The sequence below is a fragment of the Zingiber officinale genome, chromosome 9A, assembly GCF_018446385.1.
Source record: "Zingiber officinale cultivar Zhangliang chromosome 9A, Zo_v1.1, whole genome shotgun sequence".
In the NCBI taxonomy this organism is placed as follows: domain Eukaryota; kingdom Viridiplantae; phylum Streptophyta; class Magnoliopsida; order Zingiberales; family Zingiberaceae; genus Zingiber; species Zingiber officinale.
In genome coordinates, this window is record NC_056002.1 from 117,709,813 (window position 1) to 117,781,901 (window position 72,089).

At 39.7% G+C, this 72,089-nt stretch overlaps 2 protein-coding genes and 2 long non-coding RNA genes across 15 annotated transcripts; 2 read left to right on the top strand and 2 right to left on the bottom strand.

Moving 5' to 3' along the window:
• Nucleotides 1-506: 506 nt before the first annotated feature.
• On the bottom strand, nucleotides 507-3,205 carry LOC122020553. Its single transcript, XR_006122258.1, has 4 exons — nucleotides 2,585-3,205; nucleotides 2,434-2,498; nucleotides 2,169-2,231; nucleotides 507-716 (listed from the first exon to the last, which is right to left on the bottom strand). It is a non-coding gene; the product is annotated as an uncharacterized LOC122020553 (long non-coding RNA).
• A 13,788-nt stretch (nucleotides 3,206-16,993) lies between these two features.
• LOC122020179 lies at nucleotides 16,994-17,612 on the top strand. Its single transcript, XR_006122145.1, has 2 exons — nucleotides 16,994-17,226; nucleotides 17,551-17,612. It is a non-coding gene; the product is annotated as an uncharacterized LOC122020179 (long non-coding RNA).
• An 882-nt stretch (nucleotides 17,613-18,494) lies between these two features.
• Nucleotides 18,495-38,322, top strand: LOC122020177 (ISWI chromatin-remodeling complex ATPase CHR11-like). 12 transcript variants are annotated; one of them, XR_006122141.1, is made up of 8 exons: nucleotides 18,753-19,760; nucleotides 20,049-20,102; nucleotides 20,205-20,278; nucleotides 20,610-20,998; nucleotides 21,071-21,386; nucleotides 21,464-21,473; nucleotides 22,915-22,919; nucleotides 38,312-38,322. XR_006122141.1 is itself a non-coding variant. In XM_042577975.1 (6 exons), the coding sequence occupies exons 2-5, from the start codon at nucleotides 19,670-19,672 to the stop codon at nucleotides 20,679-20,681; spliced, it is 291 nt and encodes a 96-aa protein (XP_042433909.1). In that variant the 5' UTR covers nucleotides 18,495-18,746; nucleotides 19,313-19,669; the 3' UTR covers nucleotides 20,682-20,998; nucleotides 21,071-21,504. The 12 variants fall into 12 exon arrangements, 6 of the variants coding, with proteins under 6 accessions (XP_042433909.1, XP_042433906.1, XP_042433907.1 ...); XR_006122143.1 differs by lacking the exons at nucleotides 22,915-22,919; nucleotides 38,312-38,322 and adding an exon at nucleotides 25,198-25,207; XR_006122139.1 differs by lacking the exons at nucleotides 22,915-22,919; nucleotides 38,312-38,322 and adding an exon at nucleotides 18,495-18,746 and having other exon boundaries at nucleotides 18,820-19,760; nucleotides 21,071-21,504.
• A 15,100-nt stretch (nucleotides 38,323-53,422) lies between these two features.
• On the bottom strand, nucleotides 53,423-54,117 carry LOC122019511 (WAT1-related protein At5g07050-like). The gene is made up of 3 exons (XM_042576970.1): nucleotides 53,936-54,117; nucleotides 53,669-53,848; nucleotides 53,423-53,582 (listed from the first exon to the last, which is right to left on the bottom strand). The coding sequence occupies exons 1-3, from the start codon at nucleotides 54,115-54,117 to the stop codon at nucleotides 53,423-53,425; spliced, it is 522 nt and encodes a 173-aa protein (XP_042432904.1).
• Nucleotides 54,118-72,089: the final 17,972 nt, after the last annotated feature.

Here is a 72,089-nt window from a genome sequence, read left to right on the forward strand (position 1 = left end):
ATCTTGTTGTAAATTTTTCTAGTAAACTTTTGAGATTTATAATTTCATTTTTTAGTTTCAAATTTTCTTCTTCAAGTTTAATATTCTGAGTTGAATTTTCAAGATAACTTGGTTTAGGGTTTGATTTAAGTTGTTATTTTAGTTCCTCATTTTCTTTACTAAGTATGTTTACTTGATTTTCATCAGCAGTTAATTTTCTATCTAGACATGTCATAATTTAAAAAAAAAATAGAACTCAGAGTAGTGTTTGTCACGCTCCCAAAGGAGTTCCTGCCAGACAAAAATTCGGCAGCATCTCCCCTGTACCAGTGACAATCTGAAGTATAAGTACAAACAAAATATACATCAGCCACATGCGGCTGGAATATATACACAACCACGCAGTTAATAATCTCAGCCGACACGACTGGACAAATATAACAACAATCACGTAGTTATATATATTCCTATCAGCCAACTCGGCTGAAATCAAAACCAACACAGCAGAAAAACATAAAACAAACCCATACAAAACACATCAAGACACTACTAGCCGGCTATGCTTTATACAATAACCACAACAACACAAATACAACAACAACACCAAATACACCAAATACACCGAATGCACCAAATAACGAATACAAGTAAAACATAAGCGGAAACCCGAAACGCTTTTCGGATGTGACATAGGACCTGGTAGACAGGATACTCCGAGCGACACTCTAACCATCTACCTGAAAATATAAAGATATACATGCGGTGGTGAGTATAGGTAACTCAGCGGGTAATAGAAAAGATAGTGCATGGTCTATAAATAAACATAGAGATCAAAGGTATACAATCTCAGTAGGGAATCAAAGAACATGATCCTACTATCATAATCAATGCATCTGAACATATCAGACCTACTAACCTGACATACATACTGTACAAACCACAACCGACATAATGATAGATACATACCCAATCTGGAATCAACACCTGGTACAATGGTCAATAAACTCACCATATCTGCAACAAACCTACTCGTGACACCTGTGCAATATAAATACGACTGCAAATACATGTAAAATAAATGACATGTATGCAGCATGACAGCCATATGCAATAATCATATCGCAAACAAATGCAACATACCACAAACACATGCAACTAGTATCTACTAGGCATGTATGCAAATATATCTCCAACGATGCACCGCGCATCAAATGCAAATGTGCATGCATGCTCCATGGTCACCCCCGCCACCTCTCTAGACACCACGACCCCTGTATGGCCGAGAGGCTTGGGTCCGTGACAAACCGTACTAGCCTCCAGTACATGCACCGCTATAGGCGGCCGAAGCGGACGGCCAGCTAAGTAGTTATATAACTACATAGCTAAGGGTCCCTGACCACTCATAACTCAAACCCTCTGACTACTGTACCCTCAAGACCTACTACTCCAGAGTGGTCGAGGCTGACAGAACACTGAGCGGCTAAATGAACGCGACAGGACTAGCTCCACTCCTAACTACCACTCTCCAACAGTGGTCGACTATAAACAACTGCCGCCTCTCTTAACCACAAGGAAGACGATAATCGTCAGATGCAATGAATGATGAACATGATATATATACATATATAATCATGATACCGACACTGTCATCATCAATGCAACTTCCAAACCACATGAGTACCCCACAATATGAGTATAATCGTCATGATACCTCCATATATACCACCAACCACATGCGCACAACTACGCATGTATAATCAACCAAAGATCTCCAATAACCCCACAAGACACATGTACACAGAACATAAGTACAATCAACCTATATCCTCAAGTAAAAACACATCAGACACATGTATATACAACAAATATACAATCAACACAACTCCTCCAATCATCACACCGGACAAATGTGTACACGACATACAAATAGACAATCATCATATGAACACTGCCAATGAACCATACACTACCATACACACTCTACATGTGCACAAATACCACAGAGTATAGATAATCCAAAGTGTAGACTGTATAAGAATTAAATAGATCATCACAAGGGTCAAGCATAAGTATCAAGCAGGAAAGTAACCAACAAACATGATATAAGGTAAAGCAGCCTAAACCATCACATAATAACCATGCACTAAGCTCAATAAAAATCTACATAGAGCCAAGGAAGAAATACCCACCTTGATATGTAGATCGTGTCCAGAATAAATCCCCCATTGTGATGATCAGCCCATATAAAAGGCCTGCATCAATCAATCATCATATCCACAAATTCCAACCCAATACAAACCCTAATCAATCTACGATTTACAACTAAGCACAGTTAACTCCACTAAAACCCCAATTCCAAACCCATCCCCTTTTCATAATCCTTCCACAAAATCTCATAACCATTAGCAATCCCAACAAAACAAATCAATAAGAGATCAGAAGAAGCACACTTACCCTGATGTGCAAACAGCGATCAGATGTATATCCCTCAGCCAAACATTGCTCTACCGATATCAACCCTAGCAAAAGAATCCATTCCTTCAAGAATCAATCCAATACAGCAACAGAACAATCCCCTATTAACTCGGTACTGAACAGATCATACCTTAGTTCCATGTCAATGACCCCTTCTCCAATGGTTCACTGGCCTAGTAAGCATTTCTTAAAACAAATGGCCGATGACAGTGTAGATGGCAACACAATCTCGGCTGGAACAGAGGCTCCATTGGTCGACACCACAGCACGCGTATGAGGCAATGAGGGACCAAATCTAGGGTTCAGATCCTCTCCCTTTTGATCAGTGGTGGGTTGATCGAAGTCGATGGCATTGTGGCTCGGCATCGGGCTCCCACGGCATCTGCAGAGGTGCGAGAGGGAGAGGTCTGGCACTAGATTGGGGCGCCGGAATCATCCCGCGAGTGGCTTGTGTCGGTAGAGGAGAGGTAGAGGGGAAATCGGAACACAAGATCGGCAATAGCGTCGACGTGCGGTGGCGTGAGGAGGCGCAGTCGGCGACCTAGGGCAGAGTCGTGAGAGGAGGAGGGAATCCGGCTGGTTGGGGCGATCTTACTGGCAATCGGCGATGGGGCTGTGCCAACGAAGAGGAGAAGATGATCGGTGGCTCCCGGAGTCGGCGATGGCAACCAGCGACGAGAAAGAATCGGGAGAAGAGGCAAGAGTCGGGCGCGATGTGAAGAGAAGGAGAAGGTCGGGAGAGAAACTCGGGAAAAAGGAGAGAATAAGAAGGGAATCGGAATTTAAGGATTTAAATACTTAGGTTAATTTTTATTAACCACTAAGTTAATTCCTCAATTAGTTCCCACTCAATTTGGGTATCCCAAACAGACCTCCACTATATCCCAAATATATCCCTTCAAAATGGGTCATACGGACTCCATTTAAATCCCAATTTTTTTAAAAAAATTCTCGAAAAATCTAATAAGATTTTTCGTCCAATAACATTTATTATTTAATTTTGCGGTATCTTACAGTGTTTATCTTAGTGGAACCTTCAGAAATAAGTGCAGACTCGTGCCTTGACTTATATTCTAACTCTTCGTCTTGTTCCAATTCACTTTCTGATTTTGGTCTAATCGCCATTAATGCAAGATAGTTGTGTTGCTTTGATTCATCGTTGTCTGATTCTTTCGAAGATGATTCTTCTCAAGTCGCTTTGAGTGCCTTCTTTTTCTTAAAGTTATTGGGTTTATCTTCTTTGATGTTCGGACTCTCATTCTTGCAATGACCCTTTTTATAACATCCGAAGCAGGTGATGATTAACTTGCTGATATTGGGCTTGATCATCTTTTGAAGGTCCTTTGTGCTGAAGTCCTTTTTCTTAGTGAACTTTCTCCTTACCATGTTCACCAGTTACTCTTCTGTATCTGAATCTGAGTCAGATTTAGATTCTGCTTTTTGCTTGGTCTTGTTCTTTATCTACTTTGTAGAACTTGCAAGGAAAGCTACACCTTTTTTGGTCCTTTAGGTGTTAGTTTGTTTTTCGGTCCTTTGGGTGTTGGCTTGCTCATACAGTTCTAGTTCGTAAAATAATTCATCTAATTTAAGTTTATTTAAATTCTTTAAAACTTTATAGACATCTACTATAGATGCCCACAGTGCATTTCAAGGAAATAAATTTAGAGCATACCTTCTGACATCCTAGTTTTGAAGCTCGTAGTTGATGAGGTGCAACCCGTTAAGGATGTCTTTAATCCTTGCGTGAAATTGTGTTGTTGTTTCTCTATCCTGTATTTTAATATGGAATAATAAATTTATTAAAAGGTCTCTATTTGTTACCTTTGCATCGCTGGTGCCCTCTTACAGTTCGATTGGCTTATCCCAGAGCTCCTTTGCATTTTCAAATGGGCAGACCCAGTTGAGTTCCTCATTGGTTAGTTAACACTAGAGGCTGTCAAGTGCTTTGGAGCCGATTTGAGCTTTTTCTTCATGTCCAGGTTCAAATTCTCTGGGTTGAGAGGTACTTTGGTTGCTTCATCAACTGATTCCTGGTACCCGCGTTAGATCGAGAACCACTAGTCAATGCCCATCTTGAGAAACACCTCCATTCTCCTCTTCCAATACAAGAAGTTATCCCCGGCGAAGAGTGGAGGGCATGCGGTACTGAAACCTTGGCTTTGGGCCATTAGAACCTTACACACACAAAAATAAGCAATAAAGGAATCCTAAGACTACATCTTGGATTAGTAGTGTGGGAAATGATAAAGATAAGAAAACTCAATTGGTGTTAGACTAATTCGAGCAATTCAAAGAAATTGCTATGGGAAAATTATCTGAAGAGGTAATTATACCAATTCAGATATATTTGAAAAACTTAAAGTCAAAATAAAAGAAAACAAAAAATCTCCCTGCTTAATTGGTGGTTGCACCAATTCAAAGTGAACCTTACTCTGATACCGATTGTAGGATCGGTGCGCACATGAGAGAGAGGGGTGAATCACGTGATTTTTAAAACCTTTCTTTTTCAATTTTGAAAATGAGTGTGCAACGGAATAAAACAAAACAGAACAAAAAAAACACAAATACATAAGGAGTTACTTGGTTCGGAACCTTCGGTGACTCCTACTCTAACACCCATGATTCCTCAGACCGTATCGATGGGTGATTGAAGGAAGAGGGAATCGAATATAGAAAATTGAAGGAAGGGAAGTATAACAGTCTACACTCCCTTTTTGTATGCAATAATAAAAATAGTATTTAACTTCGTTACCAACTCATAGAAAGAAGATCCGGAAGCACTCAGGAGTTGGTGTCGGTCTGCTGATAGTAGTTGGAAGTCGTGGAGTAGTAGGATAGTAGTAGTCAGATGTGTTCATAGTAGCAAAATGGTCTTTGCAACTCATAAAGGAGATGATTCTTGAAGGCTGCTCGAAAAGAACTTATATAGGTTGTTGAGGGCACCTCCAGCTTCTTCCGAGGCACCTCCAGTAGCAAATATGTTCGCCGAAACTTTGGTCACGATAAGTCGCGTGAATTGCGACTTCTATCCACTTAAGGGCACCTTTCATGCTCTCTAAGGTGCCTTTGAAGCACTCTACGTGAATTGCGACATCTTCCGGCGATAACTCCGGCACGAGGACACTCTCCTTCGCGATGGGAACGCTTAGACGCGAGAAGATCGTCGAGAAGTCGTCTCCACCGGAATTCTAGCGAATAGAATTGTAAGGAAATTAGCGTACGAGGTAAGAAACCCCTCACCTGCAGTATAAGTAGCTCCGTTTGGGTTTTCTACGCATTAGTTTAGCTATATGCAAATTTTTATCGACGCATAGCATGAAATTGACCCTCCTCGCAGGTTTAGGGATTTAGTGAGCACTTCTAGATGGGCCGGACACATAATTCCTCTTCAGTGGGAGTTTCTAGACGTTGTCGGGTGCCTAGAAGTGGTCTCCCTAATAGAGAGGAGAGTTGGGGCACACTATGTGTTCGATAAAATAGCTAGTTAAGTAAAAATGCAAATTAGGCATTTTAACAGCTCAGTTGAATGCATTAGAAGCATCTAAATCAGTAAATCAGTTTATTCTAGCTTATATGGGACTACGGTCCAATGGGTGGGCTCCCACAGTCGCCTCTGGGTTCAGACAACCTAGCTCTAGGTCCAGATAACCTAGAAACAGCAATTTAGAACAGTTTAGCTATATTCAATATTTTATCTTTCAGTTGGCACTGTACCGGATTAGATATCCATTGGGTTGGACTCCCACAGTCGTCCCTAGGTTCAGATAACCTAGTAAACCCTACCAAATTCAGGACTTGCAAACCCGGGTTTAGTTAGGGATGCGCGCATAGTGGGTCCAACAGCACATGATTATTATTTTGATCTACTATGCTATTAGTTTTCAAAACTCATAAAATCGTTATGTTAGTTGAGTTTGATTTCAGCGTTAGCTTCGATTAGCTTAGTTCTCTATTATTGTTCTATGTGATTAGCCTGTTATGCCATGCTTTACATGTTCGATTATTTCAGTTTATGCTTGCAACCGTAGTATGTCATGCCAGTACATGATTTCAAATAGCATTCTTTAAAAGCATGTTTGCATCGTTGCATGTTTTAGTGAGGCGCTTGGTTTCTTACTAAGCTTTAAGCTTACGATTCTACTTTCCTTATATCGCAGATAAAGGTAAAGGAAAATGGACTAGCAGAGGAAGTTGGAGTTCAATGCAAAGATGGTGTGTGTGGCGGGAACTGGAATAAAAGATCCTCGTGGGTTTTAGCAAGCTTAAATAGTTGAATTCTTAGTATTTCTTCTTTCATGCATTTTAGACCTTAGAATGTTTAAACCATGGGAGATTTATTTAGTTTGTTAGTAATTATGTTAGAATGCTGGTTAATAGTTGCTAGAATATATTCTAATTGATTTTAGAATTGTTGTGTGAGGTTTTGGCACGCCAGAGTCAAATCAAAGTTTCGTGGTGGGATTGAACCCATCGGCCTCAGACCGATCGAGTCGAAGTTGCATTAGATCGGTCACCGACCGATCCATGCGAACAGAGTTTATGGATCGGCCACCGATCGATCCATGTGCTAACAGAGAGCACAGACGCCATCGACGGCCACCGACCGATCGTGAGATCGATCGGTTCACCGACCGATCGTGTGCTCGGATCGGTTTATCGATCGATCGATGGCTCTGGATCGGCCTGCAGACCGATCCAACACCTAGGTATACATGCCATATCTATCTGGTTCGGGACCGAGCTACCGAGCTCCCGAACAGAAAGCCGGATCGATCACCGGATCGATCCGACACCCCAATCGATTCATGGATCGATCAAATGCTCTGATAAGCAGGACATCCGAGAAGCATAGATTATCCTCCCTAGCATGTGTACAACCCCTAGGTATACCTAGAATGTTAAATTCAGATTTTACAGAGATCAATTTAGTAAAATTTTAATCAATCCAGATTTCCGCAATAGTAATTTAGCACAGCATTACGTAACGATCGGCCTTACAGCCTAGTCAGTAGAAGGCGGGTCGTTACAGAGTGGTATCAGAGCAGTGTTCCATACTTCCTACACACACATCAGCATTGAACCTGCAGCTTCCAAGTAAGAATACCTCTACTTTATTTATGTTCCTTGCTTTCTTGTTATAGTTCATGTTTATAGATAACTGATGCATGTTAGTATGTGATAATAGATAACATGATAGCAATAGTTATACAATTATGATTGTATTAGTTATGCATGTCATGTCCTCTATGTCTTTAGAAATGGCACGAGGACGCCCAGCTAGAAGGACACCACCATCGAGCCCCGCAGAGGCAGCGCCTGCCTCCCTGCACTCCTTACAAAGACTAGTGGCTCAACAGTTAGCCAGTCGAACAAAGAAGTGAAATAGCCACCTTAAAGGCTAGTCAGAACACTCCCACCGTCACCCCGGAGCCTAACTTAGCGACACCTGGTCTTAGAGGTTCCACCATCCATCCTACGGCACCAGAGTCTCAGCAGCAGAACGCAGAGAGAAGCCTATCCGATCCAAAGGGCGAGAGTTAAGCCGAGAACTTCTCAAAAGAAGTGAACCATGGGATGCCAGCATGGTTCAAAACACTGAAAGTACGATGGAGCTTCCGGACTGGCCGAATATGAGAAGGGTGCGCCTCCTTCTGCCTCGAGAGATGCACGCATGTGGTGGAGAGAATCGAGCGCCCAAAGGAACCGATGACATGACTTGAGAAGGAATTTTGAGGAGTTCTTTCACGCATGGTCACCAATCACCACTACGACGAGTTCACCGAGTTTCGGCAACCTATCAGCTGAGGAAGCCGTGAAGAAATTCAATAGATTGGCTCATCTATGCCCTGAACTAATCAGCATTGAAAGGGAACGAATCCGGTTGATGCTCAAGATGATGAGGCCGGAATAGAATGAATGTGGTTGGTGGCTCATAGCCACAAACCACGTAAGAGTTAGTGAGCAGGTTCTAATCATCGAGCATTACCGAATAGCATCAAGTAGCGTACAAGTCCTCTAAGCTAAAGGTCAAGGATGCTCAGCACTGTAAAAAGAGGGCCACAGCCCCATGGCTCTAATCGAAAGGGAACTCCGAACAAGCGCAAGCTAGGAGTTACCCAAAAGGAGGACCAACTAGCAAGCAGCCCAGTTATCCAAAGTGTGCCACTTGTGGGAAATTCCACCACGAGTTTGTCGTAAGGGCACACGAGGATGCTTGAATGCGGACAGAAGGGGATACAAGCAAAGGTCCAAGCAAGACCAGTCTTCCTCGCCCACACCAATTCAAGATGGAGGCCACCATTACATCGATGCAGCCGCTTTAGATGGTCCACATATAAGCCAGGGCAGAGCCCCTCCAGCTATGACCAATACGAGGATCTACTCACTCACCAGAGCACGATGTACATGCCTCAGGTTGTTACAGATTAGTATTTTACAAATACAACTGTCTTATTCGACACTCGGGCAACCCATTCATATATATCCGTGGCATTTGTTGAGAAGTTAGCAATACCTCCAGAGGTACTCGATAGTCGTTTTTGACGACGTTACCTTCGGAGAAATTATGGCATCTACGACCGCCCCGAGCAAAGGTCATTATAGCAGACAGAGAACTCTTTAGTGATCTGATAGTGCTAAATATGACTGACTACGATGTCATCTTCGGAATGGACTTCTTGATCAGATACGGTGCCTCCATAGAGTGCCGTAAACAGAAAGTCATATTCCAACCTGAAGTAGAAGTGCAGTTTGAGTACATAGGAGAACCCAAGAGAAAGGCCAAGAAGTTTCTCTCAGCTATGAAGGCACAGAAGTTAATGGATTCAGGATGTACGGAATTTTTAGCACACGTAGTCAGTACCAGACAGGACAAGGACCCACAACTAGCAGAAGTCCGAGTCGTATGTGACTACCCAGCAGTCTTCCCTGAAGAGTTACCAGGATTAGCACCAGACAGGGAGATTGAATTTGAGATAGAGCTCATTCCCGGCACAAATCCTATTTCCAAAGCGCCTTATCGCATGGCCCCAGCAAAATTGAAAGAACTTCATGAGCAATTACAGGAGCTGCTTGACAAGGGCTTCATACACCCCAGTCACTCACCATGGGGAGCGCCTGTATTGTTCATGAAGAAGAAGGACGGGAGCATGCGTCTGTGCATAGATTACAGGGCGCTAAACCAGGTCACAATCAAGAACAGGTATCCTCTTCCCAGAATAGATGACCTGTTTGATCAGCTAAAGGGAGCAGCAGTGTTCTCTAAAATAGACCTCAGATCAGGTTATCATCAGGTGAAGGTTAAAGAAGGGGACATACCCAAAACAGCATTCAGGACTAGATACGAACATTACGAGTTCGTAGTCATGCCCTTTGGCGTGACAAATGCTCTAGCTACTTTCATGGATCTCATGAACAGAGTATTCAGAGAATACTTAGATAAGTTTGTCATCGTATTCATTGATGACATCCTTATCTATTCGAGAACTCAGGAAGAACACGCAGAGCACCTGAGAATAGTGTTACAGACCCTTCAGCAGAATCAGCTATATGCCAAGTTCACAAAATGTGAATTTTGGTTAGATCAGGTGTCCTTCCTAGGTCACATCATCTCAAAGGATGGTATTATGGTAGACCCCAGTAAGATAGAAGCTGTGAGCAATTGGAAGAGACCCAAGAACGCTAGCGAGATCAGAAGCTTTCTAGGATTAGCAGGCTATTACAGAAAATTCGTAGAGGACTTCTCCAGGATAGCCTCGCCACTGACAGCTCTTACCAGAAAGAACAGAAAATATCAGTGGACAGAGGACTGTGAGAACAGTTTCAGCGAGCTGAAAAGGAGATTGACCAGTGCACCTATTCTGACTCTACCAGAGAACACAGACAGCTTCGACATTTATAGTGATGCCTCTAAGTTGGGACTAGGAGAAGTGCTGATGCAAAATGGCAAGGTGATCGCCTACGCCTCTAGACAACTCAAGGATTATGAGAAGAACTATCCTACTCATGACCTTGAGCTTGCAGCAGTAGTGTTCGCTCTCAAGATTTGGAGACATTACTTGTATGGAGCTCAGTGCAGAGTGTATACAGATCATCAGAGTCTGAAGTACTTCTTCACTCAGAAGGATCTGAATATGCGACAGCGCAGATGGCTAGAGCTGGTCAAGGACTACGACATAGACATCCTCTACCACCCAGGAAAAGTAAATAGGGTAGCAGATGCACTTAGCAGAAAGTCCAGTGCTACCCTATTATCTCTAGCAGCCATGTCACCGCCCCTACAGAAGGAGATCTCAGATTTCGGTCTCGAGCTCATAGTCGGACAGCTCTCTACTATGACATTAGAGTCTACCTTGCTCGGTGACATCCAGACAGCTCAGGATCCCGAAATTCAGAGGATCAAGCAAGGCTTAGCAGAATCGGAAGGTGGAGAGTTCAGAATATCCGATAGCGGGTGTTGTATTTTGGTGACAAACTATGTGTTCCGGATCGGGAGGAACTCAAAAGAAGGTTTTAGATGAGGCTCACAAGACTTTATGCGATGTATCCGGCTCCACCAAATGTACCAGACTGAAGAAACATTTTGGTGGCCTGGATGAAGAGATACGCCGATAGTCAAGACCGCCTAACTCGCCGAGGGTTAAGGCGTAACATCGAGACGGGGAGTTTTGCAACCCATACGGATACCGAATGGAAGTGGGAAGACATTTCACGGATTTATAGTGGGATTACCCATAACCACGAATGGTTTTGATACCATCCGGTAATAGTCGACAGATCGACTAAATCAACCCACTTCTTAGCTATCGGGATATCCTACTCCATGGAATAGCTAGCGTTGTATCTCAAGGAGATCGTTAGATTACATGGAGTCCCACAAACCATTATATCGACATAGATAGCAGATTCACATCACACTTCGGGAGTGTGTACAACTTTGGGCACGGTTGAAGTTTAGCATGCCCTTCCATCCTCGAATCGATGGATGACGGAGCGGTAAATCGTGCATCAAGATATGCTCCGAGCACGTGCCCTAGATTTCAAGTTGGTGCAAATATCCGAGTTTAGCAGAATTTGCATACAATAACAGCTATCACTATCGGTATGGCACCTTATGAGGTTCTCTATGGGCTGAGGTGTAGATCTCCAATCTGCTGTATGAGAGTGGTTAATATAAAGAACTAGAACTTCAGACAGATCTAGTGGCAGATACCACAGCAGCCTATACAACAGATCCGCCAGAGGATAGAGACCGCTCAGAAGAAAAGCTATGTTGATATACGGTGCAGACCTTTAGAGTTTTCAGTTGAGGTTCCTCGAGTAGCTCCCATGAAGGAGTAATGCTTTGGGAAGAAGGGCAAGCTAAGTCCCGTTATGTGGGACATCTTATCAGAGAAGAGTGGGCAAGGTAGCATATGAGCTAGAGCTACCTCAGGAAATGTCACTGTCCATAATGTATTTCATGTCTCTATGTTGAAGAAGCATACCCCGGATGCCACCCAGGTGATTGAGCCCCAGCAGGCAGATCCGCTATGACAATCGGTTTATTCAGATAATAGACCGAGCAGTTAAGAAATTGCGGAACAAGGAAGTACCATTAGTCAAAGTTATTTGGCACAGTCACACAACAGAAGAGGCAACTTGGGAGACAGAGGCCAGCATGAGACAGAAGTACCCAGAGTTATTCTAAGTTCGAGGATGAACTTTTTATAAGGTATGGGGGATTGTAACGCTCGAAAATTCTCAAAACTATTTTAGAAATATTCTATGATTTTTCTGGGATTTTTAGATATTTTCCGGAATTTTTCGAGTAGCGGAAGCAGCAAAAATAATTAGAACCGCAAAATAGCTTAGGCGGGAATCGAACCCGGAACCCCTCGGATTCGATAACTTTTAGTTAGCCTTAGTAACAGGTGAACCCAGCAGGGCCATGCTGAAAGAAAGAGGAATTAATTATATTTATATTAGAGTTGGGTTCAATTATCCACTTAATATAAATAGAAGAGTTAGGTTGGGTTTGGTTTATTTAAGAATTTGGTTCGGCAAACTCCTCCCCTCCAAACCCTCACGCCGAACACCCTTCTTCTCTCCTTCTCTCGGTGCCAACCACAAGGAAGACCTAGGGTTCTCTCCCTAGGGCCCCAAGGACATCTTCCGGCGATAAGACGCTCTCCTTCGCGAGGGGAACGCTTAGACGCGAGAAGATCGTCGAGAAGTCGTCTCCACCGGAATTCTAGCGAATAGAATTGTAAGGAAATTAGCGTACGAGGTAAGAAATCCCTCACCTGCAGTATAAGTAGCTCCGTTTGGGTTTCTACGCATTAGTTTAGCTATATGCAGATTTTTATCAACGCATAGCGTGAAATTGACCCTCCTCGCAGGTTTAGGGATTTAGTGAGCACTTCTAGATGGGCCGGACACATAATCCCTCTTCAGTGGGGGTTTCTAGACGTTGTCGGGTGCCTAGAAGTGGTCTCCCTAATAGAGAGGAGAGTTGGGGCACACTAAGTGTTCGATAAAATAGCTAGTTAAGTAAAAATGCAAACTAGGCATTTTAACAGCTCAGTTGAATGCATTAGAAGCATCTAAATCAGTAAATCAGTTTATTCTAGCTTATATGGGACTACGGTCCAATGGGTGGGCTCCCACAGTCGCCTCTGGGTTCAGACAACCTAGCTCTAGGTCCAGATAACCTAGAAACAGCAATTTAGAACAGTTTAGCTATATTCAGTATTTTACCTTTCAGTTGGCACTGTACCGGATTAGATATCCATTGGGTTGGACTCCCACAGTCGTCCCTAGGTTCAGATAACCTAGTAAACCCTACCAAATTCGGGACTTGCAAACCCGGGTTTAGTTAGGGATGCGCCACAGTAAGTACAGTTGTCGGGCCCAACATCACATGATTATTATTTTGATCTACTATGCTATTAGTTTTCAAAACTCATAAAATCAGTTATGTTAGTTGAGTTTGATTTCAGCTTCAGGTTAGCTTCAGTTAGCTTAGTTCTCTATTATTGTTCTATGTGATTAGCCTGCTATGCCATGCTTCAGCTTACATGTTCAGTTATTTCAGTTTATGCTTGCAACCAGAGTATGCCATGCCAGTACATGATTTCAAATAGCATTCTTTAAAAGCATGTTTGCATCGTTGCATGTTTTAGTGAGGTAGTTGGTTTCTTACTAAGCTTTAAGCTTACAGATTCTACTTTCCTTATACTGCAGATAAAGGTAAAGGGAAAATGGACTAGCAGAGGAAGCTGGAGTTCAATGCAAAGATGGTGTGTGTGGCAGGAACTGGAATAAAAGATCCTCAGGGGTTTTAGCAAGCTTAAATAGTTGAATTCTTAGTATTTCTTCTTTCATGCATTTTTAGACCTTAGAATGTTTAAACCATGGGAGATTTATTTAGTTTGTTAGTAATTATGTTAGAATGCTGGTTAATAGTTGCTAGAATATATTCCAATTGATTTTAGAATTGTTGTGTGAGGTTTTGGCACGCCAGAGTGCTGAAATCGAGTTTCGTGGTGGGATCGTAACCGATCGGTCAGACCGATCGTAGTCGAAGTTAGCATTGGATCGGTCACCGACCGATCCATGCGCCGAACAGAGTTTATGGATCGGTCACCGACCGATCCATGTGCGTAACAGAGCACAGACGCCATCGACGGCCACCGATCGATCGGTGAGTTAATCGATCGGTTCATCGACCGATCAGAGGCTCTGGATCGGTCGATAGACCGATCCAACCACACACGGAAACACACAGAAGCGGCATATCTTGTGGATCGGTCACCGATCGATCCTCGGTCCGCTCCAATCAAGCTGGATCGATCACTGGATCGATCCGACAGCCCAATCGATTCATGGATCGATTGAAATGCCTGATTACAGCTAGCAGGACATCCGAGAAGCATAGATTATCCTCCCTAGCATGTGTACAACCCCTAGGTACACCTAGAATATTAAGTTCAGATTTTACAGAGATCAGTTTAGTAAAATTTTAATCAATCCAGATTTCCGCAATAGTAATTTAGCACAACATTATGTAACGAGCAGCCTTATAGCCTAGTCAGTAGAAGGCAGGTCGTTACAGTCTAAGTTTCCAAAATGGACTTAAACTAGACCTATGCCTAAAGTCCCTAATCGGGACTCGTCCTCAATGGGCATTCTCTTCTAGTGACTTACCTTAATTAACATGCAGAATCGTTTGACTTCCTTTCGGTCTACCAGGTCTTCCCACTAGTTATCAGGTACGCAGACCCAACAGGATTTTGGCCAACTGTTAAGTCCTGTAGACCCACCTGGACTTCCTACCAGATATCAGGTCACTTGTTAACCTATCTGGATTACTACACCAGCTATCAGGTTCTCCAGACCTAGCTATATTTTAGCCTGATGTCAGACCTATCAAGTCTTGCACAGTTGGTAGAAAGATTATATTACACAACATCTAACTTTAATGCATTTGTTATTCATCAAAACTTAAGTTTGATCATTGGTGCTAACTGCACCAATAGTTTCATCCTTCTTGATGAGACATCGGTATCTTGTAAGAAATATTTTATAGGAAATTTTCAAGACTAGGTATTGGAATTAGTAGTGTGGGAGAAAAGTAAAATGAAATTAACTTGAGTGATGTTGCATCAACTGCGAGCAACAAAAACAAATGAGCAAAAAATGATCAGATGGAGTCATTGCACCGATTCTGACCTAAGTAAAAAAAAAACTCAAAACAAAACAAACAAATGAAGTGAAAAAAATAATAAGAAGAACCCCCCTATTTGAATGGCGGTTACTCTGATGCCACTTGTAAGATGGATGACACATGAGAGGGGGTGAATCACATGATTTTAAAAACATCTTTTTCTTTTAAAATATAGTGCACAATGAAATAAAACAAACTAAGCAAGAAAATAACACACGTTCAGTTTTATTTGGTTCGGAGCTTTCGACGATACCTGCTCCAAGACCCAGGTCCTTTGGACCTTTTCGATGGGTAATTCACTATCAAATCGCTTTATAAAAGATAGGTTGGTAACAAGACTACCAAAAAACTCAAAACAAAAAAAATGAAGTGAAAAAGCAATAAGAAGAAACTGCCTATTTAATGGTGGTTGCATCAATTTAGAGCGAACAAGGCTTTGATACCACTTGTAGGATCAATAACACATGAGAGAGGAAAGGGGTGAATCACATGATTTTAAAAATATATATTTTTTAAAATAGTATAATAAAACAAACTAAGTAAGAAAATAACACAGGTTCAATTTTACTTTGTTCATAGCGTTCGGTGACTCCTACTCTAAAACCTAGGTCCTTTGGACCTTTTTGATGGGTAATTCACTATCAAATCACTTCTTTACAAAATATAGGTTGGTAACAAGACTACCAACCTTAGAATATAATATGCAGAAAGAAAATGACAGTAATATCAAGCAATAACTACACATTACCCAAGTCTAGGCTCGTTTGAGCATGTAACGATATTGTGTCATTCTTACATCGTTGAGGCTTGAATGCGGTAGAGTATCATCATTTTAGAGCTTGAAGCATAGTAGAAATTGTTGTATTCATAAAGGCTAGTCGAATGCTTCTTTTAAGCACTATTGGAGGCGCCTCCAAGGTCCAGGGCACCTCTAGTAGCACTAATATGATCTGCAACCTTCTATCTTTATCTTCGTGAGGGTGCCTTAAATAGCTCCAAGGCATCTCCAATGCACTGCAAGGCACCTTCCCACTGTGAAACTCTATCCTCAAACTTTATTAGTGTAAAATACCAAAAAAGGATGAATAACCTTAAGGGATTTTTTAAAAATTTTCTGAAATTTTTTCGAAGCTCTTATGACAGGTTTAAGGGAATGAATTTGTAGGTTTGGGAAAATCTTATTTGGAATACCCAAAAGTGAGAGTTGATTGAGGAATTTAACTTATGCTTTAATTAAAAGGACCTAAGTTATAATTTCCCTAATCCTTTTAATTTCCTTCCGCTCGATCTCCTCTCCCTCATCTGCACCAAACTCTTCTTCTTCTTCCCCGAGCCTTTCGTCTCCCCCAAACCGACGGCGCCGCCGCGCCGCCTCGTCTCCATCATGAACAAAACCATCAGCCAAGGAAGAAACCAAGGCACATTTGTTTTTCCCATTTCTCATCCCCTTCCTCTTCCTTATCTTCTCCTTTGCCCTACCGCCGACAGCTTATTCCCGTCCACCTCCGGCCACTACAAGGCTAGCCAAACCATGTCGAGCCTTCCTCTCGTGCCACTGTCCTAGATTGCTGGATCGCCGATCCACCATTCGCCGACACTTGCGCACTACTTGATCGCCAACTCCTCTCCCTTCTTCGGCATCGCGCGTGTGGATTTACCAGCGGAACTTAGAGAGGGAGCTAGCTTCCTCCGATCTTCCTCATCCCTAATTTCTGCATGCCTCAGCGCTGAGCCTTCTATCTTCTTCCATTGTCACATCGATTTCTTGTGTTGGAGCAAAGCCGTGACCATCAGTGCAAGATCTCAGCAGGTGGGTTGGGGTCAGAGGTAGATTCCGTATTCTCCCTCATACACTAATCTTGTGTTTCCCTTGTTTTCCGGGGTATTTGATTTTTCCGTCGCACGCTGGTAGGTAGGTGTTTTACCCTAGCTTTTGATTTGGGGTATTAAGTTTTGATGTGGTGTTGACTTGAGGACATTGTTTGGGGGCAGCAGCTTCGCCTAATTCCCACTATCATTGCGGGCAACGAGCTTCTCCAATGATGAATTCATAGTTGTGCATCTTGGTATGTGAGTTATGGAGTTAACGTTATGCTTAACCTAATTCAACTTATTGTGAAATGGTTATGTTGGATTGATGAATAAGATTTCATGGTTAGATTGAATTAATCAGTAGGATAAATGTGGGAATTATGGATGTGTTGACTCATGATGAGTTAAAGCTAATTCACTAAAGGGATTGAGAGAATAAAGGTTGATCGTTTGAGTAGGGTTAATTAATAGTTAGGGTTAATGATCATATCGATTTGGGTGTTCCCTAACTAGTTTTGGGGATTTTATTTAGCTATTTTATTTATGAGAACTTAGCTAAATAAAATACTTTGATGCAGGACTCTGTTGAGACAGCATCACGACGCGCGATCTATTTCAGATACGATCTCTATTTTTGAGGCGGGTACCTTTGACTTATCTTTTTGATATTGTCATTCTGATATGCTTAGTGAGTTATAGCTAGTAGTAATAGTTATGCTTATATCTACTTGGTATGTCACTACTTGATACCGTAGTTTACCATATTGTTATCTGTTATGCATTTACACTTATGCCCTCTTGATTCTTGCATTGTATACTTATGTAGTGACATACAATGCATTATCGGATACAGATCTAGTTACTAGATTTGCTTGGCATGTGTACCTATTTTACTACTTGGCATGTGTACCTAGTTTATTACCTGGCATGTGTATCTAGGTTTATTACTTAACATGTGTACCTAGTTTATTACCTGACATGTGTATTTAGGTTTATTACTTGGCATGTGTACTTAGATCATTGATATGGATTTGATTTTTCTTTTGCTACACATTATGAGGAGGTTGGTATTTTCAGGATTACATGCTTAGTGTCATGCACCATTTTGCATGATTGCATGCTGAGCGATTGTTGGTTCTATTATTGTTAAGTACATTGCCAGTTACATAGATCTGCACACACAACCACTCATGGGTTAGTGGTATATCAGGCAGGGTGTGTTGTAGCAGGTTTTAGTGAACGCTTTTTATAACACTTAAACGACAACGCTTTTTATAAAAAGTGTTGTCTATTTTTTTTTAACAACGCTTTTAGTGAAAAGCGTTGTCTATTTCATTATTTTCTTATTAATAGACAACGTTTTTCTAAAAATCGTTGTCTATTAGTGATTTTTACGGATCAAAGACAATGCTTCGTAAAAAGCGTTGTCTATTAGACTTTGTTTTAGTGTCTACGACAACGTTTTTTTAAAAAGTATTATCTATTGTTAAGTTCTCATTTAAATCTTGATTAATACAAACCGTTGGATCTAAGTAAGGAGTAGAAAACCCGAACCCTTCTCCCAACTCCTATCTTCCGATCGTTTTTGATCCCGAACCCTTCTCCCAACTCCTCATCTCACGCGGCCTTCTCCATCCAACTCCTCTCCGGCGAACCACTCCTCCGAATTCCTCTCCGTCAAGACCACACCTTCGTCAAGCGGCAGATCCCGGTGCTGAGGCGATCAACCACGACAGATCAACCCCTCTCTTCGCCTCCTTCGCCCCCGACGAAGGTACGTTGCTACCGCTGTTTTTCTTGGGGCCTAAAATCGAAGTCTCGTTAGGGGAATTCGGAACCTTCGGCAGCCTCTCTTCCCTCCGGCGAACGTTCACTGCGCTTAGGATAGAGCAGGCGCATCAACTCTCTTCTTCATCTGCATCGCCAAGCTACCCTTTGCTCAGCCGATTCCCTTGCTATTGGGTTCACCTGCAAGTAATCCTCGCGCGCTGATCTCTTCTCGCTATCAGAAGGTCCTTTCTTAGGTTCTTCTCCACTGATTATCTTCTCTTGTCGTTCTTTGTTTACTCGGTAATGTTGAACTTGAGCTCTTGGGGATCTTAGTTAATGGTTGCCTGTGGGTGGGAAAGTTGCTCTTTTTTTGTCTTCTTGTTGTAGTGTTTTAGGTCTTTGTTTCTGAGGTGATGGTTCTTGGTGTTAGGGATTCTTGGTGATCTATTTTCTCCCTTGTGATCGGCAGTTTTGATGGATATACATTGTTTCTTTAATTCTTTCAGGTGTCAGTTAAACTTCGAATTGTAGAGCAAGTTTTCCTTTTAATTCTGTCTATTGTTGGTTCAGGATAGATTCTAAACATGAGCCGTGTCTTTCAAGAGAAGAATGTAAGTGATCAATATAATTGTTCGGATAGATGGGTGAAATTATTTCATCTGCTGTATGATTTTAGATGAGAATGATGGTGGATTTAAGGTCAGTAACCCTCTTCTTTTGGTCAGAGAATCTCCTGGAATTTGATTTCTAGGGTTTCTTTAGATTGCAAAATGTTACTTCTGTTTACAGACTGCGATTGAATTGTGATGCCTTATCTGAGAAAGGTCAAGGTGAGCGTCATAAAGAAAACGTGTAAATGTTAACCACAGAGTAAACACCTTGACTCTCCCAACCACACGCGATCTGCTTGCCAAGTATGCACTGAGGATGGCAATCACTTCCTACTCTAGGAAGAATATGAAACATAGAAAAGGGGGAAAAACTTTGTCCCAAGAAACAAAGGTAGCAGTGATCAAAGGTATGCTCTACTGAAGCCCTCATCAACTCGACTTTTTGATTTCTATGGTTTCTTTAGATTACAAAATGTTTCTTCTGTTTACTGAGTACTACAAACCACAATTTATCATATTATAGTTGATTCTCTAGCAAAGTTTCACAATTTGAACTCATTTATTTTGATTTGAAATGTCTAAAACTTTTACTAATGTTTGATGGTAAAATTTAGTGTTTGGTTCTTTATGCAACTTTTTATTGTTTGCTATGAAAACTTTTACTGAGTACTGCAATCATCCATATCTATTCCAAGGTGCAGAACCTGGGCCACCTTATACAACTAGAGAAAATCTTATTACAAATGCAGGTAACTCCAAATTCTTTTGAGGTATTTTTACCTCATTTGAAGTATGATAATTTTACTATAGTGATAATTCCTTGTTTTCTGAACATATAGTTGTTTTTGCAGGAAAAATGGTCCTGTTAGATAATCTGTTGCCTAAACTGAAGGAACGAGATTCCAGAGTTCTAATATTTTCACAGGTCTATATCAATTAGGTCTTCAGTTTATCATTTGGAATTACATGCAAAGCCTGCTATTTTCACTTTTAATCTATTTGAAACTTGTGATATTTAATCTTTGTTGTTTACATATCTTGTTTGTCATAATCAAACTGTTTTTGTTCCAACTTGTTTCACATATAGCTGCCCAGTATTTGCTTCTAATGCTTGTTATTTATTACATATCTTGTTTCTGATAATCAGATTTTTCCCTCTAAATTGTTTTATACATATCTGCCCAGTCTTACTTGCAGTAGAAGGTAACATATTAGTGTTTTATTGATTTAACACAATTGTTTGTGTTGTAATTTAGATGACTAGACTTCTGGGCATGCATACTGGAAGATTACTTGCTATATCGTGGTTACCAATATTGCCGGATTGATGGGAATACTGGGGGAGAAGAACGGGATGCTTCCATTGAAACATTTAATCAACCTGGAAGCCAAAAGTTCATTTTCTTACTTTCTACAAGAGCTGGTGGATTGGGAATTAATCTTGCTACAGCAGATGTTGTCATTCTCTATGATAGTGACTAGTATTCCTCTTCCATTATGTGAATCCTGTTGCTACATTTATGCTCATCACTAAATTGTTATGGATACCTCTACTAGGAATCCACAAGTTGATTTGCAAGCATAGGATCGTGCTCATAGAATTGGGCAAAAGAAAGAAGTTCAAGTGTTCCGTTTCTGTACTGAGGTATCATAATATTTCAGTTTAGTTTAACCGTTTAACGATGTTTCTGAATCATTTGACATATCTAAAATGCAGTTTGCAATTGAGGAGAAAGTGATAGAGAGAGCATACAAGAAGCTTGCACTTGATGCCTTGGTTATTCAGCAATTTATCCATTATCTATCAGTTTTTTTGTTTCTAATCAATAACTTCCTCGATGCAACTGTTAATAAAGATGAACTTCTACAAATGGTTAGATTTGGTGCTGAAATGGTTTTTAGCTCCAAGGGCAGTACAATAACTGATGAGGATATCGATCGTATCATAGCTAAAGGAGAAGAAGCGACTGCAGAACTTGATGTGAAAATGAAAAAGTTTACAGAGGATGCGATAAAGTTTAAGATGGATGACAGTATGCTGATTCCTTTCTGATAACAATTCCTAGATATTTCCTTGGATGACTTATGTAATTTCTGTTTTTTGTTACAGCTGCTGACTTGTTACGCGGTCAGAATTCTATTATTTTGGTATGAGTTTGAAATCATTAGCTGAGTTGATTATATGTAAAATTCGAATCTAGACATGGAAAAAGAAAAATAATAGTTTCGTAAATATAAAAATAATGATTTTTAAATAATTATTTTTATTTTTTTTTCTTTAAAACGACAACGCTTTTAAAGCGTTGCAAAAAGTGTTGTCTTTGTAAAAAAACAACAACGCTTTTAAAACGTTGTAATATTGTTGTCTTTGCAAAACATGACTACGCTTTTAAAGCGTTGTAAAAGCGTTGTCTTCGCTACAAACGACAACGCTTTAAAAGTGTTGTCGTTGAGCAGACTTTTAATAACAGTGCCTTTAACAACGCTTTTTCTGGTACAAAGACAACGCTTTAAAAGCGTTGTCTATTAGCTTTTTTCTTGTAGTGCGATCACTCAGGAGTAGTGATGGTAGAGTGCACAATTGTTATACCCCTACCCACTAGGTCTCACCATCGTGTGTGAGATGACTGACTGGCGTTAGGGGTGACCATGTCATTTGTATCATATGCATGGATTGCATTTATTGCTTGTGATTGCTGCATTTTGGATGCTGCATTTTTATGGATGCATATGCTTGACATGCATACAGGAGACATGAGGTATTTGGTCTGACGACCCTTATGTCAGGATAGGAGGCCCAGGTGAGTATAGTTCTTCTTTTGTTGTTTAGTTCTGCCTTTCCTATTATTGATCAGGAGACTGTACTCTATGATTATCACTTATAGATATATCTTACTATACATGTCAGATTGATACCCGCTGAGTTGTTGAACTCACCTCGTTGCTTTATTTCTATTTCAGGTTGAGGCTGTCAGAAGGTTCCAGTCGCTAGTCCCACACCTCGTGTAGATATGGTTTTCTACTTTCAGACTTTGTTTCCTTGTTTTGTGGTCTACATGCATGTGATGTATAGATCTTGTACTCGTGGATGTTATATCGAGTTTTGGTCTGCTACCCTTGTTTTTCGCTGCGATGGTTTTCCATTGTGGGTTGTGTTTTCCTTGAGTAGTGGAGTAGGTTGTATAATAAACTGCGTGTTGTGATTTGTTGTGTAGTCATCCGGAGGTTGATTTATTATAAACTGCGTGGATTATTTGTTTATATTATTGTATATGTTCCGACCGTGTTGGTCGAGGATTGAGGGGCCTTGAGGGCTTTGTAGTCAAGTTTCATATTGTTATCCGTACAAGGGAGATATTGTCGAAATTTCCTCTAGCAGGGACTCCCCCGGGGCGTGACAATTTATTTGGTATCAGAGCCCAGGTTTTGTGAGTTAATCTGGGTATTTTCAGATTTATATGGATTTCCGTCGATTTTTATGTTTCGGAATTCCGAGGTATTCTTAGACAAGGTTATATTTGGGGTCTTGGTAGCGACGGAACATCTCCAGATGACAAATAGGTATGGTGATTAATTTTATAATTTTAGGACTTGTAGTATATGTTCTGACCGTGTTGGCCAAGGATTGAGGGGCCCTGAGGGCTTTATAGTCAAGTTTCAGATTGTTACCCATACAGGTAAGATGCTGCCGAAATTTCCTCTGGTAAATACTCCCTCGGGGCGTAACAATTTATTTGGTATCAAAGCCCAAGTTTTGCGAGTTAATCTGGGTATTTTCGAATTTATACAGATTTCCGTCGATTTTTATGTTTCAGAATTCCAAGGAATTCTTAGACAAAGTTATATTTGGGGACTCGGCAGCGACGGAACATCTTCAGACGACAAATAGGTATGATGATTAATTTTATAATTTTAGGACTTGTAATAATACTTGGGTAATAAATTAACAAATATAAAGTGATATATCCGTGTTCTCGCGCCGAGACGTGGTGCAGGACGGCCACGTAAGAGGGCGTTGGAATCTTTGGCGACAAAGTCGCCAGGGAGGTCTGCTGGGATCAAGCCTGTCAATCAGGGAAAGAGTCCACATAATACTGCGGGCGCGTCGGGCTCTCAGACTCCGATGGTTTCAGAGGTACCTACCTCGATCATACCCGTCATACCCACTCCTACAGTATTCACAGTACCCCCCAATGGTACCACCTGCGGTATATCCGGCACCTCCTCCAACCGTGCCTACTGCGTACTCGACACCACCACCTACCGTACCTCCAATCACTCCTACCTATGTTATGCCTGCAGTGCCACCAACGATACCTACCCTGGCTTATGCAGCAACACCAGGGGTACCTTCCCTGGCCTATCCATCGATACCACTTGTAGTACCAGCTTAGTGGTTCAGCTAGTTCCCGTGGCGATCTCTACTCACCCTATTGATATAATTGTGGCACGAATTCGGATCCCAGCTTTAGCGGAGTCGGTGAAAAGCCGATTCACGCTATTCCGCAGAGAGACCGATCCGAGTGTGACTCAGTATTGGATAGAGACCTTGGAGCGAACTTTCTTCTATATGGCTTGCTCCGAGTGGGAGAAGGTAGAGCTGGCTGCTTACCATTATGGGACAAGGCTGATATCTGGTGGGATACGCAACGCTCGATCATAGGCGAGCAACACATCACCTGGGCGAGATTTAGAGAGGCTTTTGAGAGCCAATACTTTCCACAGTCATATTAGATGACACGCCGTCAGGATTTTCTAAGTCTTCAGCAGAACAACTGTACAGTGATGGAATACAATACTGAATTTAATCGGTTAGCCAGATTTTGTCCAGAGTTAGTTGTTGAGGACAGATCACGTATGCTTCAGTTTGTCCAGGGACTGGATGGACATTCTTAAGTAAAGATTGCGGGTTTTGGTAATTCATCTTATATAGAGGCATTGGATAGAGCCCTTATGATTGAGTTAGCTCAGCTAAGAGCGTATCTGGACAAGAAAAGGAAGCAAACAGATCAGGCTTCAGGACAGACCCAGCAGCCACAAACTACCGGACCGCAACAGAGTGGTCGCAGTCAGGCGGGTCAGGGTACTTCTGGGGCATCTGGTCGACCTTAGAAGTCAGGGCAATCTTCATCAGGACGTTTCTGGCTTCCTCAACAGAACTGGAAACAACCCGCCAGCGACATTCACTACACCCAATGTAGGTTCAGGGATCACATCACATCAGCTTGCACCTTGGGACAGTCAGTTTGCTTCTATTGTAAACTGCCTGAGCACATGAGCCGAGATTGTTCACTGAAGGCTCAACACGTGGCTTTCGGGGTTTCTATTTAGGGAGGATAGTACAGTTAGATAGGGACTCATCGAGGGGGGCAGAAGGCCCAATCTTCGCATCGCCAGTAGAGGACAACTCCCCCTGTAGTGGTTGCATAAGACATGCATGGATAGGAGCACTCCAGTGCTTTTACGGTATCACAGAGTCCTGTCTCGGGACCTTAGTATCTGATGTAGGGGCAGTATCAGCTACAGCCCCGGTACTGGTTCAGTACCAGTCGCAGACTCAGGCATTGGTGCAGTATCAGCTGCAGCCTCAACCACTGGTTCAGTACCAGTCACAGCCTCAGCCCCTAGTGCAGTACTAGCTGCAGCCTCAGCCATCGATTCAGTATCAGACGCAGTCCACGTATCCGCCTTTGGCTTAGTATTCGGCACCGCTTCAGTGGCAGGCTCAGACTCAGACGCAGCAGCCTCTGGCATTGCTACCTCCTCCTCCTCTGCCAGAGACTGGACGAATTTAAGCGGTTACCAGAGAGGATGCGTAGCAGGTTTACGAATCCATTTTCCAAGGTATGATTTTACTTTATGCATTTTTCGCTGATATGCTAATTGATACTGGTAGTTCGCATTCCTTTATTTCTCGTGCATTTATGAGGGGGATTGGTAGACTACCTATCCATAGACCGTGGCGACTGACGATCGCCCTGCCGTCCGGTGATGCATTGGACGTCACTCAGGAGGTCAGAGGATGCCCATTGGACTTCGACAACCATATATGTTAGTATTAGACCTAGTATCAATTATGAGATAATTGTAAAGGACTCATTTTGTATCATATATCATTATTAATAAAAGATAAAATTGGTTATTATATTTATTTCAGTTCAGTACCAATTGAATAAGTATAATAATGTCCTTGGGTTGTAGATTCTTATCTACAGTATATCAATTGGTTGAATTGATAGTGAGATATTGTAGAGAACACTACTCTTAACTATTCATAGTTGAACATTAATATACAAGGACAATATTAATGCGTTTTGACTAGTATGTAGGTCAACGAATGACTTGATCTCACAAGTCATGGATATGATATATCAGGTTGACACATGGATATATATTAGAGAATATATACTAAATGATCTGCCATGAGAATGTTTCATGGATCGTTATATGAGTGTCATAAACATTCTCATGTGACTATTGGTATGAATAGTCCTTAGACCTGAAGTCACTACGGTTCCCTACATAAGGAGTTATGTACTTTGGTATCGGCAAACGTCAACTGTAATAAGGTGGACAATAAAGTCGATCACTGGGTATGCAATGAATTATGCGGAGGGATGTGAGTGATGTAGATGGGATCTATCCCTTCCATATGACGGAAGCGATATCTGTGGGCCCCTTGATTAGTAAGACGCAAAGAAAGCATGGTCATGCTCAAATGAGTCAATATGAGATATTGAGCTTATTTGATTGAGTGTGTCTACTTAAAGATCAAGAAACACAAAGGTTGATAAGAGGATGACATGATTTATGCCTCATTGATCAATCTAGATATAGAGGGACCAAGTCATACAAGATAATAGCCACGGACAGGTTAGGTCGGATCTTGACCTTCCCGTCACTTGGGTAGCAATGATGCCTTGCTAGATGTCACTCATTGCTTATGTATCTAAATGTTGATTTAGGTACATTGCCAACGTTACGAGAACCTATTGGGTCACACACAAAGAGCAAGTAGATTTGGAGATAGGCTCATATGATGAATCATTGGATTAAGTCTTATCCAAATTGGACTTATTGAGTTAGACTCAATTGGATCTAATTGTTGGATTAAGTCCAATTCAAACTAGACTCAAGGAGTCAATTCAAATTAATGAAATGTGATTTATTGAATTTGAATTGTATGAGATTAATTGAGTAAGACTCGATTGAATTAGACTTGAGTTAAACTCAAGTGAATTAGACTTGAGTTAGACTCAAGCAAGGAGACTTGAGTTAGACTCAAGTGAGGATTAATGAGACATTCACTGAATTTCAAAATTCAATGATACATTTGATTCAATTTTTGAAATTGAAATGAGGAGTTATTTGAAATGAGGAGTTACAAGTGTGTGGTCCTTAATGGAGTGTAAATACTCATTAAGGCTATTAATGCTAATTAAGTATTTTCATTGGATGAAAATACTTAAGTGTTTTTCTATTCATTTTGGCTTAATTCTCTTCATTCTCATTGCTCCTCTCCTCTTGGCCGAAATCCACTCCATAGGTTGCTAGCACAACCTTTCTCCATCTTGTGAGTTTGTGAGACAAACGAACACTTGTTTGTGTGGATACCGTAGAGGCACGAACGTGAGATCGTGCTATGATCCGAGCTATCGGGAGTCCGTGAGCACGCTACAAAAGTATAATCTCTCATGTTCCTATGTAAACTTAGTATATTTTTCTTCTCCCTTCGGATGACATGACACAACCTGAGGGGTTTGTAGATCCAAAGCATGTTGGAAAGGTTTGTAAGTTGCAAAGATCCATTTATGGATTAAAACAAGCTTCTAGAAGCTGGAATCTTCGATTCAATAATGCGATCAAAACATTTGGTTTTATTAAAAATGAAGATGAACCTTGTGTCTACAAGAAGGTTAGTGGGAGCACAATCATCTTTCTCATATTGTATGTAGATGACATACTACTCATTGGAAATGATATCCCTATTCTTCAGTCAGTGAAGACTTGGCTTGGGAATTATTTTTCAATGAAAAACTTAGGTGAAGCAGCCTATATTTTAGGCCTTAAGATCTATAGAGATAGATCTAAAAAATTGCTTGGCCTAAGCCAGAGTACACACATTGACAAGGTGCTTAAACATTTTGCCATGGAGAATTCCAAGAAGGGATTCTTGCCTATGTCACATGGTGTGAGTCTTTCGAAGACTCAATGTTCCTCTTCTAAGGTAGAAAGGGACCGCATGGATCAGATTCCTTATGCATCTACTATAGGGTCTATCATGTATGCCATGCTTTGTACTCGCCCAGATGTCTCGTATGCGTTAAGCATGATGAGCAGATATCAGTCAGATCCTGGTGAAGGTCACTGGATAGCAGTCAAGAACATTCTTAAGTACTTGAGAAGGACTCAAGATTATTTCTTGATCTTTGGAGGCGATGAAGAGCTTGTTGTAAAGGGTTGCACCGATGATAGCTTCCAAACAGATAAGGATGATTACAGATCACAGTCAGGGTATGTGTTTTACTTAAATGATGGTGCTGTGAGCTGGAAGAGTTCGAAGCAGGACACAGTCACTGATTCTACAACAGAGGCCGAGTATATTGCTGCTTCAGCTGCAACAAAGGAGACTGTTTGGATCAGGAAGTTCATTACAGAGCTTGATGTTATTCCTAGTATAGCGAGTCCAATAGACCTCTATTGTGATAATAATGGGGCTATTGCACATGCTAAGGAACCTCGCTCTCATCAGAGATCCAACACATACTACGGCGATTCCATCTCATTTGAGAGATCATCGATAGAGGAGATGTGAAGATATGCAGAGTATCGACCGATGCTAACATTGCAGATCCTTTGACCAAGGCTTTGGCACAGAGAAAGCATGATGGTCACACTAGGTCAATGAGTATTCGATATCTCAGTGATTAATACTAGTGCTAGTGGGAGATTGTTAGTATTAGCCCTAGTATCAATTATGAGATGATTGTAAAGGGTTCATTTTGTATCATATATCATTATTAATAAAAGATAAAATTAGTTATTATATTTATTCCAGTTCAGTGCCAATTGAATAAGTATAATAATGTCCTTGGGTTATAGGTTCTTATCTACAGTATATCAATTGGTTGAATTGATAGTGAAATATTGTAGAGAACACTACTCTTAACTATGTTGGTGCAATTTCCAGTAGGTCAAGGTTGACCTAGTTGACCAAGCGTAAACCTTGGTCATGGTTTCGATGTTTGACAATACAGAAAGACATGTAGACATGGACAATGCAGGTGCAGCTGTCCATGCGGAGAGATACTGATCTGTAACGACCCGACTCCTGGTCGCTAAGCTGTGAGCCGGATCGCTACATTAACTACTGAAGCTACTGTGCCGTACTGTGCGGAAAACTGGGTAAAATAAAACATTACCAAACTATGGTAGTTGCCTCTATTAACACTGTGAGAGGGATTTTATACTTAACTACCTTCTAGATATTCATAGCTATGCTGGGGGGGGGGGGTGAATTGGAACTTTGGATCGGTCCGTGGAACGATCCACTAACACGCACAGGAACGCTGTCTGGATCGGTCTGCCGACCGATCCAGCTGCTCACTGATCGGTCGGCTGACCGATCAGTGACCGCTGATTTCGTCCCGAACTCTCTGTTCGCGGATCAGTAGGCTACTGTATCCATCTGGATCGGTCGACTGACCGATCCAGGAGAATAAATGGCACTGGATCGGTCTGCTGACCGATCCAGGCTCTGATAGTCTGAAACGAAATCAGAATTTCTGATTTCCAGCACTGATTCGTGCCCATAATCACATACATAAGCTCTAGATACATGAAAAACACTCTAGCATGTAAGTACTAACATTCTAAACATGATAAACTAAACAAGACATAGTTTACTAAGCTATAACAACTAGTAACAAGACTAAGTCATAAAACTAGACATGTTAAGTACTAAAACTGAGATAAAAGCGTATAGATCCCAAGGATCTTTATTCCAGACCCCTTGCACACACACATCATCGTAGCATCGCCCTCCAGCCTCCGCTAGTCCACTTTTCTTTTACCGGTATCTGCAGTATAAGAAAAGTAGCATCTGTAAGCTAAGAATCTTAGTAAGAAACCATCTACCTCACAAAAACATGCAACGATGCGATTATGTTTTTAAAACATGCTGTTTGAAACTAAACGAGCATGACAACATGGCATGGCATGTATCAAACAAATCATGGCATACAAACAAACTGAACATAGCATATATATAAACTAAGCATGAATCTGAACTAATCATGCATATACATCTAATCTGTCATGAACTCAAATCATGAACTTAACCGAGATAATTAACTGAAACTAAGTTAGTGTTTCCATCACTGATTACATATTTGGAAAACTATATATAATAATAGATGAAAATACTAGACATGCTGCTGGGGCCCTGGCAACTGTACTTACTGTGCGCGCATCCCTACGAGACCCGGGATTGCAAGTTCCTAATCCAGCAGGGTTACTAGGTTATCTGAACCTAGGGACGACTGTGGGAGTCCATCCCATGGATATCTGATCCAAGTACAGTGCCATCTGAATAAAAGTAAAATACTGAATACTGTTTTATTTTACTTTGCTGTTCTAGGTTATCTGAACCTACAGCTAGGTTATCTGAACCTAGAGGCTACTGTGGGAGCCCACCCAATGGATATCTGATCCATATAGCTGTAATAACTGATAATAAGCTGAATAAAATGTTTCTAATACATTTTACATGCTGTCAGGACGCCTACTGGTGCATCCTTCTGAACTGGGCATTCTACCGAATACTTGGTGTGCACTACAAGCACACCCTAAAACTGAAATCTGTAGAACTACTGAACTAACGCCAAAACTAACAAGCGAGAGCAATTATACTGCAGGTGAAGGGTTTCTTACCTCAATCGCAAGGTTTTCTTACGATTCTATCCGCTAGGTTTTCCGGAAAATTGCTCCGTTTGACGAACCGCTTACGTCCTCGCGTTCCTCTCGCGGAGAAGAACCTTTTTCGTGTTGGAGTCATCGCTGGAAGATGTTCCCTTGCCCCTTGGCTTGGTGTGCCGTGCGTGAGGAAGAGGAGAAGAAGAGAGGTGCGGCGGTTTTAGGTTTCGGGTGAGGAAAAACTACGGTGAGAAATAATCTAAAACTTCTCACTTAAATCCTTATTTATATTTACTAATTAATTCATCCAAAAATCAATTATAAATATAATTGATTCCCTCTTCTTTCAGCACGGCCCTGTTGGGTTCAACTGGTTACTAGCATTATCCCTTACACCATAGGTCTCGGGTTCGATTCCCGCCTAAGCTATTTTGCGACTTATTTGTTTTTGCTACTTCCGGTACTTTAAAAATTATGTAAAAATATCCTAAAAATCTAGAGAAATCATAGGATATTTCTAAAATAAATTCGGGAATTTTTCGGGCTTTACATGATCAGGGTCTGATCATGTTGGATGAAGAAGAATCAAGTAGGTTAAGGTTGACCGGATACTTGACTGGGGAGTCCTAACTGGGATGTTAGGCAGTTCGGAAAGTCCTGGTGAGTGAAACCAGGCAGTTCGGAAAGCCCTGGTGAGTGAAGCCAGGCAGTTCGGAAAGTCCTGGTGAGTGAAACCAGGCAGTTCAGAAAGCCCTGGTGAGTGAAGCCAGGCTGTTCGGAAAGTCCTGGTGAGTGAAACTAGGCAGTTCGAAAAGCCCTAGTGAGTGAAGCCAGGCAGTTCGGAAAGTCCTGGTGAGTGAAACCAGGCAGTTCGGAAAGTCCTGGTGAGTGAAGCCAGGCAGTTTGGAAAGTCCTGGTGAGTGAAGCCAGGCAGTCGGGAAATCCTGGTGAGTGAAGCCAGGTGAAAATCCTAGTGAGTGAAGCTAGGTGAAAGTGAAAGTCCTGGTGAGTGAAGCCAGGCAGTTAGTGAAAGTCCTGGTGAGTGAAGCCGGGCAAGGGAAAATCCAGATGGATCAAGGGTGATCGGACATCTGGTGTTGAGAAGGTCAAGTAGGTCAAGGGAGTGACCGGATACTTGACACGAAGAGAAAAGTCCAAGTGGGTCAAAGGGATTGACCGGACACTTGGTAGGGAGTCTTAGCAGGTCAAGGGAGTGACCAGATGCTAAGCATGAGATACCAATAGGTCAAGGTTGACCGGATATTGGTTTGGAAGGCGTGGGACTTGGTTTGGGCAAAAACCAAGAGCTGGATCGATCGTGGATCGATCCAGACGTTACTTTCTCGATCGGTCCGGTGACCGATCGGTAACAAAGATGTCTTTCTTGTATGTTATCGATCGGTGCGGACCGATCGGATAACTCTGAAGGCAAAGAGAAAGGAGGATCGGTGCGTGGACCGATCCATGCACCTGATCGGTCCAGACGGATCGGGAGACGATCGAGAGTTGCGAGTTCTCGTGAAGAGTGCTGATCGTGCGGGACCGATCAAGATAGGTCCTGATCGGTCCCAAGACCGATCGGGAGGTCTCGGACCGATCAGGGTGGAGCCTGATCGGTCCAGATATATCCGTTGAGATTCAACGGGTATCTCCGTCTTCTTCGCTGTCTGCTTTGCTGCAGGTTCAGGCTATATAAAGGAGATCGAGGGCTGCTACTCTTCTTCTTCCTCTCTGTTTCTTCTTGCTGCTGCAAGTTCTTCTGCGAGCTTTGCTGAGCTCTTTGTTCCTGAAGATTTTTGTGAGCTTCCACTCGGCTGGGACCAACTGATCAGTTGCTGTTGCCGTTGTGGTTGGATCTGAGAAGCTGCTGCTTCATCCAGTCGAAGAGAAGGCAAGTAAGCGAAGGTGTTTCATACATTTGTATTGTATTTTGCTTCTTGCTGCTTTCTACTCCTGTATTGCTTTTGCAAAACATTGTGGCGAGGTTTCTCCACCCAGAAGGAGTGTTACATTAGCCGATTCTCCGGGGTCTCATCCACCGACAGATTGATTGGATTCGTCCACCTTACGGACACGCCGAGGAGTAGGAGTTTCATCTCCGAACCTCGTTACATCGACGAGTTTGAGGTTTGCTATTCTCCGCTTTCGTTTCTATTCATTTTATTTCCGCTGCGCTAACCCTAATCGTAGGAAGAAACGAAAGAATTTGGGGTCGGCTATTCACACCCCCCCTCTCTAGCCGCGACCGTCGATCCTAACAAGTGGTATCAGAGCGAGGTCGCTCTTCGTTGGATCAACACCCGGGGGAGCACGAGCTAGAGAATGGAGTTATTTGGAGAAGACGTCACAATTCCACCTTTCTACGATCGCGACGACTTCGCGTTTTGGAAGGTAAGAATGAAGTACTTTCTTATGACTAACCTTGAAAATTGGAGTTGTGTTCAATTAGGTTTCAAGCCTCCGATGGACAAGAAAGGAGAAACCCTAGAGAAGAAGGAGTGGACCAAGGAACAAGTCCACCAATCCTTAGTCAACGATGAGGTATTGAAAATTTTTGAATTTTCTTTACCTAATGATGTTTTGTGTAGGATAGGTGGATATAACGATGCCAAGGAATTGTGGAACAACTTGGCAAAGTTCCATGAGGAGAACTCCACTTCAAGTCATGAAGAGGAATCAAGTGAGCCAAGTAGCTCACTTCATGGACGAATGAATTTAGAAGTTGAGGGCCACTCAACATCTAAAGAAGAAGAAGAGGAGAGTTCTTCTTCAAGTTCGGAGCAAGAAGAAGAAGCTTCTACCTCCGGAAGGGATGAAGGAGAGAGCGTTCATCCATCCTCAGCTCTAGGTAACTCAAGCCATTTAGTTTCTAGCAAATTACACATAATGTGCTTTGAGTGTAGGGAATTTGGACATTACAAGAGTAAATGTCCAAAGAGGGTTAGAAAGACTCCACCGGCACCAAAGGTCAAGGAAGCCGGAGTCCCAACACGCAAGGGCAAGGAGCACGTGGTGTGCTTCCAATGCAAGCGAAGGGGACACTATAGGAGCCAATGTCCGGGGGGGAGGCAACCTCACAAGGACAAGAGATCGAGCACATGTATAGGGGGAGATAGGGCAAACCCTAAGGTAATCTCTAAGGCACATTCTTGCAATTCTAGTAGGATGCATGCTAGTAGCCTTATTGCTATTGTCAAGAATGATAAGCATGTTAACTTTAGGAACCAATACATGAGCTTAGGAGCCAAACATGTTAACCTAGATAAGGATAATACTAGAAATGTCAACCCTAGAATTAACCCATTTAAGGCTAAGGAAAATCTAGGTAGAAATCCAAAATTATCTAGACATATGCCTAGGAATACCTCAAAGAAAAATGATAAATTAAAGCTTGAGGTATTAGAGAAAGAAAATCTAGTCTTGAGGTCAAGACTTGACTCTCTAGAAAAGGCTCTTAAGGATTTGACTCTAGGGTCTAGGGGTCAAAAACCCAAGTCCAAGGACAAGAAAGGTTTGGGTCACAAACCTAAGTCCCAAGTAGTCAAGCCCAATTATCATAATGTTCCATTCGATTATGGAACAAAACCTAGGGCTAGGAAGAACAACACCAAAGTCACAAGGGGAGTCACCCCTAGAGTTGATCTTGATGAGTCCCAAATGACCAAGGCTTCAAAGCCTAGGAGGGTCATTAGGAGGGTTGCTAGGGAAGTCATCCCTAGTGAATATTTAGTGAACCCAATGAGCTCCAATAGGTATTGGGTTCCTAGGAGCGTGATTTCATCACGCTAGATGAGTTAGGGTGTGCCAACCTTACTTGAATAGGTAGTTAACCTAATCATGGCAAAAGGTGGCATTTTAGGAATTTTTCAAGGTATAATCAAGCCTTGAAAATGAAATTAAGAATTATTCCTAAGGTGATTAGAATGTGCCAATCAAATTTGAGGAGTTTTCTAGAGTCAATCTAATTGGCACATAGTGATCTAAAAATCTTTGGTATAAGATGCTAGGTCTATTACACTTAGGAATATAGAACCTATGGTAAAATGATAAAAAATTATCAAAAATGGCAACTAAGGCTAGAATTAGGTATTTTCTATACCTCTATGTGCTATTTGCCATATATTGTTTGTCATATGCCATGTCATGACATCATATTTATTTTATGATCATTTAAAATGTCATGATAATGCTTAGGTTAGTTAAATGTTATGCTTTATTTAAGTTTCATACTTTATGCCATGACATCATGACATTGGCACATGTTTCCATTTATGATACAATTATATGCCATGTCATCATCTTGTGCATTAATGATCAATGAAATTGATTTAAGGACTAAAACATAATTTGATATGGAGATCAAATTGTTATTTAGAAAAATGCATGAGAACTTAGATTAAGCTAACCTAAACCCATATCTCACATCAAAATTGACTTGGATGTGTTTGATACACCTTAGATGTGTGTGAGATATTAGGATTGTGAGTTATGATCAAGGTGCATAGTTCTTGTACCTAGATTAGCCTAATTCTAATTGGGGATCATAGGGAAAGCTTGTGTACAAGTCATGTACATTTAGCCCTAAGATTGTGGTCCTAAATTAAAGGGTTTAAAATCATTTTAAAATTGATTTGAAAAACCTTGATGAAGCTTTTCTAGTGATAGTATTCATCATTGAGCAAAGTGATACAAAGGTTGAGTTAAACTTGAACTATTTCAAAGTTTTTCGAACTTTGTATCAAGTTTTGAAAATGGAAGTTTTTTTCATAGAAAACTATTTTTCCATGATAGTATATGTTATGAGGAATGTATCCTCAAAATTTTACAATTTTTGAAATTTTCTGTGATTTTCTAGAGATTTCTGAATTTCGGGAGAAGAAAAATTCAGAAATCAGAAATCAGAGGTCGTGGACCGATCAGGAGGTTCCCTGATCGGTATGGTCAAGGGGGAGTTGACCTTTAGGGGGAATTTTACCTATTAGTCAAGGGGAGTTGACTTTTAGGGGGAGTTTTTACTCCTAAAGTCTTGAGTGATATGGGATTATCACTAAGTTAAATTGTTTGACCTTGATTCACTCTTTTTGATGTGTATCAAAAAGGGGGAGAATGGAGAATGTCTAGAGAATGTTCAAGGAAGAACATTGGAGTTAGTGGGAGAGTTTGTTGATCACAATGAGTGAAGTTGTGAACAACGATAACTTACTCTTCAGGGGGAGAGTTTGTTGATGTGTGCCAATAGGGGGAGAATGAAGGGTTTCAGTTAGGCCTTCATTATCTAAGAAGGAGGTTGTCTTCTTAGAAGGAGAATGTAAGGTTGTAACTTATGTTTCATTACCTAGTGGCATGAAAAAAGTTGAGGCTATTGGATTAGCCTAACTTAAAGGTATTGTCAAACATCAAAAAGGGGGAGATTGTTGGTGCAATTTCCAGTAGGTCAAGGTTGACCTAGTTGACCAAGCGTAAACCTTGGTCATGGTTTCGATGTTTGACAATACAGAAAGACATGTAGACATGGACAATGCAGGTGCAGCTGTCCATGCGGAGAGATACTGATCAGGGTCTGATCAGGTTGGATGAAGAAGAATCAAGTAGGTCAAGGTTGACCGGATACTTGACTGGGGAGTCCTAACTGGGATGTTAGGCAGTTCGGAAAGTCCTGGTGAGTGAAACCAGGCAGTTCGGAAAGCCCTGGTGAGTGAAGCCAGGCAGTTCAGAAAGTCCTGGTGAGTGAAACCAGGCAGTTCAGAAAGCCCTGGTGAGTGAAGCCAGGCTGTTCGGAAAGTCCTGGTGAGTGAAACTAGGCAGTTCGAAAAGCCCTAGTGAGTGAAGCCAGGCAGTTCGGAAAGTCCTGGTGAGTGAAACCAGGCAGTTCGGAAAGTCCTGGTGAGTGAAGCCAGGCAATTTGGAAAGTCCTGGTGAGTGAAGCCAGGCAGTCGGGAAATCCTGGTGAGTGAAGCCAGGTGAAAATCCTAGTGAGTGAAGCTAGGTGAAAGTGAAAGTCCTGGTGAGTGAAGCCAGGCAGTTAGTGAAAGTCCTGGTGAGTGAAGCCGGGCAAGGGAAAATCCAGATGGATCAAGGGTGATCGGACATCTGGTGTTGAGAAGGTCAAGTAGGTCAAGGGAGTGACCGGATACTTGACACGAAGAGAAAAGTCCAAGTGGGTCAAAGGGATTGACCGGACACTTGGTAGGGAGTCTTAGCAGGTCAAGGGAGTGACCAGATGCTAAGCATGAGATACCAATAGGTCAAGGTTGACCGGATATTGGTTTGGAAGGCGTGGGACTTGGTTTGGGCAAAAACCAAGAGCTGGATCGATCAGTGGATCGATCCAGTGATACACTGGGTTATCTGATCGGTCTGGTGACCGATCAGTAACCAAACAGTATGCTACTGTATGTTATCTGATCGGTCTGCAGACCGATCAGATAACATACAGAAGGCAAAGAGAAAAGGAGGGGATCGGTCTGTGGACCGATCCACATGCACCCTGATCGGTCCACAGACAGATCAGGAGACGATCAGAGAGTTGCGAGTTCTCTGTGAAGAGTGCTGATCGGTCTGGGGACCGATCAGCATAGGTCCTGATCGGTCCCCAAGACCGATCAGGGAGGTCTCGGACCGATCAGGGTGGAGCCTGATCGGTCCAGATATATCTGTTGAGATTCAACGGGTATCTCCGTCTTCTTCGCTGTCTGCTTTGCTGCAGGTTTAGGCTATATAAAGGAGATCGAGGGCTGCTACTCTTCTTCTTCCTCTCTGTTTCTTCTTGCTGCTGCAAGTTCTTCTGCGAGCTTTGCTGAGCTCTTCGTTCCTGAAGCTTTTTGTGAGCTTCCACTCGGCTGGGACCAACTGATCAGTTGCTGTTGCTGTTGTGGTTGGATCCGAGAAGCTGCTGCTTCATCCAGTTGAAGAGAAGGTAAGTAAGCGAAGGTGTTTCATACATTTGTATTGTATTTTGCTTCTTGCTGCTTTCTACTCCTGTATTGCTTTTGCAAAACATTGTGGCGATGTTTCTCCACCCAGAAGGAGTGTTACATTAGCCGGTTCTCCGGGGTCTCATCCACCGACGGATTGATTGGATTCGTCCACCTTACGGACACGCCGAGGAGTAGGAGTTTCATCTCCGAACCTCGTTACATCGACGAGTTTGAGGTTTGCTATTCTCCGCTTTCGTTTCTATTCATTTTATTTCCGCTGCGCTAACCCTAATCGTAGGAAGAAACGAAAGAATTTGGGGTCGGCTATTCACACCCCCCCTCTCTAGCTGCGACCGTCGATCCTAACAAACTATTCCTAGTCGAGCATTAATATACAAGGATAATATTAATGCGTTGAGACTAGCATGTAGGTCAACGGATGACTTGATCTCACAAGTCATGGATATGAGATATCAGGTTGACACATGGGTATATATTAGAGAATATATACTAAATGACTCGCCATGAGAATGTTTCATGGATCGTTATATGAGTGTCATAAACATTCTCATGTGACTATTGGTATGAATAGTCCTTAGACCTGAAGTCACTACGGTTCCCTACATAAGGAGTTGTGTACTTTGGTATCAACAAACGTCACCTGTAACAAGGTGGACAATAACGTCGATCACTAGGTATGCAATGAATTATACGGAGGGATGTGAGTGATGTAGATGGGATCTATCCCTTCCATATGATGGAAGCGATATCTGTGGGCCCCTTGATTAGTAGGACACAAAGAAAGCATGGTCATGCTCAAATGAGTCAATATGAGATATTGAGCTTATTTGATTGAGTGTGTCTATTTAGAGATCAAGAAACACAAAGGTTGATAAGAGGATGACACGGTCTATACCTCATTGATCAATCTAGATATCAATGATAGAGGGACCAAGTCATACAAGATAATAGCCACGGACAGGTTAGGTCGGATCTTGACCTTCTCGTCACTTGGGTAGCAATGATACCTTGCTAGATGTCACTCATTGCTTATGTATCTAAATGTTGATTTAGGTATATTGCCAACATTATGAGAACCTATTGGGTCGCACACAAAGAGCAAGTAGATTTTGAGATGGGTTCATATGATGAATCATTGGATTAAGTCTTATCCGAATTGGACTTATTGAGTTAGACTCAATTGGATCTAATTGTTGGATTAAGTCCAATTCAAACTAGACTCAAGGAGTTAATTCAAATTAATGAAATGTGATTTATTGAATTTGAATTGTATGAGATTAATTGAGTAAGACTCGATTGAATTAGACTTGAGTTAGACTCAAATGAATTAGACTTGAGTTAGACTCAAGCAAGGAGACTTGAGTTAGACTCAAGTGAGGATTAATGAGACATTCATTGAATTTTGAAATTCAATGATACATTTGATTCAATTTTCGAAATTGAAATGAGGAGTTATTTGAAATGAGGAGTTACAAGTGTGTGGTCCTTAATGGAGTGTAAATGCTCATTAAGACTATTAATCCTAATTAAGTGTTTTCATTGGATGAAAATACTTAAGTGTTTTTCTATTCATTTTGGCTTAATTCTCTTCATTCTCATTACTCCTCTCCTCTTGGCCGAAATCCACTCCATAGGTTGCTAGCACAACCTTTCTCCATCTTGTGAATTTGTGAGACAAACGAACGCTTGTTCGTGTGGATACCGTAGAGGTGCGAACGTGAGATCGCGTTGTGATCCGAGATGTCGGGAGTCCGTAAGCATGCTATAAAGGTATAATCTCTCATGTTCCTATGTAAACTTAGTATATTTTTCTTCTCCCTTCGCATGGATCTTCGGGAGGAAATAGGTTTTTCCGCTGCGTGTTTACATGTTTAGCAACCTATTTCTTTACAATATACTCATTGTAGATTTACTAGTACTGGAAATGGCCGAGTTTGACATTATCCTTGACATGGATTAGCTGTTAGCATACCATGCCACAGTTGATTGCTAGACGAGGGTGGTCACATTCCGACCTCCGAACCAACCCTCGTGGAATTTCACTACATCCGGGATGACAGTATATCGACCATTTCTGTGATTCAGGCTCAGAAGTTGTTGTCACATAGCTGTCAGGGATTTCTATTGTTGCTAATTAATGCTGACGACAACAGTACTTCTCAGCTCTCAGACGTACCAGTGGTCCGAGAGTATTTGGATGTATGTCCAGATGAGCTACCATGCATGCCTCCCCGAAGTCAAGTGGAGTTTATTATTGAGCTGATTCTGGGGATCGCGCAAGCATCGAAAGCTTCTTACCGTATGGCACCGAAAGAGTTGGACGAGCTAAAAGTCCAACTCTAGGAGTTATTGGACAGGGGATTTATTCGCCCTAGTGTATCTCCGTGGGGTTCTCCGATATTATTTGTCAAGAAAAATGATGGTACCCTGAGGTTGTGCATCAATTATAGACAGCTGAATGCAGTGACCGTCAGAAATAAGTACCCCTTACCATAGATCGAGGATTTGTTTGATCAGCTCAGAGGTACATCGGTATATTCCAAGATTGATCTGTGGGCCAGATATCATCAACTGAGAGTCAAAGATTCTGATATTTAGAAGACAACATTCCGCACCAGATACAGACATTATGAGTTTTTGGTAATGCTATTTGGGCTTACCAATACTCTAGCAGTATTTATGGATTTGATGAACCGCGTCTTCCTTGAGTATCTAGATTAGTTTGTTATCGTCTTCATTGATGACATTTTGGTCTACTCGCGTTCCAAGGAGGAACATACACAGTATCTTCGCATAGTCTTGGAGACACTTCGACAACATCGTCTATATGCGAAGTTCAGCAAGTGTGCTTTATGGCTATCCTCAGTTGGTTTTCTGGGACACATGGTTTCTAGCCGAGGTATTTCCGTATACCCTCATAAGATCGAGGCTGTCACCAGCTAGAAGCAGTCGAAATCAGTTTAGAAGATCCGCAGTTTCTTGGGATTAGCCGGATATTACAGGTGGTTCATTGAGGGTTTCTCTCACATTGCTATGCCGCTGACACGCCTGTCCAGGAAAGGCATGAAATTCACGTGGTTAGAAGCCTGTGAGACTAGCTTCCAGGAGCTGAAGCGGAGACTAGTGTCGGCACCAGTGCTGGTTTTGTACTCCGGAGAGGACGAATTCATGCTCTACACCGACGCTTCTCTACAGGGTTTAGGCGCTGTTTTGATGCAGCACGGTAGGATAGTCTCCTATGCTTCTCGTTAGTTGAAGGAGCATGAGAAGAACTACCCAGTACATGATTTGGAGCTTGCCACTATTATCTTTGCTTTAAAGATTTGGTGGCATCATCTTTATGGTATTACATTTGAGATTCTCACTGATCATAAGAGTCTTAAATATCTTTTCACTTAGAAGGAACTCAATCTCTGACAGAGAAGATAGATGGATTTCCTGAAAGATTATAACTGTACCATTAGCTACCACTCGGGGAAAGCTAATGTGGTTGTCGATGCACTTGGCCGGAAGTCCAAAGGGACTTTAACATGCCACCGAGTTTTGGTCATGAACTTAATTCAAGATTTCTCCGAATTGGGCCTTAAGGAGCAAGGACAGATAGAGCAGGGTATTCTGGTTACCATGGTTGCTCAGTCGTTGATCAGGATAAGGATCCGAATGGCCCAGGCCGATGATCAGCGCTTACAGTTAGAGGTGAGCATTCGGTTAATTCAGTCCATAAATTAACCAAATTAACCGAAAACTGATTTAATGTTGGCTAATCGAATCAAATCAAAATTTTACTAAAACTAAATTAACCGAATTAGTTATTTCAGTTAACACTGAATTAACTAAATTTGTTTAAAATAACAATAAAAATAATTTATACAAAATTAATATCAAATTAACCGAATTAACCGAATGCTCACCCCTACTTACAGTCCATTATCAACCAGTTAGCTTCCGGGTAGCAGACAGAGTTCACTCGAGATGACGAGGGTATTATTTATTTCTGAGACAGGTTATGTTGGTGCGGGAAGCATCCGACGATCGAACCCAAGTTTTGATAATGGCAAAGGGTTCAAAGTTAAGTCTTGTTGTTATCTAACATGTTGAATGAGTGTTTTAGGAAAGTCCTAACTGCGGTTAGGCAAAGGTGAAAACCCTAGGGGTGGTAACCCTAGGTCCTAGGGGGCGGTAACCCTAGGTGGAGGAAAGTTCTAGCTGCGGTTAGGCAAAGGGAAAACTCTAGGGGGTGGTAACCCTAGGTCATAGGGGGTGGTAACCCTATGCGGAAAGTCTTGGCAGGTCGATGGCTTCAGGCAAAAGTCCTAGGGGGTGGTAACCCTAGGTGGAAAGTCCTGGTGTCGCGAACTAGGTGAAAAACTAGACTAGCCGGGAAGCGGATGTCAAGCAGAAAGTTCAGAAGCGTCGAGTGCTGAGCAAAAGTCCAGTCGGTCTGGAGGATCGCACTGGCAACAGGTAAATCTCCTGAGTGGAGTAGGTGAGGACGCGTTCCCCGTAGAGGGAACAGTAGGCATCGGGTCGACCTAGGGTTTCCGGACGGAAATCCGAAGTCAGACCCGGATAGTCTGATGACTATCGATTGTTATTGTATTTATTTCTTTATGTGCTAACTTTGTGTTGCAGGATATTGTTTGGGACTAACATGTCTTGCAGGTACAAAATAATGAAGTTTTCCCTCGGATGAACAGTGTCCGAGGCGCCTCCATGGAGCTTGGAGGTGCCTCGGGTGCAAGGCTGGAGCTGGCTGCGAAGCACCCATGGAGGCGCCTTAAAGGAGGTATAAGGCGCCTTGGAAGGCGCCTTGGGTAGGGCATAAGGCACCTTAAGCAGATGAATTTCGACCAGTTCAAGCTTGATCCACGCGCGGAGACTCGGCAGCATGGAGGCGCCTTGAACACCTTTTATAAGGGGGGTTCGACCAGCACCTCAGAAAAAATAATTCCAAGTCTTCCTTCTTCAACGTGCTGCTCCGAAAGACGCCCGGAAGTGCTGCTACAAGTCTCCGACGACCCGAAGCTCCGAGATTCTATTCTTGTCGTCGGTATAATTAGTTTTTGCATTTACTTGTACTTCAAAGCTGTAACTCCTTTTCGTACTTATAGTTGTTGCCCACCGGAAGCGATCAAGGATCGCGGGCCTTCGAGTAGGAGTCGCCTTAGGCTCCGAACGAAGTAATTCCTTGCATCTCTGTGTTTCTTTATTTTATTTCCGCTTATTCCGCTGCACATTTTAACTCCGATAGTTTTCCGATAATCGAAAAATGAAATAGCCGCGAGCGCTATTCACCCCCCTCTAGCGCATCTCGATCCAACAATTGGTATCAGAGCGGGGTCGCTTTGAACTGGTGCAACCACCATTCAAGCATTTTTCGTGGCTTTGTCGTTTATATAGGTTAAAAATATAACCTTACGCCTTTCGTTCTCTCCAAAACTGTTTTTGAAAAATTAATTTTCATCTTTTCACCATTGGTTGGAATTAGCGAAATATTACATTTTCAAAAATTTGTAGTAATATTTTTTTAATATTATTTTAATAATATTTTATTATTTTTTCTCAAAATTCCTGAATTACTATTTTTATTTTTCTCTCGCACTACTAATCCAAGACTAAGTCTTGGAACAAGTTTTATTGTGTTTATTTTGTGAGATTGTCTTTCTAAGATGACCCATCAAGAATGCTACAACACTGCTCACCCACCGCTCTTCTCGGGAGATGATTTCGGAGATTGGAAGGGTCGGATGAAGGCGTATCTCCAGACTCACTTTGAAGTCTGGATGATCGTCAAAACCGAGCTTCAACTGCCAACTGACGGCGCCGGCAAGCCACTACCGTACGAGAACTGGGACACGCACCTTATCAAAAAGGTAGAAGCAAACGCAAAAGCAACGTATACACTTCAGTGTGGCTTAACGAATAAGGAGCTGAATCGCGCCGGCCTATTCTCAAGCGCCAAGGAGCTGTGGGAGAATCTGATTGAGTTACAAGAAGGTATTCCTGATACAAAAACAGGTAAGCATGTTTTAATAAATAAATTATTTGAGCAGACTAATACTAGTCCGGCCGAGGAAGGTGTTGCGTTATTTGCAGGAACAAGCAAGACGAAGAAAGCACTGAAGGCAACATGGTCCGAGTCATCAGATGAATCCGAATCGGACGAAGAAGAGCAAGCGAGCCTTCTCGCTCTACCAGTACTAGCACATGTTGTTGAAACCAAGTCCGAGTTTGAGCCCGATTCAGAAACCGAGAGCGAATCAGACACCGAGTCCGAGCGAAGCCACGGATCCGTATCCGTTTCTGAAGGACCCAAAACCACTGCAAGTTCTCTAATTTCAAGTATTAGCTTAGATGATTCAGAAAATTTAATTCCTTACTTATTAAAGAAGTTGGCTAAATCCAACGTCCGGGTTAAGTCGCTCCAAAAGGAGGTAACAACCCTTAAGGAAGCGACTGACTTGAGTGCTTTAACTGAGCCAGTTCAAATTGGAAATTCGATCAAGTCCAACAACTTGAGGAAGAAAATTCTAATTTGAAAACTCAAATTAAAGAACTCAAAGACACGTTGGAACGGTTCACCTTGGGTTCCAAGAATTTGGATCTAATTCTTGGAAAACAACGAGCCATTTACAACAAATCTGGACTTGGATTTAAGACCAAAACAAAATATAAATCATATCTGTCTCTAGTTAATAGAAATAATAGAAACATAATTCAAGCATGGGTCCCCAAGTCCAAATTGATTAATCAAGTTGGACTTGGTCAATATTGGATCCCGAAGGATCAAATATACTACCTCGATAGGCCATATCGAGGCTATGATCCAGGGGGAGTTAACAGAAAAACCATTAAAATTAAACGAAATTAAATTAAAAAATTCAAAATTAAATTAAATTCAAAATTAAATTAAAAATGAAAAATGAAAATTAAATTAAATTTAAAATTAAATTAAAAAATCAAAATTAAATTAAATTTAAATCTCAAAATTTGAAAGTAAATTAAAATTCAAAATTAAATTCAAAAATCAAAATTAAAAATTCGAACTTAAATAAAAATTCAAAAATTCAATTTAAATCAAATAAAAATTTAGAAGGAGGATCCAGAATAGCTGGCATCCTAACTAAACTACCCGACTGGGTAACTGAACTTAATCTACCCGAAATGGGTAAACAAGAGTAGACTACCTGACAGGGTAATTAAGGTTAGAAAAAATGGGTTAGGTTTAACTTGACCCATTGTACTGGTGAAGTTTTTGGATGATAGTATGTTAGGGAAGCTTGGGCATCGCATGTCTAGGAAGATATGACTTCGACCTGGTGCATTTGGCCAAGTGGAACTAACCGAAGCTACCCCTAAATGGATCCTAACTGGTTAGACCAAGGTTTAGTATTAAGTTCAATGGATAGGACTATTTGGAAAACCTCGAAGGCATGGTTACTTTAATGAGTTCCTTGTGACTCACCATAGCTTAGAAGTTTATCCAAAGAATGCTTACTTGTTGAACCCAAAGCTAAACCTGAATCTAACACAAAGTTAAACCAAACCCTTAAATTGAACCTCAATTCATCTCACAAAAATTATAGGATACTTTGATTGAAAATTTAGATCGGGTGAGATGACTAAGTAATTAAAAACAAACTGATAATTAATTCAAATTCAAATTAATTTCAAAATTACTTTAAAAATCAATTTCAAAATCATTTCAAAATTCTTTTAAAAAACTTTTCAAACTTATTTTTAAAAATATTTCAAAACTTAATTTCAAAATTATATGAAAAGTCTTTTAAAAAATTATTTTAAAAATCTTTTAAAACTTAATTTCAAAATTATTTGAAAAGTCTTTTAAAAAATCATTTTAAAAATATTTTAAAACTTACTTTCAAAATTATTTGAAAAATCTTTTAAAAATCATTTTAAAAATCTTTTAAAACTTAATTTCAAAATTATTTGAAAAATCTTTTAAAAATCATTTCAAAATTCTTTTAAAAAACTTTTCAAACTTATTTTTAAAAATCTTCTAAAAATCATTTTAAAAATCTTTCAAAACTTAATTTCAAAATTATTTGAAAAATCTTTTAAAAAATCATTTCAAAATTCTTTTAAAAAAACTTTTCAAACTTATTTTTAAAAATCTTTTAAAACTTAATTTCAAAATTATTTGAAAAATCTTCTAAAAATCATTTTAAAAATCTTTTAAAACTTAATTTCAAAATTTATTTGAAAAATCCCTTAAAAATTATTTTGAAAATCATTTAAAATTTTTTTTTTAAAAAATATTTTAAAAAAAATTTCTTTAAAAATATTTAAAAAATTTATTTTGAAAATCATTTTAAAAATTCCTTTAAAAATTATTTTGAAAATCATTTTAAAAATCCATTTAAAAATCCTTTAAAAATTATTTTGAAAATCATTTTAAAAAAAATTCCTTTAAAATTCCTTTAAAAATTATTTTGAAAATCATTTTATAAAAAATTCCTTTAAAAATCCTTTAAAAATTATTTTGAAAATCATTTAAAAAAACATTTCTTTAAAAATCCTTTAAAAAATTATTTTGAAAATCATTTAAAAAAAATTTCTTTAAAAATCCTTTAAAAAATTATTTTGAAAATCATTTTAAAAATTCCTTTAAAAATCCTTTAAAAATTATTTTGAAAATCATTTTATAAAAAATCCTTTAAAAATTATTTTGAAAATCATTTTAAAAATTCCTTTAAAAATTATTTTGAAAATCATTTAAAAAAGATTCCTTTAAAAATCCTTTGAAAATTATTTTGAAAATCATTTTAAAAATTCCTTTAAAAATCCTTTAAAATTTATCTTGAAAATCATTTTTGAAAAAAAATCCTTTAAAAATTATTTTGAAAATTATTTTAAAAATTCCTTTAAAATTCCTTTAAAAATTATTTTAAAAATCATTTTAAAAAAATTCCTTTAAATATCCTTTAAAAATTATTTTGAAAATCATTTTAAAAATTCCTTTAAAAATCCTTTAAATATTATTTTGAAAATCATTTTAAAAAATTCCTTTAAAAATCCTTTAAAAATTATTTTGAAAATAATTTGAAAAAAATATTTTGAAAATCATTTTAAAAAATCTTTCAAAACTTAATTTCAAAATTATTTGAAAAATCTTTTAAAAATCATTTAAAAAATATTTTAAAACTTAATTTCAAAATTATTTGAAAAATTATTTAAAAATCATCTTAAAAATCATTTTAAAAAAAATCAATATTCAAAATCATTATCTACGAAATTATAGTTTTTCAAATGATAATCACTATTTAAAAATTTTAATTCTTTTCAAATCATGATTTCAAACTTAATTAATTGAAGATCTTCAAAACCTTAAATGTTTAGTCTTTTGAAACCCTAACTTACTTTAAATATCAATTAGAGTAGAGTTAACTCCATCTCACACTCACTCATATGCTAAATATGTTTGTTAATTTAGAATGAGTGAGATGGAAAGATAGGAAAATAATTTTTTTTAACCTCTCATGCTTGGACTCCTGAACTTAAAGAATTTATTAAGGCATTACTTAAGAGGGAGTGATGTTGAGTTGGTTTTAAAATTAGTTTTTCTTTAAAATAAAATTTTGACTTGACCTCAAAATTAAAAACTATTTTTACTTATTTTTAAAAATTCAGGTTATTTTTAACTTAACTTTAAAATTAAAATTATTTATAACCTGACTTTTAAATTACAACTCTTCTAGAATGTTTTCAAAACTAAGCCTTTATGTAAAACCTCATTAAGCTAAGTACTTAATCAAGTCTTCTTTAACTAAGCTTAGTTAGACTATACTCTAAACTTAGCTATTTGGCAAGAAGTTCTCTCAAGGCAATCATTTTTAAGCTGAATATTTAACTAAGTATTTTCAAATTTAGCTAAGTACTTTTTAAAGTTTTCAAAAAAAACAAAAAGGGAATTTAGCTAAGTGTCTCTCAAAGCAATTGTTTTCAAATGCTAAGTTTTTTCCAAAGCATTCTCAAAAATTCATCAAAATATTTTTTTTTGAAAAACTAAGTCTTTTTAAGGTTAAATACTTAACAAAACTATTATCTTCATAAGTATTTTAAAAGTATTTTAAAAGTAAAAATCTTAGCTAAACTCCCTCTTTAAAAACTAAGAATTTAAAGTGTTGTGATATCACAAAAATTTGCTTAGTTACTTGTTAAAGACAAAAATAACGTTATCTCAGCTAAAAGTATCTCTCAAACTGGAAATATTAAGATTAAGATTACTTGTACTTTAGGGCTTTGATACCTGATCAACACCAATTAGATAATTTGATTGTTATTTAACTTGACTCATGCTTGGACTTAAGGACCAACTGAATAAATAACTTAAATTTAAATTTTAGCTACTCTCTCTCTTCAACCTAAAAATTAACAAGTTCTTTTTTAAAAATAAGTATTATTTTATTCAAAATTAGGCTAAGTCCCTTTTCACTTAAGCTATATTTTCAAAATTCAAAGTTTGCAAAAGGCTTAGCTAAGTGATTCATAGAGCAACTTTCTAACTTTTTTCAAACTTAGCCAACCTTGAAACCTAACTTTATAAATTCTTGCTAAGATATTTTCTAAGTTACCTTTCAGATAGGTTTGCAAAATTTTAACTCAGTGCTTTCAAAATTTTAGGTGAAAATTTATTTTTAAACTTAGCACTTATCCCATTCTTTTTCCTAGCCTAATTTACTTTTCAAAAAGAAAAATTGAAAATTGTTTTCAACTGGCCTATTTTTTGATAAATGGCAAAGGGGGAGAGTAGGAAATTCAAAAGTAAAAAGCAAAAATTCAAAAAGGAAACCCTGTATTAAGGGGGAGCTTCACAAAAGTTTAAGTGTTAGCTTAAGTTAGGCGTTCATTTGAATTTTTATACTTAAGCTTGGTCACTTAAAGCTTTTTAATATACTTATGCATTTGTTTTACTTAACTTTGAATTTGGGTTGCCATAATAAAAAAGGGGGAGATTGTTGGTGCGGAAAGCATCCGACGATCGAACCCAAGTTTTGATAATGGAAAAGGGTTCAAAGTTAAGTCTTGTTGTTATCTAACATGTTGAATGAGTGTTTCAGGAAAGTCCTAACTGTGGTTAGGCAAAGGTGAAAACCCTATGGGGTGGTAACCCTAGGTCCTAGGGGGCGGTAACCCTAGGTCGAGGAAAGTCCGAGCTGCGGTTAGGCAAAGGGAAAACCCTAGGGGGTGGTAACCCTAGGTCATAGGGGGTGGTAACCCTATGCGAGAAGTCTTGGCAGGTCGATGGCTTCAGGCAAAAGTCCTAGGGGGTGGTAACCCTAGGTGGAAAGTCCTGGTGTCGCGAACCAGGTGAAAGACTGGACTAGCCGGGAAGCGGATGTCCAGCAGAAAGTCCGGAAGCGTCGAGTGCTGAGCAAAAGTCCAGTCGATCTGGAGGATCGCACTGTCAACAGGTAAATCTCCTGAGTGGAGTAGGTGAGGACGCGTTCCCCGTAGAGGGAACAGTAGGCGTCGGGTCGACCTAGGATTTCCGGACGGAAATCCGAAGTCAGACCCAGATAGTCTGATGACTATCGATTGTTATTGTATTTATTGCTTTATGTGCTAACTTTGTGTTGCAGGATATTCTTTGGGACTAACATGTCTTGCAGGTACAAAATAATGAAGTTTTCCCTCGGATGAACAGTGTCCGAGGCGCCTCCATGGAGCTTGGAGGCGCCTCGGGTGCAAGGCTGGAGCTGGCTGTGAAGCACCCATGGAGGCGCCTTAAAGGAGGTATAAGGTGCCTTGGAAGGCGCCTTGGGTAGGGCATAAGGCGCCTTAAGTAGATGAATTTTGACCAGTTCAAGCTTGATCCACGCGGGAGACTCGGCAGCATGGAGGCGCCTTGAATAGCCTTCAAGGCGCCTTGAACACCCTTTATAAGGGGGTTTCGACCAGCACCTCAGAAAAAAGAATTCCAAGTCTTCCTTCTTCAACGTGTTGCTCCGAAAGACGCCCGGAAGTGCTGCTACAAGTCTCCGACGACCCGAAGCTCCGAGATTCTATTCTTGTCGTCGGTATAATTAGTTTTTGCATTTACTTGTACTTCAAAGCTGTAACTCCTTTTCGTACTTATAGTTGTTGCCCACCGGAAGCGATCAAGGATCGCGGGCCTTCGAGTAGGAGTCGCCTTAGGCTCCGAACGAAGTAATTCCTTGCATCTCTGTGTTTCTTTATTTTATTTCCGCTTATTCCGCTGCACATTTTAACTCCGATAGTTTTCCGATAATCGAAAAATGAAATAGCCGCGAGCGCTATTCACCCCCTCTAGCGCATCTCGATCCAACAATTGGTATCAGAGCGGGGTCGCTTTGAACTGGTGCAACCACCATTCAAGCATTTTTCGTGGCTTTGTCGTTTATATAGGTTAAAAATATAACCTTACGCCTTTCGTTCTCTCCAAAACTGTTTTTGAAAAATTAATTTTCATCTTTTCACCATTGGTTGGAATTAGCGAAATATTACATTTTCAAAAATTTGTAGTAATATTTTTTTAATATTATTTTAATAATATTTTATTATTTTTTCTCAAAATTCCTGAATTACTATTTTTATTTTTCTCTCGCACTACTAATCCAAGACTAAGTCTTGGAACAAGTTTTATTGTGTTTATTTTGTGAGATTGTCTTTCTAAGATGACCCATCAAGAAGGCTACAACACTGCTCGCCCACCGCTCTTCTCGGGAGATGATTTCGGAGATTGGAAGGGTCGGATGAAGGCGTATCTCCAGACTCACTTTGAAGTCTGGATGATCGTCAAAACCGAGCTTCAACTGCCAACTGACGGCGCCGGCAAGCCACTACCGTACGAGAACTGGGACACGCACCTTATCAAAAAGGTAGAAGCAAACGCAAAAGCAACGTATACACTTCAGTGTGGCTTAACGAATAAGGAGCTGAATCGCGCCGGCCTATTCTCAAGCGCCAAGGAGCTGTGGGAGAATCTGATTGAGTTACAAGAAGGTATTCCTGATACAAAAACAGGTAAGCATGTTTTAATAAATAAATTATTTGAGCAGACTAATACTAGTCCGGCCGAGGAAGGTGTTGCGTTATTTGCAGGAACAAGCAAGACGAAGAAAGCACTGAAGGCAACATGGTCCGAGTCATCAGATGAATCCGAATCAGACGAAGAAGAGCAAGCGAGCCTTCTCGCTCTACCAGTACTAGCACATGTTGTTGAAACCAAGTCCGAGTTTGAGCCCGATTCAGAAACCGAGAGCGAATCAGACACCGAGTCCGAGCGAAGCCACGGATCTGTATCCGTTTCTGAAGGACCCAAAACCACTGCAAGTTCTCTAATTTCAAGTATTAGCTTAGATGATTCAGAAAATTTATAAAAAATAACTATCCTTACAAGTTCATGTTAGCCCAATAATAAAAAATAACCTGCTAAACAATGTTAGCACATTTATAAAATAGTATTATTAATTGGATTCTATTTTCTCAAGACCAGGATCTAGTCATGGTCTCAACTTAGACATCCGAAATGGATCTAAACTAGATCACTATCTTCCAATAACTTATCATTTACAATCATTTGACTTGCCTCTTGACCCACCAGGTCTTCATGCCAGTTGTCAAGTTCGCAGATCCAATTGGACTTCAGCTAGCTGTCAGGTCTCACAGAACCAGCTGGACTTCCTGTAACACCCCACCCTCCTCACTACTGGACTGTGAGGGCGGAGCGCTACTGGACTACTAACTTTACTTAACTATCCTTGTTCACATGTTGATAGAAATTCCTAAAACTCTCGGAGAACTCAAAACATACAATTAACTAGCAGCGGAAGACTAAATGACTCATCTAATACATTCTACTCAACTCTTTGTTAATAAATTCTTATGCTAAATCCCAAGGCTTCTATAGTCCAGGCATCACACATCCATCCACACCTCCTTGTCGCCTTCCTTTACTATAGCTTTTCCTTTCCTTTATCTGCAGTAAGAGGAAATGCATCTATAAGCAAAATTACTTAGTAAGCGCTATCTAACTCACAAAACTCGAGTATGCATGTAAGCTAAAAGAAATCTAGAAACTGAATGCTCATCTAATAGCAAACGAAACATAGCATACTGAAATACTAAACATGTAAGCAAATCTAAACAACATGTCAGTATATAAGAAAGCTAAACTTGCTGAATTTTAAACTTATGTGAAGCTTATTTCTTTTGTTTGAAAACTTATACTTTAATACTTTAAAATAATAATCAACTTTCTTCTTGGGCCCGGCAACTGTACTTGCTATGCGCGCATCCCTAACTAGACCCGAGATAGCTGGTCCCGAATCTAGTAGGGTTTACTAGGTTATCTAAACCTAGGGACGACTATGGGAGTCCAGCCCAAGGACAACTGAGAGTCCTGCATACTAGGTTATCTAAACCTAGGGACGACTATGGGAGCCCAACCCAAGGACAACTGAGAGTCCCGTACAGTACCACTGATAAAAGTAAAATACTTGTTATCTTTTAATGCTTCTAATATATAATGCCTCGGCATTTTAATAAGCACCTTGTGTGCCAAAATCCCTAAAGTCTTGACTTTGAGATCTACTTAAGGCCTTGGCCTTTTTCTTTCTTTTCTTTATCTTTTTTATACTTGTTAATACCTCTAATAAAAGAATGCTTCTTTAAAAACTAAAATGTTTAAACAAATTCTAAGTTTGAAATGCATAAACAAAAATCTACATACCATGCTAATCAAAATTCTGCATACTATTCTAATCAAGATTCTGCATTCTATGCTACACTATTTCTGCATACTATGCAAACATAAATTCTGCACTATAATACTTAACCAAACTGCACTATAATCTTTATTAAAAATCTGCACTATAAGCTTAATTAAAATCTGCACTATAGGCTTAATTAAAATCTGCACTATAAGCTTACATAAAAATCTGCATTATAAGCTTAATTAAAATTTGCACTATAAGCTTAATTAAAAATCTTCACTATAAGCTTAATTAAAATCTGTACTATAAGCCTACATAAAAATCTGCACTATAAGCTTAATTAAAATCTGTACTATAGGCTTAATTAAAAATCTGCACTATAAGCGCTTAATTAAAATCTGCAATATAAGCTCTACATAAAAATCTGTATTATAAGCTTAATTAAAATCTGCACTATAGGCTTATTTAAAAATCTGCACTATAAGCGCTTAATTAAAATATGCAATATAAGCTCTACATAAAAATCTGCATTATAAGCTTAATGAAAATCTGCACTATAGGCTTAATTAAAAATATAAGCTCTACATACAAATCTGCATTATAAGCTTAATTAAAATCTACACTATAGGCTTAATTAAAAATCTGCACTATAAGCGCTTCTTATGCTTCGAATTCAAGAAGAACAAAGGTCCGAAACTACTCCTACTGTAGGTGAGAAGCACTTACCTTGATTCTTGGACTCACAACCGAACAAAAAGGGCTTCTAGGACCTTGGCCGACCGCCGGAGATGATGCCCTAACTCCCTTTCGTTTTCTGCCCGAGCTCCGCCATCGTACGCAGAAGAGAAGGAGAGAATGGTTTAAGTCACGGGAAAACAGAGCATCAACTTATCCCTTTTTATAACTTAATATTTCTTTTAACTCCTTAAATAAATTCGCTACACTACAACAAAATCGCTCATAGACATCGGTTTTCCACCGGTGTCTATTTGATTTTCGACCGATGTCTATGAAGCCGATGTTAAAAGTCTACAATTTTAGACATCGGGTTAAAACCGGTGTAGTATCACTTAACGACACCGGTCTTCGAATCGGTTATTAACCGGTGTAGTATCACTTAACGACACCGTTTCATCAACGGTGTAAAACCGATGTAATATTACTTTATAACACCGGTTTTACATCGGTGGAAAACCGATGTAATATGTATATATTTTAACAGCACAGATTTGATTTTAAAACCGACAATAACAAAAAAAAAACACAAATATTCACAAATTGTACAAATATTCTTCATTCAATAATATCCATAAAATACACAAATATTCACAAATTATATAAATAATCTTCTTACAACAATATCCATAAAATACCCAAACATTCTTTTTACATCAAAAGTGATACATGTGACAACACAAGGGACACCATTAACACAATACCTGAAGAACAAGTGATACACTGCATGCAAAATAGCTGAATAGCATAAGAGCAGAGCCTTTAAGCCAGACATCGCCTTTCTCAGGACTTTCGAAATGAAGTTGGATCATAGGTGAAGTAACAAAGGCCCCCAACAAAATGACCTTTCCAAAATGTGAAGATTAGGGAACCAGTGATGCAGAAGATGGCCCCTGCAAGCTTGGCCCTCCCTCTTACAGTCTTCAAGTTGAGCATTTCCATCCTGAGCAAAAAAAGACCAAATATAGAATGATATTTGAATGAACTAAATTCACTGTAAAATTACTTGGAATTAATATCTGAATCAACCTCAGTACAATTGCCAATAAGAAAGTAAAAGCAGGAATGACATTGCCCAAGGCACTGGCAACAGTTGGAGAAATGAGATGGAGTCCAACGTAGTATACATTTTGCTGAATTGTTATACCCAACATAGCAAGAATGAATATTTTTAGCATGACACCAAATGAGAAGCTGGGTCTTCGATTCCTACAACCATGAGATGAGTTTAAAAACATTCAATTTGTAGTCATATATCTTATTCTCAACAATTCTAATGAGACATGCTCCTTGAACCTTGCGAGCACATAAGCAAGAGGAGCCAAGATAAGCATGGCAATAAGGTGCCTGTACACTACGAAGACAAGTGCACTTAGTCCTTGTCCTAATGCAAGCTTGCCGAGGATGCTGGATCCAGCATACACGAACTGGGACACAATCATATAGAAGTATGGAGCACATGCTTTCACAGAGGCCATGATCTCCTCACCAAATTGTTTGTGACAATTTTTATTGTCCTTGGTTCTTTATAAAGGAAGAAAATCATATTGATTCTGTCAAACAAACAAGTCTAAGATAGACAAATGCTTTGAAAGCTAGGAATAGAAAAAAGATGAGAGAAAAGCAGGCAAACAAGTGCCAATAAGCTACATCAGACTCCTCTAACTGTTGTATCATTTTCTCCAGCAAACAGACAAATAAATCATCTTGTCGACAAGATGAAGACGACTAGGGAGAAAAGCAGGCAAACAAGTGCACTTTATTCTCGTCGACTAGGGTTTCTGGAATTGAACAAGAAGAAGAAACCAGGCATACCTTTGCTATCAATCTCGTCGACATGGCTCTCCTGACCTTTGATTTTGATGCTAAACCATTTTTTGATGAAGGCCTTAGACCATGATGAGATTATACTATGTATAGCCAGCCGTGGTTATATTTCTTCAAATTTATTAACATATAAAGCAGTGGTATTCAAATTGTTCACACATGATATCTTCTATCCAGCCCTGCTAGACACGCAAGTCATATATAAAAATTCAAAGAAGATAAAAATTGTTCACACATGCAAGTCATATCTCCTCATGAAGCTCTAATCTGGAAAGGTCTGGCTCCCTGGATTCAACTACCATTTTCCAGATTTTTCCACTTCGTGAAACCAGAGGGAACTTGGACAACAATATGCAAAAATTAAAAAGGAAGTTATGAAAAACAATATCAAGATATGTCTGCAGAGCTAGTTTAAGAATGTATACCTTGTGCAATAGGAACGATTGGCCATCCACATAAATAGTTACATCCCCAGCAACGTCCGAGAATATTGGCCACATAAATAGTTCCGATTAGGCATGGAATGCGGGCTGGCCACATCTCGCTCAGCCCATGCCCATTGCCACTTCTAGGGATTGGCACTTAAAACAATAATGACATTGAAGGTAATTTCTACCAATTAAAAGATTTATGCTAGTGGATTAATAAAAAAGTATGACAACAATCTCTACCCGTTATTTCAACAGAAATTTGTCATAATATTGGATGGATAAATGACTGCCTTCTACTACAAGTTGGCAAGCTAATGTTATGTTCACGTACGGAAGACATAGCATGTGGAAGAGTTTTTTTCAAAGTTGCCTCAACTACAGCTTGTTGAATGTTCTGTCTACCAATGTAGTTTAGAAGAATATTTTCTGGAACTTTCTTTCCCTGCCGAAAGCCAGGAACCTGTATGAATAAGGTTTTTTATCAGGAATTGCATGGCATCACAACATACTACTTCAATAATGAGTATTCAAGAAGAAAAGGTAGATAAAGGAATTAGAATCTAGTACTAGAGACAGAAGGTAGAAAAAGAGAAGAAGCTTCCAGTGACATTTAAAAGGCCATTTTTACTTAGCATGGTCTTCCCTCAACTTTAGTTCAGCATAGAAATGACTAAACCCCAGTACAAGCAATTCCAATCATGCTTTAAGTGGAAATAAGTAAATAACAGGTACTGGAAAACATAACTGTCAACAAACTTGGATCGGATGAAAAGATAAAAGGGGAGAACAATATTGAATTCCTTGACATTCCAAAGAAAGAAAGAAGAAATATAGATTAGTATATGTCAGAGCCCAGAGGGCTTAGTAAAAGTTAGGTAGCATATTCAAATTTTTCTTATTACTATAGAGTGATAATGATCAAAACAGAAAATGGAAAATAATTTAAGTACAAAATTATCCTACAGATGAATTCCTATTCATCCTGTAACAGTAATAGACCCCTTAAATGACTGCATATTGAAAATAATACCTTTGCCTTCTTAGAAAATTCATCTAAGACTTCTCCGTAACATTCTTGGCTTATTGCTAGAGGAACTTCTACATTTAACCTAATCTGCAAATAAGATGAGCTATCAGGGAATTGACATAACCATACTTCCTGGACAAATTGATTCTCGTGAACTTGTAGGACTAACAATCGATTGAATGCACTCAGGCAAGGGGAAGAGAGATAGCAAGAAAGCTATAGCCTTGAAGCAAGATTGCCTCTTCATTTCAATTTCCAGATGAACAAACAAACATATTTCCAAATTATACAAGAAGATAGGTAGAAAGTAAGAAAATTATAGCCTTGAAGCAAGACTACCACTTCCACTTGACTATCAGATCAATTAGAAGTAAAAATGATTTAGAAGGTAGAAAAAGGAAAGGTACAGACAGTGGAGTGAGGCCCTTTGGTCTCCGTCACAATGAGGTTGGCTGGCAACCTATCTTTCGTCTTCTGAGCAGCGGAGACACTAACTTGGGCACGGAAAGGCCCCGGGTTTCGCGAGGGAGGTGAGTGAAGGCGCGGGAGGGAAGAGGTGGCGAAAGACAAAGGTTTGGGGAGGGAGATAGGGATAGCAAAGGACAGATTGCAGGAGCGCGAGGAAGAGAGGATGGGTGGGGCGAAGATGCCAACTATCTCCATCTCCAGATGCTCCAGATCCTTCCACCGCCGCACCAGCTCCGGGATTCGAAGGTCGTCCTCCAGCATCAGGTTGTCTGGCAAAGCCAGCGCCTTCAATCTCAGGCATCTGCGCTAATAATCGATGAGCAAATTCGTCGAACAGGTAGTGAGCGATGAGGACGACGAAACCAGAAGGAGGCGTAGACTCACTTGACAGAGGCATAGGCGAGGTCGTGGATGGAGACGGTAGAGGAAAGGGGGAAGGCGAGTTGGTCGACGACGCCGCGGGAGCAGTGGAGGGCGAAACGGAGGAAGGCGGAGAAGGAGAGGGGGGAGTGGAGGCAGTAGCGGAGCGCAAAGGCGCGGGAGAAAGGGCTCCAGGGCGTGAAATCGAGGGAGCGGAAGTTGAGGCGGCGCCAGCAGCTAGGGTCGAGGGAGGCGCGGTACCAGGACTTGCAGACGAAGGGGACGGCGACGGCGAGATCTCCGAGGGCGAGGCGGCGGAAGGGGAAGAGGGAGATGAGGCTGAGGTTTAGGTTTAGGCTGAGAGAAGGGGCACGATATTGGTTTAGGTTTGGAGGGAATTTTGTGAAGTGTTGTAAATTTTGGCCGGTGAAAAAATTAAATTATTATTTTTTGTTCATTAACACCGGGTTTTAAAAACCGCTGTTAAAACCGGTGTCTATTAACAAAAAAAAAAGGCGCTCATAGACACCAGCTAAAAAACTGATGTCTATGAGCGAAAATCTGTGCTCATAGACACCAGTTTTTAGAAAAATCGGTGTAAAATACTCAAAGACATCGGTTTTTGCTTAAAACCGTTGTTGTTCCACCGATGTCTATGAGGGTTTTTCTTGTAGTGCTACCTTTTCTAAACAGACAAGTCCAACATCAACTTATCCCTTTTATAATCCAATATTCTGCTAACTATCTTAAATAAATTTGCTACCTTTTCTAAAAAGAAAAATCCAACATCAACTTATCCCTTTTATAATATTCTGTTAACTATCTTAAATAAATTCGCTACCTTTTCTAAACAGACAAATCCAAGATCAACTTATCCCTTTTATAATCCAATATTCTGTTAACTATCTTAAATAAATTCGCTACCTTTTTTAAACAGAAAAATCTGTTTGCCCACCTGGTCAGCTGGGTTTTGACCGAGTCAAAGGTCGTGGGTTCAATTCTCGGCTTGGACATTTTTTTGTCGAAACTTCTTTCGTTTAGTAAAAATATCAAACGACCTCCAAAAATTACATAAAAATACTCTAAAAATTTCTAAAAATCTCTAGAATATTTCTAAAATATTTCTAAATATTTTTAAGAACTTTTAGAACTCCTAATGAGGAAAATTGGGTCGTTACACTTCCTATAAGATATTTGGTTACACTTTGACCTATCTAGAGTTCATGTCAGTTATCATATCGTCAAACCTAATTGGGCTTCATCCTAGTGTTAGATTATCTAGACCTATCAATTTCTGCACACTTGATAAAAGTATTAGATCATCAAAACTAAAGTTTAATTATTAGTGCCAATTGCACTAACAGTATTGATCCTTGTAATTAAAGTTACAAATAAATATTCACCTTATTGACAGAAATTTAAAAAGAATTTATTGATTAAATCAATGTCAATTAAATTAAATCTCATAATTGAAAGTCACAAATAAATATTTACTTTGTTTTAATAATCAAACATTTAAAGTCATGTATGTAAGGTCCCACTAGTATTGAATGATTAAATTAGGAAATTTAAATATTTTTTTTAGCTTGATGACGAAGGTAATCTGGTATCGATACATAGAAATACTAATAACAATAATATAATAAAATATAAAATAATTGTTATTTCTTAAGAAATTATTTTATAGAATTTTTAAAAATTTTTAAGAATTTTTAAAAGTTAAACAGAGCTCATATGACATGTTGATGGGGATAAACCGACTTTGAGGATGTCTATTTAAAATATCAATTAAGTAGGAGTTAATAGATTTAATTACCTAAACATATAATCTAAACCTAATTCCTATTTCATTCTCTCACCCCTCTAAACCTAAACCTAATAATTAGATTTAATACCTTGCTCTCAGGGTCCCGGACCGTAATAGATTCTTCTCCTCCTCTCCTCTCCTCTCTGCTGCCACAACACAAACCCACCACCCGCACCCTAAGCCTTGGCCACCCGGCATTGCCACATTAGCGATCTCCTTGGTGGATGACGCCACGAGTAACAAACTTCTGCGACCACTCTTCACTGCTGGCGCGTTGTCCCGTGGGCTAGGGCTCCCGTCAGTGGCACAAGAAGTGAAAAGCAAGTAGATCTCCTTAGTAGGCATAGGATGGATGTTTCCTCTTGTAGGTTTGCAAATGATCTTAATGATGTCTCTGTATCCACTCAATGTTTTCCTTGATTTACTGCTCTGGATTTGTGAGATGTCGATTGTTACACAACCGTAAGTGCACGATTTCATTGTAAATAATAAAAAGATATCGAATCCACAGGGGTTGTTGATTAAGCACTAGTTAACTTCGCACAGTGAATTATCTAGAAAAATGTAAGATTGATTGGAAAAGAAAGTAAGAGAAAGAGAAGAGAGAAGAGATGGTGGATCTTGAGAGGGGTTGAGCTAAGAGGATATAAGAGATGGTTTGAGGTGTGATTCTAGAATTTTGGTTTCCTTATAATGCTAGGTGATGTTACATAGATTGCTTAGTTCCTATCCTTTATGTTCATGCTCTTGTAGGAAGTTAGATGCATTACCGACTCTCCCCCTACAGTGGATAAGCCGGCATGATCTCCTACTCCATGTCCTATGCTACTAAATGGAAGTGATTCCTATGAAGTCTGTTAGTGGGGCAGCCTATCACTAACGCCCCTCGGTCATACAACACAGAAACACACTAACACACAATAACATAGAAATAGAAATAGTGATTATGCATGATCCCCTACTTCCTTGTGGAGATTTTCTTATCCTTTCAAGGTGATACCCTAGACGTTCGTTAGCGGGGCAAACTGTCACTAGCGCCCCTCAGTCATACGATCTAAGGTATCCCCCCCCACCCCCCCCCCCCCCTACGAGATTAATAATTCTACACAATCATTTAATAAAAACATGCAAAAGATATATATAAGCTTCACATACACATTTCATCAAACTTGAACAAGGCATTAATAAGTCATTGAATAGAAACATGGCAAATCCACATAGTTTTACATCTCCATCACATCACATATACTCCCTAATCCTAGAAAGGAGATTTACTCCATTGTAAAGAAAGAACAATCCCAAAACATAAAGTAAAGCAACTTACAACCTTAGATGTGAGAAGGAAGGGAAGAAGAGATACTTGCTGATGTTTCCGATGTCTTGGGGATGCCTCCTTACTCTGGAGATGGACGGATTGTCAAGGGATGGAGGTGAATGAAGTTCTAGGGTTTCCCCCTAAAGGGAGAACCCTTCCCCAAGGATAAGGATGAAGTCCTAAACCCAAGATGAGTCAAAGAATGAGGTTCTTGACCCTTTTATACCTCCTCCAAACTATCTAGAAAAATCAGGATTAAAAGGGTCCGGTAACTGAGTTTTTCACCTATTAAACCACATTTCCTAGTGATTCACTCTGAACCAAAGTTTTATCTCTTGAAATTATCTACAATATGATACTAGGATTGAGCCCTAGCTCCAACCGAGCCGAAAGTTATGGCGGTTCAAATTTTGGTCTGCAGTCTGGGCGGAGGTCCAGATGAACCCGCAGTTGGGAGGCACGACCGTGCCATTTAGCAAGGGTAGACAATGTTATCTCTCTGTTAGATCTGAAGAAAAGTGTAGATCTTGAAGTTATCTACGTTTCAGTATAAAGAACAACCTAAAACTCTAACCGAGGGCAAAGTTATGGTCGTTTTACGATCAGTCTGCAATCTACCCAGAATTCAGCACAGCTCTATTTTGGTGTGGCATGCCCCGTTGCACGGTTGTGTGGATCCACACGGTCGGCTTCTTCTTGGCCTCGGATCTGGTCACACGGTCGTGTGGGTCACACGGCCGTGTGGGTCACATGGTCGTGGCCTTCTTCTTCTCTGTCAAAGTCACACGGTCGTGTGCATTCACACGGTCGTGGCTTTCTTCGTCTCTGGAAAGTTGGCACAGTTGTGCCATTTGGCACGACCGTGTGATGCCTGGCCACATGATATTGACACAGCCGTGTGGCTCACATGGCTGTGGCTTGATTTTCCTCTGATGGCGGAGCACGGTCGTGTGGGTTACACGACCTTGGCTTGATTTCTTCCAAAGTTGTTCTCGTGTGCGTTCTTGCTATATTTTCACTCCAATATGCATCCTGTCAATCAAAATATGTAAAAAGTAGATCTCCGAACAAAATATAATGGAAGTATGACATTATAATGAAATAGGGTGCAATATACATAGATTATGCTCATGGAATATAGGTAGATGTGTGTCCAAATATGCATAAAAGTGTATATAATCTACGTACATCACACACCCAGACTTAAACCTTTGCTTGTCCTCAAGCAAAAACTGTATCTAAACTCATGTGGTTAAACAGTGCATCATAATCTCTAGCAACTAAATCTAATCATATCAAATGATTTTATTGGTGAGCAAGATACAAAAGTAGTTTGAGTATGACCTAAGTAGTAGTCCTTCATGCTCAGTGCGATAGTGGCCTATGTTTATCAAGTATCAATCCCTAAGCCTAGTCAAGTCGTCATAAAATTGTGTTCCTTATGCTTCTAGAGATAGACACTTACCTACCACACGCTTGGTTCATCCTTCTCAATCTACCCAAGGTCTCAAAGGTGAGCTCGATATCAAGAGAAACATAGCAGTTATTTCCCTAGTAACCTAACTCGGTCTCAAAGGGGTAACTTACTAGTTTCCACCCATGACAACTATTTTTTATATCCCTTATTCATTTATTTTTTTCATCATTTCATTTTTTTAAGTGATTGCAAGATGTAACACTTGTACATAAATGCACATAAATGCAAATGTTGAGATATTTTGATTTTTCCAAATGAGCTGACATGATTCGAGCATCATTCAGTAACCAAAATGTAGTTTGAGAAATCACCACGAAAACACTAGTACTAATCAAGTTCTATGAATCATGACTATTTTCATAGTTTTTTACCATCAAAACTAAGCAAAGTGTATAAAGGTCCTAAAACAAGGTCAATACTTAAACTCTTACTGTAAAAACATTGCTCACTTCATGTTATTCTAGATAGAAAAAGATAGATCACTAAACATACTAGCACCATAAGTAACACATAAACCACATAAAATCTAGAATAAACGTGCTAGTATTTTACAATAAGGAACAAACAATCATGATGTGATGAATGATGTAATTAGCAAAAAAATTTATTATACAACAAGAAATGTGTAAAAACTAAAGAATATGATAAACACTACACTAAACCCAAACATCCCCCCTAGACTTAAAATTTTCATTGTTCCAATGAAAACTAAAAATAATGAGGAGGAGATTTAAAGTAAGAGAAGTTATCAAATGATGTGTGTCAAATACACATGCATGAACTTCTCCATCATGTAGTTGTCCTCCTCCTAATCTTTGAGTTCTATAAAAGAAGATAGACAATAAAAATTAAGTAGAGGATACGGGTTTATTATAAAGAAAGAAATAAAACTAGAAAGAACTAAAGACATAAATGAAAACAAAAAAAAATGAACTTGGGGTTCCTCCCAAGAAGCACTTGTTTAAGGTCATTAGCTCGACCACCTCATTAGTTTCATCTAAATCTCGCTCTTGGAGGGGTAAGATATTTCAACACCCTCCTACCAAGGGCTCTTATTATGGAGAGAGCTTTCATCAAAGGAGCTGCAAAGTAAAGTATAACTCTTTCCATCTTCGTCTTCTTGAAAATTCCTTCAGGAGGTCGAAGACGGTTCAGATTGAGCTTCCAATTTTCAACCCAAGTGAAATCTTCACACCCAAAAGAAAAACAAGTTTCCCATAAGCAAGTAATATAAGAAAGAACTAGAACCATATTAGAATGAGCTGAGTATGTATCAATAAATGAATCACATCAAACAAAATCAATTATAGGTACCTCTATGAAATTTTCTAAAAGATCACTAGAAATACTAACCTTGCATTATTGAGATGTACTTGAAAGTTCTAAACAAATGGACATGACCCCTTTAGAATTATGTAGTAGCTTTAGCTCTGACTTAAGTGGTGGTGCTTCTGAAAGTGGTGATTTTTGAGGCTTTGCTTCCATTGCACAAGTCCCTACACATTTACCATCAACCAATTCCATTCTTACAACTTCCATAGTGTCAATTTGTTATGTGATCAAAGGAGGTGATTCTTGGGGCATTTCCACCATAGTACATGTCCCTACACTTTTATTCACATCATCAACATAAGTGGTGAAGAGTCCACTAACATCAATATCATCAATAGAAAGATCAACAACTTTATTAGAAATTTGTAGTAATATTCGTAAAGCTAGGATCCCCACTTACACCATTAGCTCTTCATAATCTTGTGTTGTGGTCTTCATCTGACTTGGAGTAGGTATTTGGGTTTTGAGAGCTCTCCAAGTCAATCAGCTCATTTGGTTGTGAATGATGTGGTCTGTCCAATGAAAAATCATCTTGAAACTCTGACGGACTCTGATACACATGGGAAGAATGCTCAACATTTTGTATGCATTTGCAGTCCAAATTTTGATGGTTCATCCAAAATTGCTTGTCATGTTGAGGCATGTCAGGTTTCTGCTGTTGAAATAGTGATTGCTCACTTTGTTCTGGAATTAACTAGGGTTGAAGGTTCTGAATTTGATGATCTTCCCAATCATACTCATAAGTATCAGGAACTTGCTCATATGTATCTTGATGATGAGGTTGAATCAAATACTGAACTTCCGGAGTAATAGCAACTTTTTGGAAAAAGTGGCAAATAGCAGCTGGATAAGATGTGCTTCCACACACTCCATAAAAAAACCTAAATTGATCATCTTTTGAGTCATGATTTTTATTGATGGGAGATATTGCTTTTGCATTCATGGGTGTGAAAAATTCTCTTAAGGGCCTGCTAGACATGTTAGTGCTCAAGATATCTAAAAAAAATTATAATAAAAACCAAAAATACATAATTAAAGATCAGAAATAAAATGCTATATGCAAAACAAGAAATAAAATGCAGAATTTAAATTGCAAGAAAGAAAGTGCATAATGAAAATAAGAAAGAAAAGGTAAAAGGAAAAAAGAAAAATGTCTAGAATAATTCATATGTTAATCAACTAATGTTAATCGAAAACAGTCCCCGGCAACGGCACCAAAAATTTGTTACATAACCGCAAGTACACGATTTCGTCATCAGTAATAAAAAGATGTCGAATCCACAGGGGCTGTTGATTAAGCACTAGTTAACTTCGCACGGTGAATTATCAAGAAAAACGTAAGATTGGTTAGAAAAGAAAGTAAGAGAAAGAGAAGAGAGAAGAAATGGTGGATCTTGAGAGAGGTTGAGTTAAGAGGATATGAGAGATGGTTTGAGGTATGATTCTAGGATTTTGGTTTCCTTGTGATGCTAGGTGATGTTACATAGATTGCTTAGTTCCTATCCTCTATGTTCATGCTCTTGTAGGAAGTTAGATGCATTATCGACTCTCCCCTGTAGTGGATAAATCGACATGATCTCCTACTCCATGTCCTATGCTACCAAATGGAAGTGATTCTTATGAAGTCCGTTAGTGGGGCAACCTATCACTAACACCCCTTGGTCATACAACACAGAAACACACTAATACATAATAACATAGAAATAGAAATAGTGATTATGCCTGATCCCCTACTTCCTTATGGAGATATGCTTATGCTTTCAAGGTGATACCCTAGATGTCTGTTAGCGGGGTAGCCTGTCACTAGCGCCCCTCGGTCATACGATCTAGGGTATCCCCCCTACGGGATTAACAATTCTACACAACCATTTGATAAAAACATGCAAAAGATATATATGTTGGTGCGGGAAGCATGCGACGATCGAACTCGTGTTTTGATAATGGCAAAGGATTCAAAGTTAAGGTGTTTTGTGATCTAACAAGTCTGCTTGAGTATTTCAGGAAAGTCCTAGCTGCGGTTAGGCAAAGAGAAAACCCTAGGGGGTGGTAACCCTAGGTCATAGGGGGTGGTAACCCTATGCAGAAAGTCTTGACAGGTCTATGGCTTCAGGCAAAAGTCCTAGGGGGTGGTAACCCTAGGTGGAAAGTCCTGGTGTCGCGAACCAGGTGAAAGACTGGACTAGCCGGGAAGCGGATGTCCAGCAGAAAGTCCGGAAGCGTCGAGTGCTGAGCAAAAGTCCAGTCGATCTGGAGGATCGCACTGGTAACGGGTAAATCTCCTGAGTGGAGTAGGTGAGGACGCGTTCCCCGTAGAGGGAACAGTAGGCGTCGGGTCGACCTAGGGTTTCCGGTTGGAAATCCGAAGTCAGACCCGGACAGTCCGGAGACTGTCACAATATTCTTTATCATATTCATACTGTTGTTTTATGCTAACTTTGTGCTGCAAGGTGTTTTTGTGATTAACATATCTTGCAGGGACCAAAGTGCACAATGTAATGACCCAAATTTCCTCATTTTTAGACCCAAAAATAATTTAAAAATATTTCTGAATGCTATAGAAAAATTCTAGAGATTTTTATAAATTTTTAGAGTATTTTTATGTAATTTTTGGAGTTCGTTTGGTATTTTTACCAAGAGGAAGAAGTTAAAAAAAAAAAGAAAAAAAAATGTTGAAGCCGGGATTTGAACACAAGACCTCGGACTTGACCCGAGTCTTAACCGAATCCAGCCAGCCAACTAGTCTGCGACCTGTTTGTGAACATATATGGGATGAAATATATATAAGCAGTATTTAGGAACGTTTAAATAAATTGGAAATAAAAAGTGCACGGCAGAGGAATCGAAACTGCGACCTGGGATTTGGTTAAAAGCCGGGCTGACCAAGTGTGCTAGCAATCGTTTGTTATTAAAGAAGGAGAAAAATCCTATTTAAGCAGTAGTTAGGAAACAGAGAATAAATAGGAAATAAAATGGTTGCAGCCGAGACTCAAACCCACGAACCGAGTTTTGGGCGGAAACGCAGCCAACCAACTGTTCCACGAGTATTTCGTGATAGAGTAGGCAACAAAATATATTTAAGGTATAGTATTTAATAAAAAAACCCTAGTTATAAGAACAGAACTTAGGAACGTACCCGAGACCTAATTCCTCTCCTGAATCCTTTCTCCTCTCGCGGCGCGTCGGCGATTTTCTGCCCGAGCGAAAAGAAACGGAGCCCTAGCTTCGTTTTCGGCGGCCGGCGAGGGGCGAACTCCGGGAGTTCTTCATCAATCCGAGGTCTCTCGTCAAGAAGGAAGCCGTGAGCGAGGAAGAGGCCACGATTTCAAGCTCACCCGAACCCTAGAAAGTCCTTCTTTCGGCTGTGAGTCCAAGAAACCGAGGTAAGTTGCTACTCACCTGCAGTATGATAGCTCCGATTGTTCCTTTCTTTTCCGAAAGCTTTGGGATAAATTGTAGGTGGTTTGTGCTTTTGATCGGATTCTATGCTACATAGTTGCATCTGTGCCGACCACTACAGAACCTAGTTTTTAAGCATATAGTAATTTCTGTAATAACCTTGAAACTATGAATTGAGACAGACAAGGTAGGTGAGTTGCTAATAGGTTTCAAGCAATAGCAATATGGTGGACCATCTGCCGTGAGTTTTGATGTATTCTTGAGTTATGTTCTTAAATTAATTTATGCTATTAATTAGATGATTTTATTGCAGTTATTTAACCTAAGTTTAGTCGAGAAACTGTGAACAAGATCTTCTAGTAAGGTGTGTTTTAAACATTAAGTTCAGTAACAAGGAGAATTGAGGATGTTTCTGTGTTCTTGTACATGGTCGGTTTGGTGTTATTGGTTCTCGTATTGACAGTGGAACTTTTGGACAAGATTGAAGTGTTTTAAGATGTTGGTCATTGTGTTGCACTATTGGTGTAGGCTGGGAAATGGTGGGCAGATTCGAAGGGATAGGTTTCAGTGTGGTTAAGTGGATGTGTCTACAACATTCTCTTATGAAACTTGGATTGCACATGTACTACTTGAAGTTTTGAGTTGAGTCCTTTAAGAATAACAGTAGAGGAGCCATGCATGCTTACCGGTATTATATGATATGAATTGAATTAAGTTTATATTCTGTTTTTAAAGAATTTAGAATGTGTGGATTTCTTAAGTTCTGGTTCTAAGTATATCATGTATCAACTCTTTGATAGCAGTATCATCCTTTTCTTTGATATCAGTTATAGATCTTTTGTTGAGATATTGGAACACGAATTGGAATATGCAGTTTAGTTGCATTGTGTAGCACCTGAATTTGGATTTTTCCTTGCTGTAATAGAAAAGAACAAGCCTTGCATAGGTTTAAATTTCAGCAGGTTCTAGTTTTGTTTGTGCTACGCAATTTACATAAACGGATTTAGTTTTGGGAGTAGCAATTGGGAGGAAATAGAAGTAATAGCTTAGAACAAACGAAACAAGTTATATAGGATCCAAAAAATTCTAGTGAGTTCTAGTTTAATAGAAGCACCCTTTCCTTATGCTTTGTTTTGTTGGAAACCATTCGACATGTGTAGATCTATTGTAGTGCAGAATTTTAGTGTAGATCTTCTTAAGTGTGCAGAGGAGTTTCGCTTCCTTAATAGGCAAGAACAATCTTTATAATAAGCTTGCACAACCTTCTAATAATAAGCATATAGTTTATAGTCTTTCTATTACTGCCGTGGGCATAAACAACATGCATATCACGAAGATGCAGTCCTCCACTTTTAGGGTGCAGATTTGAAGTTTGCTACTTCCTTAATGAGCAAGAATAGTTCTTTAATTTAAAGCATGTGTTTCATTAAATCTTTTTAGAAGATTATAACTAGTTATAAGTAAAGAAAGGACCAAAGTCTTGATAGGATCTCTAAATTTCAGAATTTGGGATCAGCAGCACGCCAAGTGCTCGAAGAAATGCCGAGGTATTCTATAATAAAAGAATTAGAAGATAAGAAACATTTTAGTTCTTTCCTTACTTGTGGAAATTTCCGGTGTAGATTAAGAGGTTTCAAGTATATTCCTTTGTAGATTTGTGAGGTTCTGTTGGGTTAAAGATGTTCTTTACATGATATGATAAGTTTTGAGGAAGTCTTTAGGCACGCTTTTTGATTGTGTTTGTACAGAATTGAGGAAGTCTTGTAGTTTAGAACGAGTTAGATTAATTTGTAGCATGTTAGTTTCAGATTTCATGAAAATATTTCAGTTGTAGATTTTCAGTTTTAGTTTATATATATATATATATATATATATATATATATATATATATATATATATGCAACGAACTGCCTTTTATTTCAAGTATATATAAAGTTAGATTTATCTTTAAGCTTTTAGTTTCCCTTTGTTCTGCTAATAGGCAATGAACACAGAATGACTTGGATTAAGTATTGGTTTATTAGGCTAATTGGAGGTTGATCCGGCAGTGATTTTGGTTTATTTTATGATGAAGTAGGTAGTGTAATCTCTTTAGTGCAGAAGTGTGGATGAAGGAGTGAAGATGAGCATATGTAATATGTTGTTTTGGTGAGTTTCATGTATTAAGACTAAAAGATGATTTGAAGTGATGTAATGAATTTAACAGGTGAGAAGTATGTGAGTATTTTAGATATGTAAGTAGTAACTTCGGAGTAGAAGTTTAGTTTAGAAGATGAGAAAAGAGAGTTAAATGTTAGATCAATTCTGAGCATGATTTCTACTCTTTCTAGATGACCCTAAATGTTGGTACAATATTTGTTTAATGACAAACCTTTCTTCTAGATAGGGTAATGGTTAGTTCAGATAACTCTTATCATGACTAAAGGAGCAAGATTGTAGAATGAGTAGAGTTGAAGTTTACCTCATGTTAGCTAAATTTGTGTAGTTGTGATCCATCAATTTTATGATATTTGAATGTTACTGCACTATTGAGGTTTAATGTAGTTGCTTCACCTAACTGCTTAGGAGGTTTGGAATTATGGAACAACTAAAGTTGTAGTCTTTATTTTTAAAATACCGATAGTTTATAGAAAGCATTGTAGAACAAGGCTTTAGATTTCTTTTAAATATGCATGATTGTGTGTTACCTAGTTGATTTCACTTATAGATGCATATTTGAAAATACCCTAACAGTATTTTGAGTTTAAGAAAAGTATAAGAAAGATAAAGAAAATAAAGTAAAAGGCCAAGGCTTAAATAGATCCCAAAGTCAAGACTTTAGGGATTTTGGCACACAAAGTGCTTATTAAAATGTCAATGCATTATATATTAGAAGTATTAAAAGATAACAAGTATTTTACTTTTATCAGTGGCACTGTGTTGGACTCTCAGTTGTCCTTGGGTTGGGCTCCCATAGTCGTCCCTAGGTTCAGATAACCTAGTATACCCTACTAGATTCAGGACTAGCTACCTCGGGTCAAGTTAGGGATGCGCGCAAAGTAAGTACAGTTGCCAGGGCCCAAGAAGAAGTTGATTATTATTTTGAAGTATTATAAGTATAAGTTTTTTTTGAACAAGTAAAATAAGTTTCACATAAGTATTAAAGAATAAGTCTTTAAGCAAGTGAAATAAGATTCAGAAGGCATTTAGAATTCAGTAAGTTTAGTTCTTTATGCTAGCATGATTGTATAGATTTACTTTACATGTTTAGCCTTTCAGTATGTTTCTTTCACTAGTAGATGAGCATGAGTAGATTTCCTTTTGAGCATTCAGTTTTAGATTTCAGTATATTCTCATGCATATCGAGATTTTGTGAGTTAGATAGCGCTTACTAAGCATTTTGCTTATAGATTGCATTTCCTCTTACTGCAGATACAGGAAAGGAAAAGATATAGAAAGGAAGGCGACAAGGAGGTGGTCGAAGGATGTGTGATGCCAGGACTATGGAAGCCTTGGGACTAGGAAGGAGTTTCCTTTAGTTTTCTTTTTCTTTTGCTATGTTAGAAGTATTTGAGACAGTATATGTTATTTTGATGTGATTAGGACATAGTAGATGAATTGTGTTCTTGTGTGATGATTTGTGGTATTGTTTTCTTTTGGTTTTGACACTTATATAACTGCGTGAGAGTTTGTTATCTATTCCAGCCGCTTGTGGCTGTGTATATAGTGTTTATATATCAGTTTAAGGTCACCGGTACAGGGGAGACTCTGTCGAAATTTTTCAGTAGGGTTTCCATGTGGTTTTTAATCATACTGGTTAAGTAGAGTTAGTAGCTAAGTAACGGTCACTCTTAGAGAGTAGTAATAGTAAGAAGAGTGGTCGTTACACACAATTACCCTCGGATGAACAGTGTCTGAGACGCCTCCATGGAGTTTGGAGGCGCCTCGGGTGCAAAACCTGATATGGCTGCGAAACCAGCTTGGAGGCGCCTTGGAGGAAGCCAAGGCGCCTTGGACAGAAGCCTGAAGGCGCCTTCAGGTCGCAGCAGTCAAAGGTTTATCACAGCGAACTGATCGGGATAGAATTCAGCTTCAAGGCGCCTTGGAGCTTGTTTAAGGTGCCTTGAACACTGTTTAAAAGCAGGGTTCGAGCAGCACCTCAGAACAACAATTAACAAGCTTTCCTTCTACTGTGTGCTGCTCAAGAGTCGATTCTAAAGTGCTGTTGTAGTCGCCGACGACCCGAAGCTTCATTTATTATTATTCTGTTGTCGGTATTATTTCAATTTCAGTTGTACTTATTTCTACTTGTACTTATTCATGATATTTTAGTTGTTTCCCATGGAAAGCGATCAAGGATCGCGGGCCTTCGAATAGGAGTCGATCTAGGCTCCGAACGAAGTAAATGACTGTGTTCTTGTGTGTTTGCTTATTTTTATTCCGCTGCTTTAATTACTCGACGATTGTTTTACGATTCCGATAATCTAATGAAATAGCCGCGAGCGCTATTCATCCCCCTCTAGCGCATCTCAATCCAACAATTGGTATCAGAGCAGGGTAGCGTTGATCTGGTGCAACCACCAATCACGTAATTTTTGCGGTGTTTTTAATTTTTCGGAGTCAACTAAAATTAGTATTCTTACTATATTCCAGTTTCTTTTCGGTCATATCGATCTCGCTCGAAGTTGGTGCAACACCACTCGAGTTAGTTCTTTTTTATACTTTACTCCCACACTACTAATCCAAGACATAGTCTTGGGACATATTTTTTTTTTCTTTTGCATATTCGCTCAATGGCCTATCAAGAGGGTTTCAGCACTGTCCGTCCCTCGCTCTTCTCCGGAGAAGATTTTGGATACTGGAAGGGACGGATGGAGACGTTTCTAAAAATCCAGTTCAAAATGTGGATGATCATTCGAACTAGATTTCAACTACCGACTGGCACTGATGGCAAACCTACTCCCTGCGAAGACTGGGAACCCTCCTTCATCAAGAAAGTGGAAGCCAATGCCAAAGCTACCTGCACCCTTCAGTGTGGACTAACCAAAGAGGAGCTCAACAGAGTCGGTCCATTCTCATCAGCAAAGGAGCTTTGGGAAAAGCTGATCGAACTCCACGAGGGCACCTCGGAAACCAAGGTAAGTAAGCGTGACTTGTTATTTAATAAACTGTATAATCTAAAAATGCAGGAAGGAGAGACGGCGAGTTCGCTCCACGCTCGGATTCAAGACATCCTCAACTCTCTTCATGCGATCGGGCAGAAAGTCGAGAATCGGGACGTTATAAGGTATGCTCTAAACTCATTTCCGAGGAGTACATTGTGGGCATCAATGGTAGATGCCTACAAAGTCTCCAAGGACTTGTCTTGTTTAAAATTAGATGAATTATTTTTTGAGTTTGAACTCCACGAGCAGACTAATGCACAGCCAACCGAGAAGGGGGTTGCTTTGGTTGCAGGTACTAGTCGAACACGGGAACCAAGATTACGAAGAAAAACTGAACCGGAATTAGAAAATGAACCCAACTCAGAAGATGAAGAAGACGAACTGACCAGCGAACTCGTGAACCTCGTTAAGAAGCTCTACAAGAAGAAGAAGGGCTTCAACAAGAAAGACCTGAAGAAGGAGGTACAATCCAAGGAGGCCCAACCGAGTTCTAAGGTAAAATTTGAAGTTACCTGCTACGGGTGCAACCAGAAAGGGCACATCAAGGCCAACTGCCCCAACCAAAAGGAAGCGAAAAAGCAAAGAAGGAAGAAGGCCCTGAAGGTGACGTGGGACGAATCTTCTTCGGAGTATGACGATGACGAACTCGATCAGACGAGTTTACTCGCGTTGATGGCCCGGGACCAGATCGTCGAATCCGAGAGTGAGAGAGAGTCAGAGGCCGAGTCCGAGAGAAGCCATGGATCCGCATCTATTTCCGAAGGGCCAGACTCCGCTGTAAGTATTCCTAGACTTAATAATTTAGTCAATTATTTATTACGCAAGTTAGCTAAGTCAAACCTTAAGATAAAATCACTTCTAAAGGA

What these genes read in the sequence shown, in the direction of transcription:
- LOC122020177 (XM_042577975.1), top strand. Translation starts at nt 19,670, where the DNA reads ATGGCAATCACTTCCTACTCTAGGAAGAATATGAAACATAGAAAAGGG. An exon ending in AAAGGTAGCAGTGATCAAAG is followed by an intron (nt 19,761 to 20,048) that starts GTATGCTCTACT and finishes ATCTATTCCAAG; the next exon opens with GTGCAGAACCTGGGCCACCT. An exon ending in AAATCTTATTACAAATGCAG is followed by an intron (nt 20,103 to 20,204) that starts GTAACTCCAAAT and finishes TTGTTTTTGCAG; the next exon opens with GAAAAATGGTCCTGTTAGAT.
- LOC122019511 (XM_042576970.1), bottom strand. Translation starts at nt 54,117, where the DNA reads ATGGCCTCTGTGAAAGCATGTGCTCCATACTTCTATATGATTGTGTCC. An exon ending in CTTGCTTATGTGCTCGCAAG is followed by an intron (nt 53,849 to 53,935) that starts GTTCAAGGAGCA and finishes TCATGGTTGTAG; the next exon opens with GAATCGAAGACCCAGCTTCT. An exon ending in TTATTGGCAATTGTACTGAG is followed by an intron (nt 53,583 to 53,668) that starts GTTGATTCAGAT and finishes TTTTTTGCTCAG; the next exon opens with GATGGAAATGCTCAACTTGA.